Source organism: Prionailurus viverrinus, chromosome A1 (assembly GCF_022837055.1).
Source record: "Prionailurus viverrinus isolate Anna chromosome A1, UM_Priviv_1.0, whole genome shotgun sequence".
NCBI lineage: Eukaryota > Metazoa > Chordata > Mammalia > Carnivora > Felidae > Prionailurus > Prionailurus viverrinus.
The window spans coordinates 161509450-161581538 of record NC_062561.1 but is presented as its reverse complement, the minus strand read 5'-3'; the positions used below and the strand labels follow the sequence as shown (position 1 = coordinate 161581538).

The 72089-nt window shown below is 36.2% G+C and overlaps 1 long non-coding RNA gene across 3 annotated transcripts; it reads left to right on the top strand.

Annotated features, from left to right (window-relative positions):
* Positions 1 to 16454: 16454 nt before the first annotated feature.
* LOC125175483 (uncharacterized) lies at positions 16455 to 59976 on the top strand. 3 transcript variants are annotated; one of them, XR_007155831.1, is made up of 5 exons: positions 16455 to 16538; positions 30233 to 30309; positions 30912 to 31104; positions 56681 to 56803; positions 59889 to 59976. It is a non-coding gene; the product is annotated as an uncharacterized LOC125175483 (long non-coding RNA). The 3 variants fall into 3 exon arrangements; XR_007155829.1 differs by lacking the exon at positions 59889 to 59976 and adding an exon at positions 57958 to 57996; XR_007155828.1 differs by lacking the exons at positions 56681 to 56803; positions 59889 to 59976 and adding an exon at positions 34232 to 34341.
* The last annotated feature ends 12113 nt before the right edge of the window (positions 59977 to 72089 follow it).

Genomic DNA, 72089 nt, shown 5'->3' with positions numbered 1-72089 from the left:
CTTCCCTTAAACAGCCTACAGCTGAGCCAGGAAAATAGATGTTAAACAATTACTTAACTATTCACTTTACAATTGAAAGAAAGAATACTTAAGATAAATAATATAATAAGATATAAGATGAAAATAAGATCATTATATAGAGGAAACCCTTGGTCTAAAATCCAGAAATGATCACTGAGTCAAGTCTTAAAGCATAAGAAGGAATTGGTTATGCAAAAAGTGAACAGAAGATGGTTTCAAGAAGATGATAACATATATGAAAAGACCCTGAAATAGGAAGGATCATGTATGTGTATTCAAGACACCTAAAATGGTTCATGCTCCTGGGGTGTACCAATAGGAGGACAGGTGGAGAGGAATGTGTGATCACTGCAGGAATAAGCAGAGTCCAGAGGAATCAGAGCTATATGAACATATCCTTCCATCCAAAGTTCATCCAATAAATACAATTACTCTTCCAAAACTACTGCAATGATTACATTTGGATAAAACACATGATTGTGATTTCTTTGTTCTTTTTTTTTGTCACATTTATTATCCATCTACATTACAGATGGCATAATACGCATCTTTCGAAATCTTTTTTTTTTAATTTTTTTTTAACGTTTTATTTATTTTTGAGACAGAGAGAGACAGAGCATGAACGGGGGAGGGGCAGAGAGAGGGGGAGACACAGAATGGAAGCAGGCTCCAGGCTCTGAGCCATCAGCCCAAAGCCCGACACGGGGCTCGAACTCATGGACCGCGAGATGGTGACCTGAGCTGAAGTCGGACGCTCAACCGACTGAGCCACCCAGGCGCCCCTCGAAATCTTAATAAGAGGTTTTGAAGTACTTTGAAAGTGAGCTACAATAAATAAATATGTATATATATGTATACACATGTATATATACACACATATATATATACATATATATACACATGTATATATACACATGTATACACACACACACACACACACACACATATAGTCAGTGAATGTAAATAAATCTTTCTGGTATATTCATATCATTTCTCAGTACAATAAGTGATTTGCAAACAAATGCAATACTCTATTCTTCTCCTAAAACAAAGCCAAAAAGCTAAAAATGAGTATATATATCCATCCCCAATGCAGTTTGAATGAATACTATTCAAATATCAACCATGTGATCCAGTTTGAAAGAGGGAAACAATGCATTGCATAGAATGAGACAAATAAATTTACTTCTCTATGTGATTATTTTTTCAACATCATAGAAATGTTCCAATATTAAAGTATTTTTTTCTAATACAGGTATTAGAAATGAATTTTACATTGTTTGTTTTAGAATGAAATAACCAGCTGAGGCCAGAAACAGAACAATTTTTATTCTATAATATGTTCATTTTTTCCAATTTAAAAATTATTCAATTTCATACTCCTCTGTTCCCCCTGCTATTTACCTGTTGGGAATTAAATTGTTTATTTATGCCACTGTAAAAGATTAAGTGGGGGAAAAAAGCAAACACCTACAAATTCATGACATTTTTTTTTGTTTTGATTCTCAAGCAAAGTATTGATTAAAGAGACCTGGAAAGAATAATGATAAATAAAAGAACTAATTTCCACTTGGAAGGATCCAAAGGTCATCTAATACAAATTTCCTCCTCTTATAAATAAGAAAACTGTGACCCACGGAGGTTAAATGATTTACCCAGGGTTCTCTAACTAGTTACGGAAGTTGATTGATTTCTGGTTTCCAGCTCTTCCCAATACACCCTGCTCATAATTTCACTTTGCCATGTTATTGTTTTTCCACATGTTAAAGAAGTGGCTGCATATTGCTTTTCAAACTGCAATAATGTTAGAAATAAAATTCATCTAGGACTCTTGTTTATAAGGCATCAACTTCAAAAGAATCCATTAATGTTGCAAAGTAATGAGAATGGAAAAAAAAAAAAAGCCAGCAGAGCAATAGACCAAGATGCAAAAGTAAAGGGCCATACTCCTGCTGTCATTTAATCTTTATGTACCCCTTCAAATGGATAACCTTGGTGTTAAAAGTAAAGGAATCAATTTTGTTACATTTTATGCCCAACAGTGACAGTAAATTTGTGAAGTGCTTACCAGAAACAGAGGGCTTGGTTGGCTGTCTAGCAACAAAGTAAATAAACATATTGTAACTTAACTGTTTTTTAGAGGGACCTCATTTTATTATTCACTTATTAAATCTCTCCACTAATTGGAAGAAAACAATACAAGGCATGGTAGAGAGTGACAACAGAAGTAAGCTCCAAATGTTCTAAATTTACTTTCTAGTAATTTATGAGGATGCACTAATTTTTTCCCAATTTCAAACAGACCTACAAGGAGATAGATTAAATACTGATGAGATAAAGGAAAACTATTCCAGAATCACTGATTTAAAAAAATGTCTTTGTATTCAGCACTCAGTACCTACGGAAACTTTTGCAGCTATGACTCCTCTTAGTTCAAGGGGAAAAGTTTGCTACAATAAAGGGAACTTGACTTTGAATAGTTTGATAAAATTTATTAATTATATCTATTACAATCACTAATACCGGTAGGCAATTTTCAAGAGAATTTGCTACAAAATGAGTGGAAGGAGAAAAAAGAAAAGATTCATTACAGTTTTCCTTGTGAACTATTTCTACTCTTTTTTACAGGCACATATCCCATCATACAAAACATAGTAAGAAGAGAGATAGCTTATTTCTGATTTTGAGCAACTCCCTGGCTCTTGTTCTTGTAGGTAAGCAAATAAGAGGCTTCTGTCTCATCCTTTCTGTTGCCCATAAGCATATTTTGTATAATCCTTGACTCTGAATGTCTTGCTTGGCCTTTGAATTGATGGCATGACCACTGACTTCTACATAGATGCTATTTCCTGACTCCTGACTGCACCCTAATTTGGAGTGCTACCCGGCTTCTGTGTCCTTTTTGGATTTGTATAGTTTCCTTACCTGATCCATAGACAATATTTTATTTTCTTCTCACCTATTCTGGTTTTGTCTTTTGCTTCTGCCTCTGACATCTATCTCCATTCACACCCTCTCCATGTGCAGAATTTCCCTTGATATGTTGTATTATAGAATTTGATATAAAAGACAAAATTTAAACTTTTGGTTGGTCACAGTTCTTTTTAAATACTCAAAATCTGTACTTGTGTTGCTACTTTAAATGTAATCAACTCTTCATGAGTCAAGACAAACCAAAAGTATGTCAATGCCCATGTGAAAAGCTTCAATAATGTAGAGCCAATTAAAATGGATTTTAAATTCCAATGGTTCTGGAGATCATACTACATGTGTATATTCCAGATGTAGATATAAGAAGGATAGACAATAAGGATTTTATTTTATTATTATTGTTATTAGCACCATCTTTTGAGTACTCCATGAATCTAGCTAGGATGGTACCTGATTTCTTTTCACCAGAGCTAAAAAACATTATTCAATGAGTATTTTGTGGAGCATTCACTAACTGCAGATGAGGAAACCAACACGTACATAATTTAATGATCTTACTCAAGATCACACACTAAATAGGTGAAGGAGCTCAATGAGAAACTGGGTGTCAGAAAACAAAGAAAACATTTTGTCAGAAAACAAAATGAAATAAAAGGCATCCAAATTGGCAAAGAAGAAGTCAGATTTTCACTTTTTGCAGATGACATGATACTGTACGTGGAAAACCCAAAAGACTCCACCACAAAACTGCTAGAACTGATACATGAATTCAACAACGTTGCAGGGTACAAATTCAATGTACAGAGATCGGGTGCATTTCTATACACCAATAATGAGGCAACAGAAAGAGATATCAAGGAATTGATCCCAATTACAACTGCACCAAGAACCATAAAACACCTAGAAATAAACCTAACCAAAGAGGTAAAAGATCTGTATGCTGAAAAATATAGAAAACTTATGAAAGAAATTGAAGAAGACGCAAAGAAATGGAAAAACATTCCATGCTCGTAGACTGGAAGAACAAATGTTGTTAAAATGTCAATACTACCCAAAGCAATCTATGGATTCAACTGCAATCCAAATCAAAATCGCACTGACATTCTTCTGTGAGCTAGAACAAACAATCCATTTTATGTTTTGTTTTTTTTTTTTGGAACCACAAAAGACCTCGAATAGCCAAAGTAATGTTGAAAAGAAAACGAAAGCAGAAGGAATCTCAATCCCAGACTTTAGCCTCTACTACAAAGCTTTATCATCAAGACAATATGGTATTGGCACAAAAACAGACACACAGACCAATGGAATAGAATAAAGAACCCAGAATTGGATCCACAAATGTAAGGCCAACTAATCTTTGACAAAGCAGGAAAGAGTATCCAATGGAAAAAAGAGTCTTTTTAGTAAATGGTGCTGGGAGAACTGGACAGCAGCATGCAGAAGAATAAAACTGTAACACTTTCTTACATAATACACAAAAAATAAACTCAAAATGGATGAAAGACCTAAATGTGAGACAGGAAACCACCAAAGCCCTAGAGGAGAAAGCCGACAACAACCTCTTTTACCTCGTTGCTGCACCAACTTCTTACTCAACACGTCTCTGAGGCAAGGGAAATAAAAGCAAAAATGAACTATCAGGGCCTCATCAAGATATAAATCTTCTGCACAGCAAAGGAAACAATCAACAAAACTAAAAGGCAATCGAGGGAATGGGAAAAGATATTTGTTAATGACATATCAGATAAAGGGTTAGTATTCAAAATCTATAAAGAACTTACCAAACTCAACATTACCAAACTCAACATTACCAAACTCAACACACCTGAAAAACAAATAATCCAGTCAATAAATGGGCAGAAGACATGAATAAACACTTTTCCAAAGAAGACATACAGATGGTCACATCTGGCCACAGACACATAAAAAGATGCTCAACATCTCTCATCATCAGAGAAACACAAATCAAAACCACACTGAGATACCACCTCACACCAGAGTGGCTAAAATTAACAACTCAGGCAACAACAGATGTTGGCAAGGATGTGGAGAAATGGGAACCCTTTACACTGCTGGTGGGAATGAAAACTGGTGCAGCCATTCTGGAAAACAGTATGGAGGTTCCTCAAAAAATTAAAAATAGAATTACCCTATGGCCCAGCAACAGCACTGCTAGGAATTTATCCAAAGGATAAAGGAGTGTTGATTCATAGGGACACATGTACTTCAACGTTTATAGCAGTGCTATCAACAATAGCCCAATTATGAATAGAGTCCAAATGTCCATCAACTGATGAATGGATGAAGAAGATGTGGTTTATATATATAATAGAATACTACTCAGCAACTAGAAAGAATGAAATCTTTCTATTTGCAGAAATGTGGATGGAACTGGAGGGTATTCTGCTAAGTGAAATAAGTCAGAGAAAGCCAGATATCTTATTTTTTCACTCATATGTGGAATTTGAGAAACTTAACAGAAGACCATGGGGGAAGGGAAGGGGAAAAAATAGTTTCAAACAGAAAGGGAGACAAACCTAAGAGACTCTTAAATACAGAGAAAAAACTGAGGGTTGATGAGGGATGGGAGGAGGGGAAAATGGGTGATGGGCTTTGAGGAGGAAACTTGTTGGGATGAGCACTGGGTGTTGTATGTAAGCAATGAATCATGGGAATATACTCCTGAAGCCAAGTGTGACCTGTATATGCTGTATGTTAGCTAACTTGACAATAAATTAAGCTTAAAAAATAATAAAAAATAAAACATTAAAAAATATATTTAAAAAAAAAAGAAAAGAAACTGGGTTTTTAGGGCCACCTGGGTGGCTCAGTTGGTTAAGCATCTGACTCTTGGTTTCAGCTCAGGTCATGATCTCATGGGTTTAGTGAGTTAGAGCCCTGTATCGGGCTGCATGCTGACAGTGCAGAGCCTGCTTGGGATTCATTCTCTCTCTCTCTCTCTCTCTCTCTCTCTCTCTCTCTGTCTCTCTCTCTCTCTCTCTCTGCCCCTCTCCCACTCATGCTGCTCTTCCCCTACTTTCCATGTCTCTCAAAATAAATAAACAAGCTTTAAAAAAAAGAAATTGGATTTTTATGATTTCAAAGCTGATGCTGTCAGCAATTTGCTAATTTTTTTTTCCTAAGAAGCATAGCCTTTGCTCCCCTGAAACTCTGTTAAAAAGAAAACAAATTTAGTGGATGACTCCAACTAAAAGCTTTTAAAAAAGGATTTTTCTTTCTTTTTTTTTTTTAACTTTAAAAGAGGTAGATCCAAAGGGAAGAAAAAGCAGTTATTCTCACACATTGCTGGTGTGGGTGTAAGTTGGCACAAACACAATGGGAAACTATTTGGCAGTTTTTACTAAAGCTGAACATATTAGTATCCTATCACCAGCAATTCTACTGCAGAGTGTGGGTATATATTCAAATGAAGTAAGTGCATATGTCAACTAAAGGACATGCCTATGAATGTTCAATCAGATTTATTTATAATAGCCTAAAACTCAAAACAACCCAAAATTCCATAAAGAATAAAAAAAATTAAATAGATCGTGATATATCCATACACTGAAGTACTGTGTAACAATGGAAAAAGAAACAACTATGTATATCAAAGACATAAAGTTGAGCTGAAAAACCCTGACATAAAATAGTATATTACATGTTTCCATGGAGTTCAAAAACAGGGAAAACTCAACTCTGGTGACTGTGTTGGGGCAAGTTATTTCCTTTAAGGGGGTTGTATTGAGTGGAGAAGGTAGAGGGCTCCTCTACAGACATAAAAATATTCTACATTGACTTGGGTGTTGGGTTGCACTCGTATGTATTTGGGAACATTCACTGTACAATTAAAATGTGTGCATTTGTAACCTATGCTCCAATTTTATTTTATTTTTATTTTTTTAATGTTTATTTATTTATTTTGAGAGAGAGAGAGAGAGAGAGAGAGGGAGAGAGAGAGAGAGAGAACACAGGAGGGACAGAGACAGAGGGAGGCAGACAATCCCAAGCCGGTTCCGCACTATCAACGCAGAACCTGACATGGGGCTCAAACTCACAATCATGACATCTGACCTGAGCCAAAATCCACAGTCGGATGCTTAACCAACTGAGCCACCCAGGCACTCTATATGCTTAAATTTAAAAAAAGAAATGTTCTAGGATAAGATAAAAATGAATTCTCATCTATAAAAATGTTATAACAATCCCAGAAAATACGCAATTTGAAACATTGTGTTTGCTTCTTTCCTTACAAGGTATGCTTATAAGTATGGTTTCCTTCCAAAATGGAGGGTTCTTAAGAACTAGTCAATAATTAGTACTGAGAAAATTGTACCACCTTTAGAGAGGAGAGGAAATACTAAATCATCTTCTCACGGTATACTAAAAAATAAATTCAACATGGTTTTAAAATTTAAACCTAGTCAAGACACTGAAAAAGTCCTGGAACAAATATAGCAGATTGGTTTTTTTTATTATTCAGTTGAATTAAGTCTATGTGTAAAACTCTATTTGAAACCATGAAGGAAAATATTGAACTATTTTCTATTTTAAAATTTATCATCATTAAAAGTTCAAAAGCAGAATTAGAAAAGTGAACCATACCCTAGAAAAGATTTTTCAGTCTTTGACAGGAAATGGTTACTTATTATCTTTAGTACATAAAGAAAACTTTATAAGCCTAACTCTGTCTGTCTATCTATCTATCTATCTATCTATCTATCTATCCACCTACCCACCTTCCTATTTACTTATTTCAAAGAAAAGTAGCAGAGTAAAATCAAGAGAATATAGATAATGTAAACAATAAGTAAAACACATTTGTGACCAAATGAAAAATATTCAACTTCATAAGTCAAATGGTATAAATAAGAACTACAATTTAAAAATACTTAATCAGGGGTGTCTGTGTGGCTCAGTCGGTTGAGCAGCCGACTTTGGCTCAGGTCATGATCTCGCAGTCCGTGAGTTCGAGCCCCATGTCAGGCTCTGTGCTGACAGCTTGGAGCCTGGAGCCTGTTTCGGATTCCGTGTCTCCCTCTCTCTGACCCTCCCCCATTCATGCTCTGTCTCTCTCTGTCTCAAAAATAAATAAACGTTAAAAAAAATTTTTAAATACTTAATCAGGGCACCTGGGTGGCTTCACCGGTTAAATGTCCGACTTTGTTCATGTCATGATTAAACCACTCATGAGTTCAAGTTTGCATTGGGTTCACTGTTTTCAGCATAGAGCCCACTTCAGATCCTCTGTCCCCTCTCTCTCTGTCCCTCCCCTGCTGTTTCTCTCTCTGTGTTTCTCTCTCTCTCAAAATAAATAAACTTTAAAAATACTTTATCAAACTGATGAAAAGTAAAAATATAATAAAGGAGTAAGAAATAAAGTGAAACAAACCCAATTATGCATGCTTATTACATGTAAATTGTATGAAACTTTGTTTTTAAATTTTTTCTTTATTTGGGTCAAATTAACATGCTAAAACTTTCTTGAGTGGAATCTAGCTATACAGCAAGAGCTTTTAAATGCTTGTGGGAGTGCCTGGGTGGCTCAGTCACTTAAGCGTCTGACTTCGGCTCAGGTCATTATCTCACAGTTTGTGGGTTCAAGCCCCATGATATTGCAGTGTGGAGCCTGCTGTTTGGGATTTCTACCCCCCCCCCCCGCCACTTTCACCCACATGTGTTCTCTCTTTCTCTCTCTCAAAGTAAATAAATAAAAGCTTTGAATGCTTTTGCTCTCTGAGACACCTGGGTAGCTCAGTCAGTTAAGCGTCTGACTCTTGGGGTTATCACTGCATGTCCAAAATTTACATGACTATGACACCATTTGCATATTACAGAAGCCAATGACCACTTTTTCTATGTATAGGAGAAATAATTTTGAAATGTGATGGTAGAGTGCACATGGGAATAAATGTTTAAAATACTGAAACAACTGACAATTAAGACAGTAGCTTCAAAATGAGATTAGTAGAATAAAAAAAGGAGAGAGAAAAAGAAAAGGAAATACCCTTCATATGTTTATGGAAAAAAATGAATAAAAGGCAAATCATGATGAACAGTATTTACTTATTTGTTGGAAAATTAGAGGAAAAACCCATAAAACTGAAAACTGTCAGTTTCAGACATGTAGAAAGAGCAGTTTGGATTTAAGTGAAAACTAATACTCTCAATTGTAGACCCTGATTTGAAATAATGAAGACAAGTCCATGATAACGTTGCTAACATAGATGATAAACAAAGAGTGTAGGAGCTGGAATTTTGGTTGAAAAATCCTTAAGATTTTCTTCACCGCTGGTGGTATATGTTATTGGGAAAAATGGTCTCTAATGCACCAAGATCAATAACATTACTTGGAATAATTACATATTGTATATGATACTTTATGGATTTGTCCAAGATAGCATAAATAGATGAAAACCATGTCAAATATTTGACCCACAACCTCTCTCAATCTTGGGATGGGAACACAACATGCTGTTAGAGCAACTGGATTTCACTCAGCCAAGATACAATGTATCAGAAGAGTTCAGGGAAACAACAAAACGTTTTCAGATAAAGGGCAAAGAGGGGCCTCACACCAATTAAAATTAAGTTTTGAGTACATCTACATATATTTGATAAGAACTTTTGTCTGCTATTAATAATACTAGCAAGTCCTTTAAACAAATTAGGGGTGCCTGCATGGCTCCATTGGTTAAACATTCAACTCTTGATTTCAGCTCAGGTCATAATCTCAAGGTTGTGGGAATGAGTTCCATGCTGAGCATAGAGCCTGCTTAAGATTCTCTCTCTACTTTCACTCATGCGTGGAATTCGAGAAACTTAACAAATGAACATAAGGGAAGGGAAGCAAAAATAAGATAAAAACAGAGAGGGAAGCAAACCATAAGAGACTTACATACAGAGAACAAACCTAGGGTTGATGTGGCAGGGGTGGTGGGTTAAATGGGTGATGGGCATAAAGAAAGGCATTCTTGGGGATTAGCACTGGGTATCATATGTAAGAGATGAATCACTGGGCTGTACTCCTGAAGACAAGACTACACTATGTTAACTAACTTGAGAGAAAAAAAAAAAAAAAGATTCTCTTTTTCTCTGCTCCTCCCCTCTCCTGCTCATGCTCTCTAAAAAAATGACTAAACAAATTAAGTTTGGCTGTTTCACCTTTTTAAATACTTTTTAAAAATTTTTATATTTTGGGGGCACCTGGGTGGCTCAGTCGGTTAAGCGGCCAACTTCAGCTCAGGTCATGATCTCACTGTTCGTGACTTTGAGCCCCACGTCAGCTTCTGTGCTCACAGCTCAGAATCTGCTTTGGATTCTGTGTGTGTGTCTCTCTCTCTGGCCACCCCCATTCCCCGCTGTCTCTAAAAAATAAACATTAATTTTTTTTAATTTTTATATTTTTTTCTATTAAAGGAAATTGCATGTGAAATTTGCATAAAGGTGGTAGTCTAATAAAATACAATACAGAAATGTTTCCTTGAAGAAAATGTTTACATACAAATATTATGAATTACTTGATACAAAGTCTATTTTCTAGTCTCTGTGGACCAATATATAAATATGACTAAACAGAGGGATGAGCAAATTGGGAAACATGCTTTATTTTTTAAATTTTTTTTTTACATTTATTTATTTTTTTTTTTGAGAGACAGAGAGACAGAGCACAAGTGGAGAGGGGCAGAGAGAGAAGGAGACAGAATCCGAAGCAGGCTCCAGGCTCTGAGCTGTCAGCACAGAGCCAGATGGGGGGCTCAAACTCACAAACCGTGAGATCATGACCTGAGCTGAAGCTGGACACTCAACCAACTGAGCCACCCAGGCACCCTGAAACATGCTTTATTTTTAAGTTTTTGTTTTTATAAACATTCCAGCATGAAAATACTGGAAAGAAGAAACCTTGTATGGCTCTACATATTTGCTGTAAAAGATTACAGATACTATTATAAAAATAATGATTTATATGATGTTAAAATATGTCAGGCTATTTTCTAATGATAATTTATTATATGGTAACCCGTTATATATTTCAACATGATACATAAAAATGTATGTTTTTTTTCCCAGTTTAGGTATTGCTTTAAAAATTTATTTATAATTCCATTTGTTACTACCTTGGCAAAGATGATTATCTTCAAATTTTAATTCACATAACACTACTATGAACTATAAAGATTCCAGAGAAGTTACTCAGTTTGGAATACAAATTGTGTGAAAAATATTCATGACTAGTGACTTTGAAATGAAGGAAATAAATTTTGATAATTCAGTAATTTGTAAATGATATGTTTCATCCAACTATCTTCAACATATCAAAGAATACCAGACATGGGCAATATTAATTAGATTGAGTCATCTTTGATCTTGATATTTTTCCATCATTCAGTAATATAAAAATAATACTTTATAAAAGTTTGTATTTATGAAGGTATGTTTGTATAGGTAAACAAAACATGTTTTATACCTTATAAATATTTAGACATACTATATGTGACTCCCAGTGGTATACCAATACTCTTGGTGGCACAGATGTTAGACAATAGGCAAGAGTTCAGTCAGTAAGAGTTAACTCAGTAAAGAGGGTGGTATATGGAGAAGGGAGAGGATTTAAGAAATTAAAAACAGCATGGGGGTGCCTGGGTGGCTCAGTCGGTTGAGCAGCCGACTTTGGCTCAGGTCATGATCTCACAGCTCGTGAGTTCGAGCCCTGTGTCGGGCTCTGTGCTGACAGCTCAGAGCCTGGAGCCTGCTTTGGACTCTGTGTCTCCCTCTCTCGCTGCCCCTAACCCATTCGCATTCTGTCTCTGTCTCTCTATAAAATAAATAAACATTAAAAAAAATCTTATAAAAGGGCTCCTGGGTTGTTCAGTCAGTTAAACATCTGACTTTAGCTCAGGTCACCATCTCATGGCTTGTGAGTTCCAGCCCCGCGCTGGGCTCTGTGCTGACAGTTTGGAGCCTGGAGCCTGCTTCAGATTCCGTGTCTCCCTCTCTCTCTGCCCCTAACCCATTCGCATTCTGTCTCTGTCTCTCTAAAAAATAAATAAACATTAAAAAAAAAAAAGATGGCCACAATTGAAAACAACAACAACAAAAAAAACCCAGCATGTATTGGTTTTTGAATTATTTCATTTAAAAAAAATTGTTCCCATTAAAATAACTGAAAATATTTCAATATACTACAACATTAGCTATGTGATAAAATGCAGGGGTGGATTTAACAGTAGATGAATAGTTAAATACTTTATGTTGTATCCACACAATAAAATGCTACACAGGCACTAAAAATCAAATTTTTGAAGGCTGTTAAACTTAAAAGCATTTGCCTATGAATTTAAATACATAGTAAGATATAAAGTAAGATTTCCATCGTGATCTGGGTTATATCCCTGTTTTTGCTTTCTTGTTCATTCTGATGACTCTCTCAGGCCTCTGCCTCTTTTGTGATACTATCATTTTTATACATATAAAAAATAAGTAATAGTCTAAAATACAGGTGATTTAAAAATATTATTCTTTTATTCTTAGAGGCTTAAAATACCAACTCCTTCCACATATGTCAGTCGTAATGGGAATGTATAAAATGTTCTATTAACTGAATTGTAATTTTGTATCAGTGAGGGATAATCTGTTATACATTTTATATCTCTCATTGTCTAGCTCAGTATTTAATACAATCATGCCTCAAATAATGTTATTTTAAGCATGAGTCCAATACTTATCCAGCATAAGCACTGAATGTCCTTATTAGAATGAAATTCAAACAAGCCCACTGAGTTAATGACAACAAAGGACAAATGGACTTCCTTGAAAACTGCAGTTACCTTGGCTAGGAAAATGACAAATGACAAATGATATTGTGAAAGGAACTGCAGGTTAAATTTTTGTTGTTCAATTCTACTTATCAATGTGGGAAGAACACCATCAGTATTTACCACGTTAGAGCAGATGGGAAGGTCACTATGTTTCTTAATATACATGCCTAATGACTCGCCATTTTCCTCATTGACGTATAGAAAAACAGGAAACATGGGGGATATGTATGAATAATTTGACAATCAGAAAGAATCACTTTCACTAGTCCCCAAATGATGATATAGGTGAAGGGGCTTAGTAAAGCAGAAGTTAATCATGATTATCATGCCCAGAGACATTGCAGACTTCTGTGTTCCCTGCTTAAAGAATGTTAACAGGAAATTGGATCTATATAGTATTTCCCAAGTAATTAGACAGAAGGGGCTCTTTGAATTAAGGTTTAGAGAGTTATATGGTTCCAGCCTTCCTTTGTTTTCTACTTTCTCTGCCTATATTGCCCTTGGCAATATTTCAACAAGGAAATCATAAACTTCTTCTGAAATTAGAAGTCTGTGGTGATTAGATGTAGCACTTAGATGGGCAGACAGTGCTGCTGCAGAAAAAATTTTTAACAATTGTTAATTACTTGCTGCTACGTGACTAACTGGTAAAATGAACTATCTGTAGACCTAAAAGAAACTATTATTTTTCACGTCAGTTAGAGAAAACAAAGAGCAAATGATTTCACTCATATGTGAAATTTAAGAAACAAATGAGCAAAGGGAAACTAAAAAAAGGAGGCAAATCAAGGAATAGAATGTTTATTTTTTATTTTAGAGAGAGAGAGCTCATGAATGGGAGAAAGGGGTAGAAAGAGATAAAGCGAGAGTGAGAGCAAGAGAGAGAGAGAGGAAGAATGAATACTAAGCAGACTCCATGCTCAGCACAGAGCCTAACATGGGCCTCGATCTCACAACCTTGAAATCATGACCTGAGCCAAAATCAAGAGTCAGACCCTCAACTGACTGAACCACCCAGGCACCCCATGAAAGAAATTCTTAACCATAGAGAACTGATGGTTACCAGAAAGGAGGTGGGTGGGGAAATGGGTAAAATAGGTGATAGAGATTAAAGAGTGCACTTACTGTAATGAGACCAGGAGATGTATCAAGTGTTGAATCACTGTATTATACACCTGAAACCAATATCACACTGTATGTTAACTAACTGGAATTAAAAAAAAAAAGAATTCTTATCAGTGAAAATTATGTATTTTAACAGAAAAAGAACAAATCACATTAGATGGGCTTCTTTTATAACTTTTCTTTATAGATTGTTAAACTTTACCTTTTCAAATTCATTGTTTAATTGAAAAATTCTTCAGAAGAGACAAAATTTTATGTCTCTTAACAGAAGAAACACAATACTCATTTATTTTGCTTCAAATAAATATCCCTACTTTACCATTTTCAAGGAAAAAGACCTCTAACATTCTCTCAAAGATGAGTTCCAAGCAAAAAGACAATCCAATTAAAAAATGGGCAGAAGACATGAAAATGCATTTTTCCAAAGACATACATACAGATAACCCACAAGTACATGAAAAGATGCTCAACATCATTAATCATTTGGGAAATGCAAATCAAAGCCACTATGAGCTATGACCTCACACCTGTTTGAATGACTATTATCAAAAAGACAAATAATAAGTGTTGGTAAAAATAGAGACTAGGAAACCCTCTTGTACTGTTGGGGGGAATATAAATCGGGGTCGCCACTATGGAAAATAGTATGGAGGTTCCTCCAAAAATTAAAGAATGTAATTAATTACTGTATGATCCAACAATCCAACCTCTGTTGATCTATCCAAAGAAAACAAAAAGACCAATCTAGAAAACTATCTGCACCCCTATGTTCAACAGTATTTGCAATAGTCAAGATATGGAAAGCAGAGTGTGAATGGGTGAATGGATAAAGAAGTCATGGTGTATATATATGTCCGCAATGGAAAATTATCAGCCATAATAAAGAGTGGAAGCTTGCCATTTACAAAATGGATGGGCTATGTTGAGAGTATTATGCTAAGTCAAATAGGGAAAGAAAAATGCCATGTGATTTCAATGATATATGGAATCTAAAACAACAAAACACATGAACAACAAAACAAAACTGATAGATACAGAGAAAAGAGTGGTAGTTGCTGGGAGAAGTGAAGTTGGGGTCTGGCCAAAACTGGTGAGGGGGGTTGGAAGTACAGACTTCCGTTGTGAAACATGAAGGTCATGGGGATGTTGTACAGCACAAAAGGACTGTACCCAGTGGTATTATAGAGCATATTTGAAGGTTGCCAGGAGAGTTGAGCTTCACAGTTCTCATCACAAGAAAAAAAAAATCTTTTCTTAAATTTTTTATGGTGACCAAGGTCACTAGACAACTTGTGGTGATCATTTCACAGTATAAACAAGTGTTGAATCATTACATTGTATACTTGAAATTAATACAATGTTGCATGTCAATATTATCTCAATATAGGAAAGAAACAAAAATTAAATCAGTTCTTTGGTTCAAATGCCTGTCATTCTTGTTTTCTGTTCTATACATGTTGTGACATGTTTATAATACAATGAATGACTTTTTAATACAAAAAGACTGTTTCATTGTTTCATTAAATCAGAACCATTTTCCAATTTAAAGGGATAGTAATATTTTTAATATATTTTTTCTCCTTTAAAAGGCTATATTATTCTGCTTTCAGTTATTTCAAGTTAGGGTGAACTAGAATCTACTCACTTATATGATTGTTCTTCAAGCCTGAAACTTTTCTCCTACTTTCTTGAGGCTTTAGGTGTGCCTTTAGGACTACTTAGAACTCTGGAGGAATTGTTTTACCCTATTATCATAAATCAAGAGAATTTAATTCAAATAGAATACCAAATACAGCTAGTATTCGTGATCAGTTTGTTTTCTAATAATCTATTCATCTAATAGAATATGTTAAAATACTCTTTGAAAGATACTTTTTCATCAATATGAATAACTTAACTAATTTTCCTATGTCTAAATTATTAGTGAAAATTGAATTTAAATATAACCACATGCATTCTCTAAAAATTCATGTAATTCCAAAGTCCTAATTACAGTTCCCCATTATTTGAGGCTGAGGCCTGACACAATAATAGAATGTTAAAAATTAAATGTAGCCTCAACTCAGATAGAGATGATTTTAATAAATCTTATTTCTATTTTATAGCTTAGCTAGAAGGAGTAATTTAAATAAATGTATAAATCAATGCTGATGTTTATCTGCATTTATTTACATAAAATATGTCTATTGCATATTTTTGAGTGAAAAAGCAGGTGCATGCATTCACTGAAAATACATGACATGAACTAGGTTTTTTGGTCAGGATCCAGTTAGGAAATCAGAAACCAATCTATGTAAAGCAGTGAGGGGTCCAAAGTAACAATTTATTATAAAGGTGATAGATGGGCTGAAAGAACTCAAGGAATATGATGGTGTTGCCCAGAAATCAGGACTTCCCACTACCCAGACCAAATCCCCAAGTTCACTTTGATGCTTCTAGATGTATGTACTAAGCAGTAGCTTCTATGCTCCCATTACTGAAACTGCTGATGCTGCTGCCTGGGTCACAAAGCCACTTATATGTGATTCTGATGCTGGAGCCAGAGGCAGAATGGCTATCCCTCTCACCAGGTGTCTTACCTCTGTCCAGAGACAACTATTGGCAGAACCTATGTAAAATCCAACTGCAAAAGAGGCTTAAAAGGTAATTTTCAGGTTTCCAATTCTTTGCAATAGTTAACACAAAAGCATGGGAACAGGGGTGAGTACTAACAAATATTACCACCAATGGGGAGAAAAAGGTTTTGAACCATGCCCTTATGGAAAGCTTAATCTTCTGAGGAAAGACAATTTATCTGAGAAAAACAAATAGTATTTTATCTGTTACAGCTGCTATGAAGGAGAGATACCCAGTCTTTTAAGACTAGAAGGTATTAGAAATTTATCTAGAAAGGGAGGATAGAACGGTTTCTCTGAAAAAAAAAACCTGACAATTTAGCTGATATCTAAGGGTGTCACTTATGTTAACTTCAAGAAAAATTAAGGGGGAAACATCCCAGATAAAGGAATTCCCATAATATTGACATACAAGGTACCATTAGAAAGGCACTGTGAATAGATCAGAGGGCCAAAGGAGAGGGGAAAATGAGTGGAAATTGATAAGCAGATAGGTTTTAAAATAATACATAGAATAAAAATCCATTTATGTAAAATAGCATACTAGTATCTATATTGATTTATATACATAGAGATACACTTTCTGAGCTATTTGGTGTTTTTGTTGTTGTTGTTGTTGTTGTTAATGAATATACTTATGTTTTTATAACAATACTATTGAAGCACAAACAAAATCACTGAATGGATATTTCTAGAAAATCTGCAGTCAAAAAAAGATGACCTAATGTAAGCACTGCCATATATATGTGAAAAATCAGTGAGTTTATTTTGAATGACTATTTAGAAAGCTGTATCTTTCCAGACAGGACTAAATTCTTAAGGTCCTTTATTTCGTGGCTCAAATGCTGTTTAATGAGAGGTTTATTATCCAGAGACATAAGTTATATACTGTTGATAAATAATATATACAACTAAAATTCAAATATGAAACTACAGTCAGAGTAGACTCCTGAATTCCTAGACAATCATATCTGGAAAGTCATTCCTGTATAATCAATCTATGCTCCAAAAGTATAAAAGATATTATTTCATGGGAAGCATCTTGAAGGGAATAAAAATTATTTACGGCAGTGCTGACCAAAAAAGTATTGCAAAGTTTCCATAGTTTCCTTAAGAAAAATTTGGTCAGGGGCGCCTGGGTGGCGCAGTCGGTTAAGCGTCCGACTTCAGCCAGGTCACGATCTTGCGGTCCATGAGTTCGAGCCCCGCGTCGGGCTCTGGGCTGATGGCTCGGTGCCTGGAGCCTGTTTCCGATTCTGTGTCTCCCTCTCTCTCTGCCCCTCCCCTGTTCATGCTCTGTCTCTCTCTGTCCCAAAAATAAATAAAAAAAAAAAAAAAGAAAAAAAAAAGGAAAAAAAAAAAAAGAAAAATTTGGTCAAAGAATAAAACTTTGTTTTTCTTTAAGATTTTTCTTTAAAATACTAACATAGTAATGAGCATTTTAAATCTGTAAGAATGAGAGGTAATACATAGCATTTCTAAACTCTGTTTGCCAATAGATCCTGTTTTAAATTATCATCTTGCATTGCTGATATTCTATAAAACATATTGAAAGTATTATTGGAGAGATGGAAGTTTAAAAATATTCCATGAATATTCATGTCATCCCTATATATGTACATGTATGTGAACTCTAAGAAATCTATAAACTTCAAATTTTACACAAAGAGGAAACAACTTTAACCCGATTTGAATGACTTAGCCATTTGATTCATTCTTTTAGTCAATCAGTTTGCAACTATTTTTTGAGAGCTAACTCATCCCAAGCCCTATTCTGCATCCCAGAGACCTGATTTGTGTAACTCATCCTCAATTAAGAGAATCAAACTTTTAATTCAATGATAAGGCTTGATAAGTCCTTATCATAATAAGTCATGACAAGGCTTGATATTTTATCTAAAAATATATACTTTTATCTCATTATAAAACTGGTACAAATCTATTAGAGAAAAGTGTATGCAATACTGGAAAGTAGAAACAAGGGAAGACGGGGCGCCTGGGTGGCGCAGTCGGTTAAGCGTCCGACTTCAGCCAGGTCACGATCTCGCGGTCCGTGAGTTCGAGCCCCGCATCAGGCTCTGGGCTGATGGCTCAGAGCCTGGAGCCTGTTTCTGATTCTGTGTCTCCCTCTCTCTCTGCCCCTCCCCCATTCATGCTCTGTCTCTCTCTGTCCCAAAAATAAATAAACGTTGAAAAAAAAAAATTAAAAAAAAAAAGAAACAAGGGAAGAGTCACCCATAATTTTACCACACAAAAATGCTCATCTTAATTTTTTCATTTATGTATGTGTCTATTTATGTATAAAATATTTGTGATATTATATGCATATTTTATATTTTTCAATAAGAAACAGAATAATACAAGAGTACAGGATCTGCGATCAAAGTTTCTGGGATCAAAGTTCAAATTCCAACTCTCGTGTTCTAATGATGTGAGCTCAAGCAGTTTACCTAACATCTTTCTGTCTTGGTGTTATCCACTATAAAACAGGAATGATAACAGTACTTGCTGTATTTTGTTAATATGAGAATTAGAAAGTTACATAAATGTTTGGAATAGTGTTTTAAATATAATGAGCTTTCAATATACACTAGCTACTAATTAAATACTAAAACATACTCTTTCTACCACAATATTAAAGCTTTTTGTGAATGTTTTAAGTTTTTTACTTATATTTTAATTCCAATGTCGTTACCTTACAGTGTTATAGTAGCTTCACGTGTACAATATAGGGATTCAACAATTCCAGACATTTCTCAGGGCTCATTGTGTTAAGTGGACTCTTAAGCCCTTCACCTTTTTCACCCATTGCTCCCCACCACATATTACATTAAATTGATATTATATTAGTGGATAATTAGACTTCTTCCATGCTTTCCTTATTATTAAGAGCACTAGAATAAAAATCTTTCTGTATAAAGAATTTACCTTCTTTTAATTACTCTTAAAGATACACTATCAGAACAGGAGCTGTGGTTCAAAGTGGATGAAGACCTTTAAAGATTTTTTTAGGAAAGCAAAATGGCCTCCATTAGGGTTGTACCAACTTATGTTTCTTCAAAACTACATAAGCAGATTCTTATCACAATGCTGAGTATTTTGATCTTCAAACAAAGAGTTACTTGGGTTACCTTGTGGAACAACAATTTTTTGTCAGGCATTGGGCAGAAACTGGTTAGAAGAGCAAAGCAAGTCCCTGGCATCCTGGAGGCTCATCATCTTTTCTTTATTGATTTCTATGAACTCTTCATACTGCATAGTAGCATCTTGAGCCCTGTTTGAGCTATGTTGAATAGTTGCTGAGTGCCAGATCACTTAAAACTTTTTTTTATGATGTTTACCATGTATTTACCAATGTGTCCTTTTTTCTTTTGACTTAAAAAATTCTTTGAGTACTATTTAAACCCCTAAATTCAAAATTCATTATTTTATAACAGTTACTTGATTCTTATCTGAATTTAAATTGTGGAAGACCTGAATTTTAGAGAGAAAGTATATAAAGGTTATTAAAATTATCCATACATGTTATCAAGAAGTAACTGTAACTAGAAATTTGTGCATATATATATATATATATGTACTTTACACACACATATATATATACACACACATATGTGTATACATATTGCTATTAAAAATAAAGATAGTATAATTTAATGAGTGGTTCATGTCAATTAAAACATTAAAAGGAGGAATAAGAGGCAAGATGGCAGCTTAGGAGGACGCTGGGCTCACCGCACGTCCTGCTGATCACTTAGATTCCATCTACACCTGCCTAAATAACCCAGAAAACCGCCAGAGGATTAGCAGAACAGAGTCGACGGAGCCAAGCGCAGACGAGAGGCCCACGGAAGAGGGTAGGAAGGGCGGCGAGGCGGTGCGCGCTCCACGGACTGGAGGGAGGGAGCCGGGGCGGAGGGGCGGCTCGCTGGCCAAGCAGAGCCCCCGAGTCTGGCTTGCAAAAGCGGAGGGGCCTGACGGACTGTGTTCCCACAACAAGCGCGACTTAGCGTCTGGGAGGTCATAAGTTAACAGCTCTGCTCGGAAAGCGGGAAGGCTGGAGGACAAAGGGAGGGAGAGCTGCTGAGCCCCCTGACAACAGAGCTCAGTTTGGTGGGGAACAAAGGCGCTGGCCAGCGCCATCTCCCCCGCCCATCCCCCAGCCAAAATCCCAAAGAGAACCAGTTCCTGCCAGGGAACTTGCTCCCTCCTCGCAAACACCCAACTCTGCGCTTCTGCGGAGCCAAACCTCCGGCAGCGGATCTGACTCTCTCCCGCTGCCACAGGGCCCCTCCTGAAGTGGATCACCTAAGGAGAAGCCATCTAAGCCTGCCCCTCCTGCCCCAATGCACCTTGCCTACCCACCCCAGCTAATACGCCAGATCCCCAGCATCACAAGCCTGGCAGGGTGCAAGTAGCCCAGACAAGCCACACCACCCCACAGTGAATCCCGCCCCTAGGAGAGGGGAAGAGAAGGCACACACCAGTCTGACTGTGGCCCCAGCAGTGGGCTGGGGGCAGACATCAGGTCTGACTGCGGCCCCGCCCACCAACTCCAGTTATACACCACAGCAGAGGGGAAGTGCCCTGCAGGTCCTCACCACGCCAGGGACTATCCAAAATGACCAAGCGGAAGAATTCACCTCAGAAGAATCTCCAAGAAATAACAACAGCTAATGAGCTGATCAAAAAGGATTTAAATAATATAACAGAAAGTGAATTTAGAATAATAGTCATAAAATTAATCGCTGGGCTTGAAAACAGTATACAGGACAGCAGAGAATCTCTTGCTACAGAGATCAAGGGACTAAGGAACAGTCACGAGGAGCTGAAAAACGCTTTAAACGAAATGCATAACAAAATGGAAACCACCACAGCTCGGCTTGAAGAGGCAGAGGAGAGAATAGGTGAACTAGAAGATAAAGTTATGGAAAAAGAGGAAGCTGAGAAAAAGAGAGATAAAAAAATCCAGGAGTATGAGGGGAAAATTAGAGAACTAAGTGATACACTAAAAAGAAATAATATACGCATAATTGGTATCCCAGAGGAGGAAGAGAGAGGGAAAGGTGCTGAAGGGGTACTTGAAGAAATAAGAGCTGAGAACTTCCCTGAACTGGGGAAGGAAAAAGGCATTGAAATCCAAGAGGCACAGAGAACTCCCTTCAGACATAACTTGAATCGATCTTCTGCACGACATATCATAGTGAAACTGGCAAAATACAAGGATAAAGAGAAAATTCTGAAAGCAGCAAGGGGTAAACGTGCCCTCACATATAAAGGGAGACCTATAAGACTCGTGACTGATCTCTCTTTTGAAACTTGGCAGGCCAGAAAGAATTGGCACGAGATTTTCAGGGTGCTAGACAGAAAAAATATGCAGCCGAGAATCCTTTATCCAGCAAGTCTGTCATTTAGAATAGAAGGAGAGATAAAGGTCTTCCCAAATAAACAAAAACTGGAGGAATTTGTCACCACTAAACCAGCCCTACAAGAGATCCTAAGGGGGACCCTGTGAGACAAAGTCCCAGAGACATCACTACAAGCATAACACATACAGACATCACAATGACTCTAAACCCGTATCTTTCTATAATAACACTGAATGTAAATGGATTAAATGCGCCAACCAAAAGACATAGGGTATCAGAATGGATAAAAAAACAAGACCCATCTATTTGCTGTCTAAAAGAGACTCATTTTAGACCTGAGGACACCTTTAGATTGAGAGTGAGGGGATGGAGAACTATTTATCATGCGACTGGAAGCCAAAAGAAAGCTGGAGTAGCCATACTTATATCAGACAAACTAGACTTTAAATTAAAGGCTGTAACAAGAGATGAAGAAGGACATTATATAATAGTTACAGGGTCTATCCATCAGGAAGAGCTAACAATTATAAATGTCTATGCGCCGAATACCGGAGCCCCCAAATATATAAAACAATTACTCATAAACATAAGCAACCTTATCGATAAGAATGTGGTAATTGCAGGGGACTTTAACACCCCACTTACAGAAATGGATAGATCATCTAGACACACGGTCAATAAAGAAACAAGGGCCCTGAATGAGACATTGGATCAGATGGACTTGACAGATATATTTAGAACTCTGCATCCCAAAGCAACAGAATATACTTTCTTCTCGAGTGCACATGGAACATTCTCCAAGATAGATCATATACTGGGTCACAAAACAGCCCTTCATAAGTTTACAAGAATTGAAATTATACCATGCTTACTTTCAGACCACAATGCTATGAAGCTTGAAATCAGCCACAGAAAAAAGTCTGGAAAACCTCCAAAACCATGGAGGTTAAAGAACACCCTACTAAACAATGAGTGGGTCAAGCAGGCAATTAGAGAAGAAATTAAAAAATATATGGAATCAAACGAAAATGAAAATACAACAATCCAAACGCTTTGGGACGCAGCAAAGGCAGTCCTGAGAGGAAAATACATTGCAATCCAGGCCTATCTCAAGAAACAAGAAAAATCCCAAATACAAAATCGAACAGCACACCTAAAGGAACTAGAAGCAGAACAGCAAAGGCAGCCTAAACCCAGCAGAAGAAGAGAAATAATAAAGATCAGAGCAGAAATAAACAATATAGAATCTAAAAAAACTGTAGAGCAGATCAACGAAACCAAGAGTTGGTTTTTTGAAAAAATAAACAAAATTGACAAACCTCTAGCCAGGCTTCTGAAAAAGAAAAGGGAGATGACCCAAATAGATAAAATCATGAATGAAAATGGAATTATTACAACCAATCCCTCAGAGATACAAACAATTATCAGGGAATACTATGAAAAATTATATACCAACAAATTGGACAACCTGGAAGAAATGGAAAAATTCCTCAACACCCACACTCTTCCAAAACTCAATCAGGAGGAATTAGAAAGCTTGAACAGACCCATAACCAGCGAAGAAATTGAATTGGTTATCAAAAATCTCCCAACAAATAAGAGTCCAGGACCAGATGGCTTCCCAGGGGAGTTCTACCAGACGTTTAAAGCAGAGATAATACCTATCCTTCTCAAGCTATTCCAAGAAATAGAAAGGGAAGGAAAACTCCCAGACTCATTCTATGAAGCCAGTATTACTTTGATTCCTAAACCAGACAGAGACCCAGTAAAAAAAGAGAACTACAGGCCAATATCCCTGATGAATATGGATGCAAAAATTCTCAATAAGATACTAGCAAATCGAATTCAACGGCATATAAAAAGAATTATTCACCATGATCAAGTGGGATTCATTCCTGGGATGCAGGGCTGGTTCAACATTCGCAAATCAATCAACGTGATACATCACATTAACAAAAAAAAAGAGAAGAACCATATGATCCTGTCAATCCATGCAGAAAAGGCCTTCGACAAAATCCAGCACCCTTTCTTAATAAAAACCCTTGAGAAAGTCGGGATAGAAGGAACATACTTAAATATCATAAAAGCCATTTATGAAAAGCCCACAGCTAACATCATCCTCAATGGGGAAAAACTGAGAGCTTTTTCCCTGAGATCAGGAACACAACAGGGATGCCCACTCTCACCGCTGCTGGTTAACATAGTCCTGGAAGTTCTAGCATCAGCAATCAGACAACAAAAGGAAATCAAAGGCATCAAAATTGGCAAAGATGAAGTCAAGCTTTCGCTTTTTGCAGATGACATGATATTATACATGGAAAATCCGATAGACTCCACCAAAAGTCTGCTAGAACTGATACAGGAATTCAGCAAAGTTGCAGGATACAAAATCAATGTACAGAAATCAGTTGCATTCTTATACACTAACAATGAAGCAACAGAAAGACAAATAAAGAAACTGATCCCATTCACAATTGCACCAAGAAGCATAAAATACCTAGGAATAAATCTAACCAAAGATGTAAAGGATCTGTATGCTGAAAACTATAGAAAGCTTATGAAGGAAATTGAAGAAGATTTAAAGAAATGGAAAGACATTCCCTGCTCATGGATTGGAAAAATAAATATTGTCAAAATGTCAATACTACCCAAAGCTATCTACACATTCAATGCAATCCCAATCAAAATTGCACCAGCATTCTTCTCGAAACTAGAACAAGCAATCCTAAAATTCATATGGAACCACAAAAGTCCCCGAATAGCCAAAGGAATTTTGAAGAATACCAAAGCAGGAGGCATCACAATCCCAGACTTTAGCCTCTACTACAAAGCTGTCATTATCAAGACAGCATGGTATTGGCACCAAAACAGACACATAGACCAATGGAATAGAATAGAAACCCCAGAACTAGACCCACAAACGTATGGCCAACTCATCTTTGACAAAGCAGGAAAGAACATCCAATGGAAAAAAGACAGCCTCTTTAACAAATGGTGCTGGGAGAACTGGACAGCAACATGCAGAAGGTTGAAACTAGACCACTTTCTCACACCATTCACAAAAATAAACTCAAAATGGATAAAGGACCTAAATGTGAGACAGGAAACCATCAAAGCCTTAGAGGAGAAAGCAGGAAAAGACCTCTCTGACCTCAGCCGTAGCAATCTCTTACTCGACACATCCCCAAAGGCAAGGGAATTAAAAGCAAAAGTGAATTACTGGGACCTTATGAAGATAAAAAGCTTCTGCACAGCAAAGGAAACAACCAACAAAACTAAAAGCCAACCAACGGAATGGGAAAAGATATTCGCAAATGACATATCGGACAAAGGGCTAGTATCCAAAATCTATAAAGAGCTCACCAAACTCCACACCCGAAAAACAAATAACCCAGTGAAGAAATGGGCAGAAAACATGAATAGACACTTCTCTAAAGAAGACATCCGGATGGCCAACAGGCACATGAAAAGATGTTCAGCGTCGCTCCTTATCAGGGAAATACAAATCAAAACCACACTCAGGTATCACCTCACGCCAGTCAGAGTGGCCAAAATGAACAAATCAGGAGACTATAGATGCTGGCGAGGATGTGGAGAAACGGAAACCCTCTTGCACTGTTGGTGGGAATGCAAATTGGTGCAGCCGCTCTGGAAAGCAGTGTGGAGGTTCCTCAGAAAATTAAAAATAGACCTACCCTATGACCCAGCAATAGCACTGCTAGGAATTTATCCAAGGGATACAGGAGTACTGATGCATAGGGCCACCTGTACCCCAATGTTCATAGCAGCACTCTCAACAATAGCCAAATTATGGAAAGAGCCTAAATGTCCATCAACTGATGAATGGATAAATTGTGGTTTATATACACAATGGAATATTACGTGGCAATGAGAAAAATGAAATATGGCCTTTTGTAGCAACGTGGATGGAACTGGAGAGTGTGATGCTAAGTGAAATAAGCCATACAGAGAAAGACAGATACCATATGGTTTCACTCTTATGTGGATCCTGAGAAACTTAACAGGAACCCATGGCGGAGGGGAAGGAAAAAAAAAAAAAGAGGTTAGAATGGGAGAGAGCCAAAGCATAAGAGACTGTTAAAAACTGAGAACAAACTGAGGGTTGATGGGGGGTGGGAAGGAGGAGAGGGTGGGTGATGGGTATTGAGGAGGGCACCTTTTGGGATGAGCACTGGGTGTTGTATGGAAACCAATTTGTCAATAAATTTCATAAAAAAGATAAAAAAAAATAAAACATTAAAAGGAATATTGCTAAAAGTTGCCAAATACTGCAAAGACAGTTTTGTTCATGAGAATTTACTCCCACAATTCTGGGTCTATTGTTGTCTTAGGTACTTAAAACCTTGCAAACTGTATTTATTATTATTTTGGATAGAAGATAAACACTTTCTGCTTATGGGATTTACCACCAAACACTAAATGAGCATGTTAATGTATGAAACAAAAATTGAGTTGTCAGAGATAGAACAAATATACAGTTGTTATTTGTTTGTACGCTTATCAAGGACTGAAGTTTAGTGACTTTTAATTTCTTTAATTTTACCTCATATTTGAGAAGCTGACTTTTTCCCCATTTGAATTGAGACAGATTTTTTTAATAGTTAGAACAAAATATTAAACTTTATCTTAACTATTTATAAACATTTGAGATTCTAATACAACTGGAAAAGTTTTTAGATGATCTGCTGCATTAATATATTCATCAACAAAGCAAAATCAGAACATTTGTTGAAATGATGATTTTTCTGAAGACTGGTTCTCTTTTTTCTTTCCCTCTTTCATGATGGTTTATTTTAAATATTTTTTTTGCTTCCCGGACATACATATGTGAACAAACATCTCCACTGGAAAAAAAATAATGTATATCCATTTCAGCCAAAATTACAATAGAATTTACCTCAATAAAAAGCAGGTTTTCCACACACATTTGTTCTTGTTTGGTTCACTCATTTTCAAAAGAAGAAAATGGTAAAGGATAAGAATATTAGGGAATAAAATTGGATGTAATAATGTGTACAAGTAGCCTTTTTAAGTAGGTCAAATTTTATGAACACTGGAATGAGGTTTCTATAAATATTCATTCATATACATTTATTACAAATACATTAATATGACAAAACATATATCCAAGAATCAATAACTTAACAGCACATAATTTATAAGAAAAGTTTACTATCATTGTCATTGTTATTCTACTAAGTACATGATCTTTTTACTACAACATGAAATTTTGTATATTCAACTTTGAATATTTTCACAAATCCTTTTCTTAGGAAGTTGATAGTTCTGTTATCACAAATAGAAATAAACTGAGGTTGGTGATACAATCACCTTTGTTCTGTATGCTGAATATTTCAGTCAGCACTCCGTAGAAGTTGTGATTTTTTTTTAAGAAATATTTTAAGGAAATGTATGAAGGCTCTATGTGCCTAGGAAAATCTCAAGGAATATTAAAAATGAAATTTTATCTTCCTTTGTCTTTTTGTATCTTCTGGTAAAACTTCATTAAAATGTATCCAAATTTCAAAAGTAGATTTTATATTTGTATTCCAGACCATACATATTCTTCCTTTTCTCAAAGCTTCTCAAAACGAAGCTGAAATGTGCTAAATGGATTCTGACATATCCTCCTTTATAGATATATAAATTGACAGAAACTGTTAGAAAGATTGGGTTGTAGAATAAATTAATTTTGACAGTGAAAGGATAAAAAAAATGTACTCAAGAAATATAGTGATCGTGACACAAGATCTGAATGAGAACTACAACAAAATGTTTTCTTTTTAACTGGAAAAGAAAAAGAGATGTTTAAAATAACCTTATCAAAGTTCCCACAAAGGCTAAAAAAAAAATATATACCTGAGAATAATGTAGATGAATTTTTTTTTTAAGTTTATTCTGAGAGAGAGAGAGAGAGAGACAGACAGACAGACAGACAGACAGACAGGGGAGGGGCAGAGAGAGGGAGAGAGAATCCCAAGCAGGCTCCATGCCATCAGCACAGAGCCCAATGCTGGGCTCCAACTCACTGTGAGATCATTACCTGAAGTGAAAACAAGAGTCAGATGCTTAACTGCCTGAGCCACCCAAGCGCCCCATAGATGAATCTTAATTCATAGATACATAGATAGCTCTACATACAAAATTAAAAGCCTAAATATATGATATAGGTGGGAAGAGTATTCTTTTTAGAATCCATTACCAGTGCTTTCATTATATTTTTAAAGTTCAGAGATTTTTAGTTCAAGGCAGTCTTTAAACATAAGTGTAATTCCCCTACCTCCCCAAATCCCATTTGGGATTGGGGGATCCCCAGCTTAAGCTATCTATCACTGCATCCAGAGAGCAAAACTACCTTGACATATACTTTCCATTGAACCAGAGCCCACAATCAGCAATTCTGTTCACAAGAGATGCTATTGTGGGAACTAACTGGCAAATCACTAAGAACACCGTAGCCACCCACACTCCTCAGTCTAACTCTTACTTAAAAACATGAGTAAGAATTATCAAATATTTGGAGTAAAGATCTAACAACATAAAAGGGACTATGATGGATTAAAATGAAACATAATGCAAATGATAAAAGAATTTTAAAATTCAAATCTGTATTCTCAGCAAGGCTATCTGCAAAAAGGAATAATTATATAACTAAGTGAGGGATATTGGATATTTTAAGATTGATTGCTAAAGGGAAAAAAATCAAATAAAATGGCACAAGTGAAGAGGAAATTAATGTTCTGGAAGTTAAAGTACTAACACCAAGTGTTGAACAAATGAGACCTAATAATTACATGTTTTACCTACTTTTTTTTTCCTCAGAGTAATTTGAAAATGTGTAATTAATTATCTTTTCTCAAAATGAAGCTTAGGCACACATAGTTTTCCAGATTTAACTAAGCTCACCCAGTTAACTAAAATTTATTTATATTTTATTTTTACCATTTTAATAAAGAACAACCATAGAATTTAAAGCCATAGAATTTATAAAGATTTTATTCTTGGCCTTCCCCTAAGGCATGAATAAAATTTTCTGTAGTCTCTTTCACTCTATCTTATCTGAATGACCTACTAGAATTAGATTATATCAGGTCAAGGGTTACATGGATTGATCTCCAATGGTAGGGTCAATTTCTGGATTCACAAATATCTCCATGACTTTATTCTGATCTCTCTCCAGCCTATTATACCAGCTGACTCACACTGAGCAGGGATACTGTAACCTCCCTCTAGGGGATTACTGTGACACAAACATTTATCCCCCATGAAATCTGGGGTAATCTTTTAGGTTGTATAAAGAGTTAACTAAATTTTAAAATGAAGCAGTGAAACTTGATTAAGTTACTTTCTTTACTACTTCACCATTATGCCTTTTCTGAAAACATCAAGGATAGGTTCCAAAAAATATATAAAATCTACACATTGGAAATTCCAGAAAGAATAGAATTAAATAATCAAAAATAAAATAAAATTTGTCATTTCTAAAAAAAAAAATCACAAACTTCCTCATGGAATGAGCCCTTCAAGAACCAACCAGGACTTTTTTTTTTTTAATACACACACCTAAATCTTTTAGATGAAAGTTCAAAATTTGAAGAAAGTGAGAGAATTTTAAATTCTACAGAGAAGAGAAAAATGTATCCTATATTATAGGTAAAAATGTCTGGAAACACTAGAGACTGGTGGCGCTCGAATAAATTTAGCAGGGTTTACTATTCTGAAGATGACTGAGAAGCTGAAGAACTGAGAAGAACTTTTAAAAATCTCATAGAGCTGGGAGACCTAAAATAGTCTGAAAGTTATCAGGAAAGATGGGACCAGAGCAGGTGTTTGTTTATTTGTTTCTTTGAAATACAAGAGATCCTGAAAGGCCAAACTCTAAGAATAACAATGAATCAGATGCAGTACAGCTGTGGGGTGCCTGGGTGGCTCAGTAGGTTGAGTGGTTGAACATCACTCTTGATCTTGGTTCCCGGTCATGATCTCATGGTTCATTAAATTGAGCCCTGTGTGGGGCTTTATCACTGACAGTGTGGGGCTTCCTTGGATTCTCTCTCTCCCTCTGTCCCTACCCCTGCCCTGCTTACTCCTGCACTCTTTCTCTCAAAATAAATAAATAAACATTAAAAAAAAATAAAAAGAAAAAGAAACAATGCGGCTGTTACAAGGACTGAATGCTGCCATGGGTTCAATCCCTGATTGAATTAAAATTCGTCTATCCCTAGCCTCACTAGCTGACTAAAGCAAATGTAAATTATATCCAATGAATAACATCATCCTGAGTCTCAAATTAATTCTTACAATTTTTCCATCTATAATGTCTATTATTCAGTAAAAGAAATGAGCAGTTATGAAAAAGGACAAGAATTATTCAAGCAGCAACACAAAAAAGATCAAACAGATTCACAGGTAAGCTGTACATTAGAGTTATCACACAGAGGTTTAAACTTGCTATAATTAGGGAGACAAACCATAAGAGACTTAAATACAGAGAGCAAGCTGAGGGTTGCTGGTGGGGTGTTGGGTGGGGGGGTGGGCTTAATGGATGATGGGCATTAAGGAAGGCACTCTTTGGGATGAGCACTGGGTGTCATATGTAAGTGATGAATCACTAAATTCTACTCTTGAAACCATTATTACACTACATGTTAACTAACTTGGATTTAAGTAAAAAAATAAAATAAAATAAACAATTAAAGACCAAGCCTCATTCATTTTTGTTAACACCAACACTTGTTATGGATTTGATAGACAGTATATAGTTAACAAATGCTTGTTGTCTAAATAAAAAATAAATAAATGCTAAAATTAATATATTCAGGAACACAAATAAGATGCAGAATTTAGACAGATGACAAAAACTAGTATTTTTAAATTCTAAAAATCAAGTGGAAATGAAAATGTAATTAAGAACCTAGTACATGTGTGCTTAAGAGCAGATCAGATACAGCTAAAGAGTTAATTATTAATCTTGAAAATTATTAATCTTGAATTATTAATTTTGAAAATAGTTCAGGAAAAAAAAATCCAGACTGAAGTTCCAAGATTCACAGTACTGGCATCCCAGAATGAGAAAAAAAGACAGAACGAGGCAATGGAATATTTAAAAAGACGAGAGCAGAGAATTTTCCAAAACTGAAGAAAGAAATCAAACCACAGATCTAAGAAATTCCAGGTGACTGTACCTCCCTAGCAAGATGACATGTGAGTATATGTCATGTGATACTACTGAGAGCACAGCTCTCTCCCTCCCGCATTAATGAAGCATTTCTACATGAAGCCTTAGCTGGATAAATGTGTTGCAGACTTCTCACCTGGGCCAGTTCATCTCATTAATCTCGGAGGCAGACATATAATGCATTCTATGATGCTGGCAAACAGTAACCTCTACACAAAATACCTTTTAAAATTCCCAAAGAAACAAAAACTAAAACAATATCTCATATTTCACACCCAGCCTCCCCAGGCCAACTTGGCCTGATCCAAATACTTTCTTGAACTCAGTATTGGATAATGGGAACAGAGGTCTGTTTCTTTGACAATTCAGGATTCATCAGACCTTATCTTAACAGTTGCCTACAAGTGAATGAGAATCAGGCTGATTCATAGCTTTCATTTTTCCCATACATCTCTTTGTATCTGGACTTACATATCTCCTTTCTATGTTAACAACTGGTAAATGCTCATAAGTTAAATCCTTTTTCTGAAAATTTCAACTTTAATCCTGTATTCTGTTTTCTATTTATGCTTTTTAAATTCTCCAATTTAAAATATCTACTCCTCTTCTCTTTTTAATATCCCTTACACAGTTTTCTCTATCCTTTTCAAATTTCCTCTGTTCAGTTGTTTTTGCTGTATCATTTGCATATAATAGACAGATGCTTTTTCCATGCTTGTGAACCTTGTTATTTTCAGTGAGAATTTAATACATTTGCATGTATAGTTTGGACTATTACCGATTATAACTAAATATAAACTAGATTTTATTGTTTCCATGATTGCTTTTGTTTGGTTGTTTACTTTTCTGTTGAGGTCACTTTCAAGGTTACTAAGCATTTTCTTTTTACTGTACATATTTTTTGGAAGAGTAAACTCTATCCTGACCTTAATTTGACTACTTTTGTTATAGACAGAACCACTTGGTTTTCTAATTTATCTGGAACCTATATAAAAATCTCTCTCAAAGCTATAGTCACAAGGTTCATTTTGTAGGTTTAGACAGATTTCCTGTTGAGCTTAGGGGTTTGAGTTTAAGCGGCAAGGACTGTGAATTTGGTGTGAAATTTGTATTTTTCTTTATTTTAAGGAACGTGCCAGAGTGCACTCTGCCTAACAAGTACCCACCTTATTTTTATGTGGATGCCCTAGGGTTCTGCTTTGTTTCCCAATCAAGGGTGAGCTGTTGAGGCTTCATTTCAAATAGAAATAATCTATCCAAGGGACTTAGTTTATAATTTTTTATCTTTCCTACAGCCAAAGGAGGGAGAAACAATAAGCAAAACTTACAGGTTTTGACCAATATTGTTATTATTCAAAATAAATAGAGAATATCATTTGAGATTGCCTCTTACCACCAATGTTTTTTTTTAAGTTCTATCCCTGTTTATTTTTCTTTTTACATTTTGTTTTGAATGAGCATTATCTAGATTATCTTATGGATTCCTAGTAGTCAGATAAATATAAAATGGAAAATTCTTCCATTTTCCCCCCAAGTATCTGGTGATTAATGATTTATCTACAGTGGTAATAAAGGGCTTTTAATCTAGAGTTATAGTCTGTATCTTTTCTCCTCTCCCAATTAACTCCAAGTTCTCTCATTAATTTCTTCTTCAATCCCTCTAGTTACAACCTGTCTCTTTTGATAGTATTAACTTACTTGATCTTTAATCTCTTCTGAAGTAGCCTGTTCTTCTTCAGTTCATATTATCTCTTTTAACATGTACCTCTTTATCCCTCCTGCTGTCAAGTGCTTTTTTCTAGAGACCTTATAGCTTTTCATAGACTTGGTATTCTTCTCTAAGAGGCTGGGAGTAAGCTGCAGAGAATTTAAAACTGTGATCAGAATCCCTTGTGGATAAATCCAGTCCCATGTATAAAAAGAAATGAAGAGCTGACTTAGCTACATGAAGTGTCATCAAGGTGATGAGGGTGATGATAAATAGCAGACACGGTGGTGGCTCCACTGGCAGGATAGCTTAGATAAAAATAAGGCAATAGCAACAGTGGTGGTGTTTTGATGATAGCTATACTGATAACTATGTTAAGAATACCAGCAAAAGTAAGTGGTAAGTTGCAATAATGAGAGCAGTTACAGTGCTATTTTGAGAGACAGTGATGATGGTGATGGCAGAGGTGGTAGTCGTAGGGTGAGTGATGGATCTCATCTCCTGAAAAATGTTTCCCTACCTCAGTCTACACCTATCCTGCCTCAGGCCCTTTCCCTAGTTATGCTATCACTAATGTCTGGGAGTAAAGAGACTCACCAGCCTTGTTCTACAAGGGATAAAAGGTTACTATCTAACCTCATTGTTACAGCTAAAGAAAGAAAGATGCACCCCCTAGATTTTATAGAGAAGCTGGAAGGCATTAGTCTATAACAAGAATTACATATGTAAATTTATAAAGTAATAAATCCATTTTCTTAGCTACAGTATTCGAGATGTTAATAATACTTCCTCATCTAATTGTGAGGTTAAGGTGAGACAATACCATCTGTCAAACACATAATAGCTTTCTAATGGCTTTTGAAAACATTTTTTTTCCTTTCTTTTCTGTTCCCTTAAAACTTATAGTCCAACCTGGTATGCAAACTGTTACTTCAGTTTGAAAAGCAGGCTCCCATATGAAAAAAAAAAAAAAACAAAACAGTTCCAGGTTTTAATGAAATTGGTTCATGAATTAATTTTCAAAACACATGATTCTAGAGAGGGAATTGGCAGGATCTAGTTTAAACAACTAGGTAGGAGATTTGTCCCAAATGTCAGGAATAAGTTTCCAAGACATGTCCCCTCAAAACCCTTATGTTATGGTTTATTTTATAAGAGCTCAAGTAGAAGAAAAAAAAAAGTCTGTTGTATTTTGTTTGGGCCATGATAGGGAGCACAGAGCTTATGACAAGAGAGAACACAGATATAGGTAAGAATGCTCAGGTTAGAAGCCACAGCATCACAAAAACACAGAACATTTTCCTTTAATGAGTGCCTAGGATTACACATTTTGCAGAGAGTACTAAAGGAGAGACATCTTCAAATAACAATCCACAATAAACAATGTACTGAAGGCAAACTTTTACCAGTTGCAAATCCAAAAGCTATGATATTTCTTCTTCCAGAAAAAGACAAGTTTGGCCTCCACTTCCCTTCAATTCGCCACCTTGAGGATAGAGCCATCTTTTCAAAAGAAACATCTGATTATTCCACCTCTCTGCTTTTGAATTTTTGGATGGATACTCAATGTTCTTAGAATAAAGGCAAGGTTCTTTGTCATGGTTCCAAGGTCCAGCATGGTTTTGTTCTAACCTATCAACAACCTCACTCTCACTTCACATCATGCTCTGCCTTGCTGATCCCACTTCAACTGCTTCGTCTTTGTTCACTGCCACACAGACAATCCATCCCCACAGCCTGGAATATTCACATCTTCCCAAGAATCTTTGTTCACACTAGAGTGCAATGGACCATCACCTCAGGGAAGCCTCCCCCGAAATTCCTTACCTAAAGCCAAGTCATCCTCTTTGTGACTCCCATGACTCTTTTCCATGTTATTTACTGTAGTAATTCCCATTTGTTTAAAAGATGATTTGAATAATATCTTTTGTTTCCAAATTAAATTTCAAACTCTGTGAGGGCAGGGATTGTGGCTGTTTTTTTTCTTTTTACTCAGGTTCCTGATACCTTCCATACTAAGACACACAGTAAGTATGCATCTTCTATTCCAAATGACCTTCCCTATCACATTAGGTGGGGTGAAACCACAAGTCACATAGGAAGTCATTAAAGCCCAAGGAAAGAGGAATTAAAACCTTCATTGTAAGGGCTAAATTCCCTCACCATTTTTTTGTTAAAGAAGAAATAAAGTACACGTATATTCATAATATAACGTCTAGAATTGATAACCAAGTATATTTATAATTATACTAAGAAAGATATTAGTATTTATTTATTTTTTTTAAATTTTTTTTTCAACGTTTATTTATTTTTGGGACAGAGAGAGACAGAGCATGAACGGGGGAGGGGCAGAGAGAGAGGGAGACACAGAATCGGAAACAGGCTCTAGGCTCTGAGCCATCAGCCCAGAGCCTGACGCGGGGCTCGAAGACGTGGGGCTCGAACTCACGGACCGTGAGATTGTGACCTGGCTAAAGTCAGACGCTTAACCGACTGCGCCACCCAGGCGCCCCAGTATTTATATTTATTTATATTATTTATATTATTATATATTTGTTTATATATTTATATTATTTATTTTTATTGATATTAATTTTTATATATTTATATTATTTATATTATTATATTTAAATTCTTTTTTCTGACATATAAGGTCTGTGAGTCTAAAAGAAATTTGATTGCTATATCCAATATATCTATGTGTTTCCATAAAAAATGTCTACCCATGACAAATCTGGCACTCTTTAAATTTTTTTTTAATATTTATTTTTGAGAGAGACAGAGCACGAGAGGGGGAGAGGCAGAGAGAGAGGGAGACATAGAATCTGAAGCAGGTTCCAGGCTTTGAGCTGTCATCCCACAGCCCGACTTGGGGCTCAAACCCATGAACTGCGAGATCATGAACTAAGCTGAAGTCGGATGCTTAACCAACTGAGCTACCCAGGCACCCCCAGATCTGGTATTTGTAACAAAATATTACCATCAAGTTTCGGTTTCTGAAAAAAGATGAAAATGCGATAAATAATACTCCTTGCAGAATATTACTTCTCAAGCAGGAATTCTTTATAGATGGGCATAGTTTCTATGTTTGACTGACAATATGGCTTTTTTACATACAATATTATGACACAATTAATGTTGCTTATCTACACTCACAGTGTTTTTTTAGAAGAAACTATGAATCCCATTCTCACTAACTCCTTGTCCTACCCATCTTACTCAATGTTATGGCTGAAGTTCTAAACATCAGACACAGACCACACATAGATGACTTCAAGGGTCATTGCTAGGGGAAGTGGAGATCCATGAACATGTCAAATCCAGGCAGAATATATATAAATAACAAGCAGTATATAGTTCCAGTACTTATGTATCCCTCACTCATTCTAGAAGCTAGGGGTTAAGTGCATAAAGCCCTCAAAAATGGCACAAGTCATCAGTCTGGTAAATTTATGTTTCTAATTGCCACTATTAATGTAAACCCACCCACACATTCATATTTTATTCATTCCTCTCTAATATGTTCAAATCACTAAGAACTTATTTTCTTCCTTGTATCTGAGAGACCTGCACTAATTTTCTGCAATGGAACCTGGATTATGTTATAAGGAAGCTTCAGAGCTCATCAGAATTCAGGATCAAACCCACCACCTGGTCTACTATGTAGGGTTTTTGCCTGGAGGAATCAATGGTAATGGCAATCTAACTGCTAATTCAAGAATGCTCCTGAATATATTACTCTAATGGTTAAAATGATGAAGACCTAGACTTATGGGAGATGTAAAAACAGGTCCTTATCAGCTCCATCTTCAACCAAAGGTAAATGCACAGGTCCCTGCTAAAACCACCATACATATGCTCCAATACATCAAGGCATCTGGCGAGTCTCTGCCTCCTATATCCCATTCTTAACCAGTTTTATGTTGATTATGCCTCCATTATCCATCCTCTTATCCTGAGATATACTGCAGGGCTCACAACATTCAGACAGATACTTCGTTGTCACTATCCACTGTGCTTTCAATCTGAATTTAACCTCCAACATGGGCTTCTGGATTATTCTAGGCTCCCTGTCTTAAAACTCACCTGCCAGTCTCACAGCTCACATGCCTTGCCTACTTGCCTTACTGAGTCCAGAGTCTTTAGCTTCACTTCTTTGGAAGTAGGTTTGGCAAAAAATACAATGGATGGATTTATAATTCTCTTGGGCCAACAAATGTTAGTGGAGAGAAAAACCAGTACGTCTCATAGGAGTTTATTTATCTCGACCAAAGAATGCCAAATTTAAGACTTCTGTTTTATAGCTGCTTTATTGCAGTTTCCTGTGTCAGCACTCCAGCTGATAGGAGGCAAGTCATGTCTAGACCAGTCAAGCTTGAGTGTATTATCCTCAATAGCAGCTTATATGTAGCTACCTTCTCCCTCTAACTTCTTCCCAACATCCACCAGGTTGACATATAAAAAAGATGTTTACCTTATTATTTACCAAAACAGGAAAGCATCTAAAAGCTAAAATAAACTGCACTAGAAAATGTGAAAAGGAGAATGGTTAGGTCACAGGTTTTTTTTTCTTTTTTTTTAATGTGTACTCAAAAGAAAGATTTGCTCTCCAAAATCAATTTCTGCCCACTCTGATTCTTGTGTGAGTGTTTTGACAAAAGCTTTGAAGAAGCCTTAAGAGGTAGGAATCAATATTGAGATTACACTAACTGGCCTATAAACAATTCTTGCCTTTTCAGCCAAAAGCTCAGGATAAAAGCCACAGAAAGAGGTCATATTTAACTGATTTTTATATGAGAAGCAATAGACACAGTTGGGACACATGAAATCTGCTTTTTTTCTGCTAGATATTTGATTTCTAAATCCTCACTTATCATATATTGAGGACAAAGCTGACAAGAGTTTTAGATTGTATCTGGAAAACTATAAAGTTTATACCTTGGAGATTTCCTTATTCAACACATACAAATAACTGTTGATAGCTAAATTTAGATATTTGGGTAAAAAAATCTCCCCATGACAGGCCACCTGTTTTAATATCCTTCCCATAAACATGTGAGGCAAGATGTCATAATGGCTCTATAAACTGGGCACTAGCAACCCAGACAGCTAGTCAGTTAGTCCCAAAATGACTTAGAAGTGCCTTCAGCAAAGTTATATGTGAGCCTCTGCATCACAGACAACTACTCACCCTTTTCTAAGGCCTGGCCTTCCTCTCTATCAGCAGCCACCTCCTTTGGGTATCCAGACCTTCATTAATTTTCCAATGGTAAGAACATTTAAAAACTAGAGGGACTGATGGGTTGTTTGTTTGAGAACAGACTAACTCATGGAATCACAGAAGAGGTGAAACACAAGGCCACAGGAACCAGGAACCAGAGCAAATACGGTGGCAGATATTTATAGACTGTCCCTTTAGATTGCTGCCTGTGAATGGCCAACTGGAACTACAAGCCAGCCCTCATCCTTTGAGGAGGGTGAGAGAGCAGTAGGTAATAGACTGAAAAACCACACTGGAGTAGGGGCTCCTGGGTGGCTCAGTCGGTTAAGCATCCAACTCTTGGTTTCAGCTCAGGTCATGATCTCATGGTTTCATGAGTTTGAGCTCCGCATTGGGCTCTGTGGTGACAGCACAGAAACTGCTTGGGATTCTCTCTCTCCCTCTCTCTCTGCTTCTCCCCTGTTCACACCTTCTCTGTCTCTCTCAAAAATAAGTAAACAGAAAGAAAGAAAGAAAGAAAGAAAGAAAGAAAGAAAGAAAGAAAGAAAGAAAGAAAGAAAGAAAAAGACCGACCACACTGGAGTACCAAAGAAAGAAGAGCTCCCAATGGAAGAGATGCTGGTAAGGCAAATAGAAACAATGTCAACACAGTGCTCCAGAATCCAAGGAGTGTTTTAAAAAGAGAAAACTGAACCAACATTTATCCCACTTGTGCTCAATTTTATACCTATAACTTCATCAGGTAAAAGTAAACTCCCTCCTCAAAAGCCGATTTCCAAGTAAGTCAAAATACTGCTACCACCTGAAGCACTGTCATTTAAAAATGTTAATGCTAGGATTCTAGCAACATTATAGTATCACTTTTAAAAGCATAAGAAACTCCACAATATGCATTCAAATAACATGTTTTTAATGAGATGAAGTGCATCCATTTTATTTCAAAAGATGAGTCATGTGAGAATGATGACTCAAGATAGCATCTATCACATGCAGACCCTATCAGGCATATAAAAAGGCATTAAAAGTCTTACTCTGGGCATTCTAGCAGATTTAGGTGAAGTGAAATAAAATTTCTAGGTTCCCCAACAAAGGCTTATTTATACTGAATTTCACCGTAGTGGGCCCAGTCTCCTTCTAGAACAGCCCCTGGTAATTTTAATAGGCTTTCCCTGATCACTCTGATCTCCCCTGTTTTTAAGCATCAAAAGCTTAAGTTATTATAATTTCAATTTATTTTTGTTAATTATTATTAATTTTATGAGATAGAGTAAAATGATAAGGTAGTATGAAAAGATAAAATTTAGCATAAAATGATACACCTGGACTATAAGAAACAAAAGATTAATGTTTTTATCATCTATTCAGGACATTAAATTTGAGGGAAAAAGTACTGATGGCCTTAAAGTTCTATTTCCCTATTCTTCTTAAATTGTACTTTCTTGGGGTGCCTCGGTGGCTCAGTTGGTTAAGTGTCCTACTTTTGATTTCATCTCAGATCATGATCTCACGGTTTGTGGGTTCAAGTCCCATATCAGGCTCTGTGCTGACAGCTCAGAACCTGGAGCCTGCTTCAGATTCTGTGTGTGTGTCTCTCTCTGCTCCTCCCCTGAGCTCTGTCTCACTCACTCTCAAAAATAAATAACCATTTAAAAAAATTTTTAAGTGTACTTTCTTTAGTTTCTTAATTTTTATTCACTCTTACAAAGTGAATTGAACACCCAAATGCTCAATCTTGATGAATAAGAAATGAGCTATATGGTGAGTGAAACTTTTTCATTGTTGTTGATCATTCCCAGAATTAAAAAAAATTTAAAGAGAATTCTTTTTAGCCAATTGCAAATGCCTGTGTTTCTTCAGTCACTGAACTGCAATGAGATAAATCCGAAGAAAATGGTATCCTACTTTTTTGCACCAAGTGTCACCTTTCAGTAGCCCCAACTCAAAACCAAATTTTCCCAAGAAATCTGAGCAACACTTCTCTTAAGAAGAAAAGGAAAATCTGGGGGCACCTGGGTGGCTCACGATTGAGCATCCTCCTCTTGATTTTGGTTCAGGTCATGATCCCAGGGTTGTGGGATTGAGCCCATGTCGGGCTCCAAGTTAGCATGCTTGAGATTTGTTTTCTTCCTCTCTCTCTCTCTCTCTCTCTCTCTCTCTCTCTCTCTCCCCCTCTCTCTGCTTCTGCTCCCCTCCTCTACTTGCTCTCTGTCTCTAGAATAATTAAAAAAAAACTTTTAAATAAATAAAGAATAAAAGACAAATCTAATATTTATAACTAGAAAAAAAAGCAATCTTGTTTTGTTTTCAGTTAGCTAGACATAGAAAAAATCCTTGTTTCTTCTTAGATGCCTGACAGGTTGAAAACTAGTTCAGTAAAACAGACATATAAGAAAGAGCAAATGCCATTACTTTCTCATATCTTGACAAAACAATGGGATTTTCTCCACCAAAAATATGGCTTAAGTATGCTGAGCAAGGTGATTTTATTGACAATGCTACCAGTTATCCTATTCAAAACATGCCTTACTTGCCTGAGTACCTTAACATAGTTTAAAATCTATGGACTTTTTGTTGTTGTTGTTGTTGTTGTTGTTGTTGTTGTTGTTACACAAAGGTTTTCTTTGCTTTCATGCACATCTGCCAGCAGTCTTTCTAACATATTTAAGAAACCCATAGCCATAATTCCAAAGACATTCTAGAAGCATATTTTCCATCTGCTTATTGTATCCAGTATCAAAAAAGAGATACTAATGAAATATAAACTAATCACCTTAATCAGCTCCTTTGTAAAACATAATAATCTTTTCAATAATCATATTAATTTCTACCCTAAAATCTGTATGTGTTAATTTTTAATAAATTTTTAAAGGAATACCTTCATGATAATGCTTTTTACTGGCATACCTAGTTTATCAAGCAACATTTTTGCTAACCTGCTAAACAGTTGCAAAGAGTTTATTGATATTACCCCTTTTCCTTGATCTGATTTTTTTATTTCCATTCTATGAAACTATTATGTCCCAAGAAATACTAGAGTTTGAGCAATAATTCTGGTTAGAAGAAGTGAGGAAAAAGAGGAAGATAAATTTTGTGGTCATGGCCTATATTTACACATCATTACAACATATGACAAGGAAATGTCAAAATGTTTATCGTTCTAGGGGCACCTGAGTGGCTCAGTCGGTTAAGCGTCACACTTTGGCTCAGGTCATGATCTCACCTTCTGTGAGTTCAAGGCCCCGCATCGGGCTCTGTGCTAACAACTCAGCTCAGAGCCTGGAGCCTGCTTCAGATTCTGTGTCTCCCTCTCTCTGCTCCTCCCCTGCTTGTACTCTGTCTCTCTCTCTCAAAAAATAAACATTAAAATAAATTTTTAAAAACGTTCATCATTCTAGACAGCAATAAGGAACAAAACTTTTCTCAATAGCAAACTTAAAGTAGGATTTCTACTGCCTTTAGGCCATACTGAAATAAAAAAATTCTTTAGCAATAACTCATAAATCGCCTAATAAGCCTGTTAATTTAATCATTATTAGCTGATTCAGCAAAGAAATCTTTATTGAGGGCATGTGATGTATCAACACTAGAATGAAACATCCTCAACATTACTGTCTTACCTGTGAGAAAGACAAATTATGACAATATGCATGATAAATAAAATAAGTGAAAAATCAATGAGGCACAAAAGTAGGCCACAGAATGGAGAAATTACCTCTACCAACAACAAAGAAGACTTCACAGAAGAGGAAATCACTCATCTCTTAATAATTAGGGTTTACAGGGCAGAAAAATAATAAACAATAAGTGCACTTAATGCAGAGAAAATACTATGTGCCATAGCATGTAACAGGAGATCACTATACCTCCATGTAAGGTGAGTTGGGTGAAACTGCAGGAGCTAACGGTGAAGAAGGAAAGGCTATATCAAGAAGATCTTCACAACACAAAATTAATTCATTAATTTAATAGACCTGTTTTAGAGATAGGAGGACTTAAAGGAATTTCATAAGAGGAATGATGATATAGCGAAATTTTAGCTTGGATATGATCACAGCACCAACCCCCTCCCCATTCATACGGAACTTACGCATGACTCACTGTCCTCCTCTCCATCATTACTCTTTGGGAGCTTAAGCATCAGAATGACTCAAATAACACCCTAAACTTTTGGATCTTTGAACTCGTCATCTCCAAAATTTTGCAACCTCAGCCACACAAGCCCGAAAACTACATTACCGATAACTGGGCTGCCTCTGATTTCTTAATTTCTCGTTCCCTAAATAGTGCCACCAAGCACCCTGCTTTCCTCATCTAGTAGTATTTCTTCAGTCAATACTTTGATCTCAAAACTCCAAATCTATGGACTTTCATAAGTTTTCACCATGTCACCATGTTCTTACCTTCACTTGTTTTCATGGCTAGTTTAAATTCCATGCTATGATGGTGAATATGATATGCCAATGACTGGGGCAGGAGGTGCTCCTATATTTGGATTACCATTATTTCTGGTTATGTCTGTGAGAGTGTTTCCAGATGAGATTACTATTGGCATCAATAGATTACAAAAGCATATGACCCTCTCCAATATAAGTGAGCATCATTTAGTCCATTTAGGGTCTCAATATTGAAAAACAAAAAAAGTGGCAAAGGGAGAATTTAGTCTCTTAGCCTGACTGCTGAGCTGGAACACTGGTCTTTTTCTGACAGGTGATCTTGGCTGTCAGGTCTTTTGACTCAGACTAGAACTGCATTATTCATTTTTCTGGTTGTTTAGCTCACATTCAGCCTCCATAATCATGTGAGCCAATCCTCCATACATACATCTCTCTCTCTCTCTCTCTCTCTCTCTCTCTCTCTCTCTATCTCTGTAGGAGGAGATAATGTATGTGTATGTGTGTGTGTATGTATAAAATGTCCTATTGTTCTGTTTCTCTGCAGAACCTGACTAATCTAATGCATAAGGTTAATCATTATATCATTCTCTTTAAAACATCCCCCTCACTCCAATATTCCGTCCATGCACAAACTAAACTTGTGTGAGCCCAATTTTCTTACCTTTCCAAGGATGATTCTTAGCAGTTCAATGTTCTTTTATAAAATACAAATATACATTCATTATTTGCCTTTTAAACACAACAATCTATTTAGCTTATCATAAGCCAGACACTGTCCTAGACCAGAGAGATAGAGAAATAAGCAAGACCAAAGTCATGTTCTGTTGGCTTTTTCATTCCAACAAATGAAATCGATCTGATTTCACAGATGAAAAGTAAATACATAAAGCAATTTTAGTTAGTAATAAACATATAAAAATTCAAAGCAAGATAAGTAGTTAGAGAATACGAGGTGAAGCACGTTGGATTTGGTCATCGGGGAGGTCTCTCTGAAGAGGAGAAATTAGAGCTAAGAATTAAATAAAGTACGGAACAGGGGATCCTGGGAAGATGGCGTCGTAGGACACTGGGCTCACGCGCATCCTGCTGATCACTTAGACCCCACCTACACCTGCCTAAATAACCCAGAAAACCGCCAGAAGACTAGCAGAACGGAGTCTCCGGAGCCAAGCACAGATGAGAGGCCCACGGAAGAGGGTAGGAAGGGTGAAGAGGCAGTATTACTTTGATTCCTAAACCAGACAGAGACCCATTAAAAAAGAGAACTACAGGCCAATATCCCTGATGAATATGGATGCAAAAATTCTCAATAAGATATTAGCAAATCGAATTCAACAGCATATAAAAAGAATTATTCACCATGATCAAGTGGGATTCATTCCTGGGATGCAGGGCTGGTTCAACATTCGCAAATCAATCAACGTGATACATCACATTAATAAAAGAAAAGATAAGAACCATATGATCCTGTCAATCGATGCAGAAAAGGCCTTTGACAAAATGCAGCAAACTTTCTTAATAAAAACCCTCAAGAAAGTCGGGATAGAAGGAATACTTAAAGATCATAAAAGCCATTTATGAAAAGCCCACAGCTAACATCATCCTCAATGGGGAAAAACTGAGAGCTTTTTCCCTGAGATCAGGAACATGACAGGGATGTCCACTCTCACCGCTGTTGTTTCACATAGTGCTGGAAGTGCTGGAATCAGCAATCAGACAACAAAAGGAAATCAAAGGCATCAAAATTGGCAAAGATGAAGTCAAGCTTTCGCTTTTTGCAGATGACATGAAATTATACATGGAAAATCCGATAGACTCCACCAGAAGTCTGCTAGAACTGATACATGAATTTAGCAAAGGTGCAGGATACAAAATCAATATACAGAAATCAGTTGCATTCTTATACACTAATAATGAAGCAACAGAAAGACAAATAAAGAAACTGATCCCATTCACAATTGCACCAAGAAGCATAAAATACCTAGGGATAAATCTAACCAAAGATGTAAAAGATCTGTATGCTGAAAACTATAGAAAGCTTATAAAGGAAATTGAAGAAGATTTAAAGAAATGGAAAAACATTCCCTGCTCATGGATTGGAAAAATAAATATTGTCAAAATGTCAATACTACCCAAAGCTATCTACATATTCAATGCAATCCCAATCAAAATTGCACCAGCATTCTTCTCGAAGCTAGAACAAGCAATCCTAAAATTCATATGGAACCACAAAAGGCCCCGCATAGCCAAAGTTATATTGAAGAAGAAGACCAAAGTGGGAGTCATCACAGTCCCAGACTTTAGCCTCTACTACAAAGCTGTCATCATCAAGACAGCATGGTATTGGCACAAAAACAGACACAGAGACCAATGGAATAGAATAGAGACTCCAGAATTGGACCCACAAAACTATGGCCAATTCATCTTTGACAAAGCAGGAAAGAACATCCAATGGAAAAAAGACAGCCTCTTTAACAAATGGTGCTGGGAGAACTGGACAGCAACATGCAGAAGGTTGAAACTAGACCACTTTCTCACACCATTCACAAAAATAAACTCATAATGGATAAAGGACCTGAATGTGAGACAGGAAACCATCAAAACCTTAGAGGAGAAGCAGGAAAAGACCTCTCTGACCTCAGCCGTAGCAATCTCTTACTCGACACATCCCCAAAGGCAAGGGAATTAAAAGCAAAAATGAACTACTGGGACCTCATGAAGATAAAAAGCTTCTGCACAGCAAAGGAAACAACCAACAAAACTAAAAGGCAACCAATGGAATGGGAAAAGATATTTGCAAATGACATATCGGACAAAGGGCTAGTATCCAAAATCTATAAAGAGCTCACCAAACTCCACACCCGAAAAACAAATAACCCAGTGAAGAAATAGGAGGAAACATGAATAGACACTTCTCTAAAGAAGACATCCAGATGGCCAACAGGCACATGAAAAGATGCTCAACATCGCTCCTCACCAGGGAAAAGAAATCAAAACCACACTCAGATATCATCTCATGCCAGTCAGAGTGGCCAAAATGAACAAATCAGGAGACTATAGATGCTGGAGAGGATGTGGAGGAATGGGAACCTTCTTGCACTGTTAGTGGGAATGCAAATTGGTGCAGCCACTCTGGAAAACAGTGTGGAGGTTCCTCAAAAAATTAAAAATAGACCTACCCTATGACCCAGCAATAGCACTGCTAGGAATTTATCCAAGGGATACAGGAGTACTGATGCACAGGGCCACTTGTACCCCAATGTTTATAGCAGCACTCTCAACAATAGCCAAATTATGGAAAGAGCCTAAATGTCCATCAACTGATGAATGGAAAAAGAAATTGTGGTTTATATACACAATGGAGTACTATGTGGCAATGAGAAAGAATGAAATATGGTCCTTTGTAGCAACATGGATGGAAATGGAGAGTGTTATGCTAAGTGAAATAAGCCATACAGATTAGGACAGATATCATATGGTTTCACTCTTATGTGGATCCTGAGAAACAACAGAAACCCATGGGTGAGGGGAAGGAAAAAAAAAAAGAGGTTAGAGTGGAAGAGAGCCAAAGCATAAGAGACTCTTAAAAACTGAGAACTGAGGGTTGATGGAGGGTGGGAGGGATGAGAGGGTGGATGATGGGTATTGAGGAGGGCACCTTTTGAGATGAGCACTGGGTGTTGTATGGAAACCAATTTGACAATAAACTTCATATATTGGAAAAACAAAAATAAAAAAATAAAGTACGGAACAAACACTATGAAGAGCAAAGAGTTAGCCCTGAAATATGTCCTGTCTTAATCAGTGTGTAAGACATAGTTCTCCAATGGCCTAAACCAGTGAAGGTCCCTGTGACCTCTCTGATCCAGTTTTCTTTTGCTTTCTTCTTGGATTACTCTGGTGTAGCCACACAAGCCTACTTGACTAGCACTGGATGGGCATGCTGCCATGTTGGAGACTGCATAGTAGCTGTTTCCTACATTTAGAACACCTTTCCCCAGACATTTGTGTGGCTAACTCCCTCAAAGAGGCCTACTTAGAACAATCCCTTGCACATAATAAGTGCTATATGAGCATTGGGTATTGATTTTTTTAAGAACTTAATCTTCATTTTTGTTACATCCACTAGTTTAATAGGGAAGTTTAGCCTTGACTTTATAAGGAGTTCCCAACCCTCTTCTTGGCAATGGAGGCAAGAAGAAAAGAATCCTTTTGACCACATACTTCTGCATTAAAAACTAAAATAAACAAGTGCTTTACTAACAAAACACATCTGTGGTATGCTTTTAATCTGAAGAGCATAATTTTGAAACCACTTGTCTAAGAGCTCTGCCTTTGGGAAACCATGATCATTCATACCATTTCTGCTTTGTACCACACCATATCGCTCCGGTAAGGCAAGTGAACATAGTGTCTATTTGCTGTTTGAAGGGGAGTTATGGGAAAGAAAAAACTACAGGAATAAAACAGTGAAAAAATAGAAATAGTTTACTATCTCAAAATACTATTCTGCCATCATAGACTTTATAAATTCTTTCATGTACAAAAGGATTATCCTAGAAGTTCTTTGAAACTTTGGTGTATCAGTAATAGACAGGTAAAAGGTTTGTGCATTTCATCAGGAATTTTAACTTTCTGCTCCACACTGTTATTTAATAATGGTTCAGTTACAATAGTGCTTCTTAAACTTAATGTACAATGACTCACCTGGAGATCTTGTTAAAAAGCTGATATTAAGTACTTTGGAGGTGGTGCCCAGTGTTCTGCATTTCTAACACATCCTCAGGATGCTAATGTTGGTCCTGGGAACTTAATACAAGCTTAGTTTGGATAGGTCTTCCTTTTTTTTATGTTTATTTATTTTGAGAGGGAGAGAGAGAGCATGAGCACGGGAGGGGCAGAGAGAGAGGGAAACAGAGAATCCCAAGCAGGTTCCACACTGTCAGCACAGAGCCCAATGCAGGACTCAAACTCACAAACTGTGAGATCATGACCTGAGCCAAAATCAAGAGTTGGACGCTTAACCGACTGAGCCACCCAGGTGCCCCATTATTTTTTAAGTTTGTTTATTTATTTTCAGAGAGAGAGGGAGAGAAAGGGAGAGAATCCCAAGCAGGCTCCAAACTGTCAGCACAGAGCCCAATGTGGGGCTTAAACTCACAAACCATGAGATGATGACTCTAGTGGACACCAAGAATTGGATGCTTAACTGAGTGACCCAGACACTCCTTGATATGTCTTTCTTAATGGAATATACATAATTGCTCTATATAACATACCTTGATGTATGCAAGCCAAAACTTATTTCAAAGAATTAGAAAATTAAAAGTTGTATAATTTGCACTGGGTTTACTCAGAATCAGCAGTACAACACATCTATAATTTTAGATAGTCCTCAATATTGCACACTACATGATTCAATTCAAAGTTTTCAACATAGAGAACTGGAATTTGGGTTGTATACTTTTTATTTATTTTACCTTTCTTTTTTACTTTTTAAAGAAAATGTTTAGTTGAATATTTTTAAGAAAAGGGGTTTTAATCTTTTCTTATGTAAAAGTACATTCGTGAGAGAAAATACGTCCTCTCTCTCACATACACATACAACAATGGACATGATTAACATAGTCTTGTTAACAAACAAGACTTATTGAATTACAGCCTTAGTAAAATTTTAACTAGACGGCATAACCTGGTGTTAGAAAGAAACAAACATAGGAAAGGACTTAGCACTTTACACAGCAACTATTATTGCTGAACCTATCACCTCAGTGTGGAATACAGGATAACATTTTTTTTTTCATTAAAAACAAGGATTATTTAAATTCCATTCTGGAAACTCTAAGTTAATGAAAGCAAATAGTTTCTTTTGTGAAGTATATGATCAAATACAGAAACCATGCCCTCTGCCAACATGCCTTTTACTGCCATGGCCAAAGAGAAAGTGCATTCACTAAATATTTTCTTGGAATACAGCTCCCACTCAGGGTGACAAGTATTGTAATTTTTATTTACATAAAAAAAGAAATAATTGTAGCAGTTTGTGTCTATCTTACTGCATTTCCTCATAAGCAGAAGAAATAAACAGCTTCATACCAGCTAAAAATTAGACCTGGTTAAAAGTTTGAGAGAAGTTGATTTCTTTGCTGTTTACTTAAATCTTGCTAAAAATAGAAATATTGTAAATTATAAATTTTTAAAGCTATACCTGTCCAACAGATTTCTTCTGGCCATTTAGAAATTTCTCACCATTCTCCAAGCTCCATGCAGTTTTAGGATTAGTAGAATTTGACATTTTTTTTTGTAAGGAATGTCTGGGATACTGCAATTCTTTGTCCACCTGTTTTATTCCTCTTAGTATTCTAGACTCAAGCTAAGAACCATCCTTCTAGTTAAGTTTTCTGTATTGCTTGTTTATACTTCAGCTGATATTTTCTTCTTCCTGTGGTCACATTGGCATTTTATATGTATTTCATACAGCACCTGTATCACTGTATTAAAATAGCTGGTTTACACGTTGTCTCTAGTAACCACCCAGCTTCGCTAAGGCATTCACTGAGACAGCCCAGATATCTCTCATACCTACAAAACTACCAGACTACAATACAGACCTACCAAGGTGGTTGATGGTTTGGGTAAAGGACTAGATGAATGAACAATACATTTCCTCCTCAATGTATGGACTTCAAATGCACTTAAAATATGACCACATCTAAGTTAAAAATATCATCTGTATTATACCATATAATCCTCATCACATTTTTAAGAAAAAGGAGTAATTATTAAGTCCACCCACGTAATATGGAAACTGAGACTCAAAAGGTTAATTAATGTATCCAAAGTCACATAAATAGTAAACTATGACACTAAAATTTGAAATCAGACCTCTTGGATTGTATACACTATGATAGTAAGGGGTGGAAAATTTAAATAGGACATTTGCAGAGGGAAAATTCTGACTCACACTGAGATGTATCAGACAACTCTGAGCCTGTGAGATTCCTAAAAACCACTATCTACAAGAATGCTTCAGACTCTGTCACTTATCCTATATATTTAACTCTGAGCTGACCTTGGAACTTTGTTTTCACATGGATTTGAGCATTTCTAACTTTGGCCACACTGTATTACTTCATACTCTAAAAACGAGGTTGCAGTTTTTTTCTGTACGTTCTAGAAAATTCACAAACCACCAATTTGCCTCCACTTTTGAATTCATAATATACAATGAGGCCAAGGAGGAGCAAGAAATGGAGGAAAAATATAATAACAATATAATTTCACTGCATTTCATGCCTTCTTGTTATACTTTTATGTTAGAAATGTCTTTGTAACTTGGTGAACTTCAGCTAGCAGGTGATTCACTTAAGAAAAAGAGACTGAATGAAATTAGTTATTAAAAAAAGTACCACATACAAACTACATATTACTATTCATACCATTTCATTACATAACATGCCAACAAAGAAAATTGAATAAAAGGAGAAAATATACCATGGACTTGCTATTTTTATTTGTTTTGTATGGGTTATAGCCTATTAGAAGTTTTGAATAACTAACAATAATCCTATTTATACAAACTGGATTTTCAGTCAACAAAAAATGATAGAACACAATTCAGCTTAACATGACTTTAAGCAAGACTAAAGTGTATGAAAAGAGTACAGAAATCAGTTATGTATGGCTTCAGGTTCCACACTATTAATGAAAGAGCTATTGATTATCCAGAATAAAGGACACAACAGCCAGTCAGTAGCACTTTCGGTTACTTTTCCAGAAGTGGCAATGGGTTTTATTAAGCCTTTCAAACTCATCCATATGGTGCTTTAATAAAAATATAAGCAACAATGACAATTCCATGTCTTTTTCACATGTACCATGACTGCTTTTCTCTTCTCTCTAGAGAAGATGGATCACTAGTTTCATCTTATACCACAACTTACAGGAAGACAAACATTTACAAACCAAGTTTAAAAATATGGTTCTGCTTCCCCTTAGCCATGATTCATAAAACTGATCAAATTTCTTATGATTAACAGCACGTATTACAGAGCTCTATATATCATGGGCCCAGAAAGAACCCAGAAGAGACAAAATGTGTCATATCTAACTTTGAAAAATATGACCACAGTAAAATTGAGTGAATGGACACAAACTCCATGATTAGGCAAAATCAGCCAGGAAGAGCTCAGTGGCTAGACTTGCACACAGTATAGGTGTACCTCCTTGAATCCACCCATTGACTTCATTGTTTCTTGTGCCTCTGCTCTGTATTTGCAAAAGTCAGTGAGGATTAAGCACATACTGTCAGCCTTGAGCTTTTCCGTGAACTTGGTCATGATCTTTGTCTTATTAATGAAGTATTCTAAACAATTAAAAATGAATGTTTGGAATTGTTCAGGAAATTAGAAAAATGTCTTCATTCCAAAGACAAGTGCAGGAAGAAAGAGGAGACTTCAAACTCATGTTTTCTGGAAACGCCACATTTTTAAATAGAATTTTACACAGAAAATAAAAAACACAATAACCTGGCATATTTACAGTATTCTGTAAGAATTTAATGGTGGTGGGCTTTAGTAAGGACTCCCATTCAGGCTTTATTACTTTAATAAAACAACTTTAGTACATTTACTATTCTACAGCAGTACTTTATTATGAGTTACCGAAAGTAAACTGCCCTTGTCAAAATAAATAAAGTACATCTCAGGATTCCACATTCCTGATTTTATAATGTTGCCTTTTAATGTTCATTTCTACTCATTTGCACAATTTAGTTATCTCTTGGGAATTTTCAAGTCATTAGTGTGAATTAGTACAGTATTAAGTATAAAATGACAGATACTTCTAAGAATTTTAAAAGAAATGCACTCAGAAGCACAGATTAATGGAAGTAATGTATCTTCTACATTTACAGCTCCCACAATGAAAGCAGATGGACCACAAATACAGTTTTTCTAAGTAGTCATTTTTAGTGGCAAAACTGCCAACACAGCAATATTCTAAGTCCATTTCTCCAACACAAACTCACAGAAAAACTCAACATGGTATAGCATAGAGAATCCTGAAGAGACATTGGATAGAAGTCTTGGTCGTGCCCTGACATTGTCTAAATGACTCCATGCGTGATGTGGTTCCTTCATCTGTTCCCAAATGGTGCCTTCCACAATATGCATACTCAGGAGTCCAGAATATCTGGCAATGTCTAGGGAGTTGATAAAGTACTTTGTAGTTTACATAGCTCTTTCCTATATGTATTATTTCATTTTCGCAGAATGGCATCATCCCATGCAACAAGAAGGGGAAATTACAGCACTTCCAAGAAGTTTATTAGCCATGTTTCTAGCAAGTGCCAGAATCAGTACCAGAACCTACATATTCTAAGTCCTCATGGATCTGAGGAGGAAGCAACCTTAGCCCATTTTGCCGCAGAGATTTCATGTATTAAAAAGACTGGGGTCAGAGTTGACCAAGGTTCCTTAAGACTTTACTAATGCACACCCCTTCTGAAGTAATACATCCTCCACACCGATCCAATAAATTTCTTGCCTAATCTTTAAGTACACTGGTTGTTTTTTTATGAGAAACAACTGAGCTAGTTCGTTTGTTGTTGTTGTTTTTGTTGTTTATCTGTTTTAATGCTCTTGCTAACTCTTGGAAAGCATCACTGATAAGGTCTCTTTGGAGAGGCTATAATCCCCAAATTAAATCCATGGTAACTATAAAAATACTAAGTTTTTAATATAGTCATTATTTACCTTAGGTTAAACTAAAGAACTTGGAATTATGTAACAGCCAAGAAGTTGTTGAAGCTATATTTATGTGGCATCCAGTACATGATGAGTGCTGTAAGCCTAAAATAAGAGAGGAGCTATAAAATGGGAAGTTTTAAATTAAATTTGACTACAAACATTAAATATGAAAGTAATGACTATCTTATTTTTGTTATTATTCTTTAACCAGAGTATCTATACTATTCCCTCCTTTAGGATTCCTTACTCCATTATCAACCCATGCTCCACTTTTTTGCCTAAAGAACTGCTCATATGGCTTAAGCCCCAACTAATATATCAGCCATCCAGTGTGGCTTTCCTGGACAATTAAAGCAAATTTTGTTAACTCCTCTTCTGTGATAACCCACTTTAATCATATTTCTGTTTCAAAATTCCCTAGTTTTATTATAATTACTTTGCATGTTTGTCCCAGCCTTCACTCAGAGTTTCTCGTGTCAAGAACATGTTTAGTGGTCATTATCTATTTGTCTAGGTATATATGTATGTATTGACTTTTTGACTGATTTATGGGTAGGGTATACCTAGCACCTGCAACAGAGCCTCTGTAAGAGTCTGGAATGAAGGAATACATAAGGGGAGATGATAGAAAATATTTGAAATCTGATGACTACAAAAGTCAGTAAGTCCATGCAAAGAAAGTGAGCACTTTATAGTCCATACAGAACTTGCTATAGTGGCAGGTGTAAAAACAGAATTTTAAAGAGGACAATAGGCAAAAGCATTTGTATCTTTCCATGGAAATATAAAGTGAATAGAGATAAATTAATGATTATCATAGTCCATCAAAAGGTACTGCTTTTCCCCTTCAAATTATCTCTTATCTCCTCTTAACATAGTCGAATGAATTCACTAATTAATACTAATGAACAGAAATCCTTAGGTAAATCATTCACTTCCCTTTGAAAGGAGGCTAAATTAACATTAAGATGGGTCAAAGTCAGGCCCAGAATCTTCAAAAGTGACTGTTTAATTGAGTGGATTTAACTTATCTTCCCATGATAATTAATAGCAAAAGCATGCATTTAATTGGAAATCCCCATGAAATAAAGCAAGACATACTGAAACTCTATTCCTTTTTTTTTTCAGGAATAACTTATCTTTTAAGAAAAATGAAGTTACTGATATATTTACCAATTAATTTTCAGCTGTCATATAATTTAAATCTTTGACAAGAAAAATTGGATAACTTTGATGTTTGACTTCTAAAATTAACAAACGATGCTGGATTTATGCTAGAGTTAAACTGCTCACTGTAAATATACAGACTATTTACCCTGCATAATTAGTAACACAGAAGGTTACAAGATGAGATTCCAAAGCAGCATCTTTAGATTTTAAGGTCATTATCCCAATGTAGAGCTGAAAAATCTTTTTAAGTATCTCATCAGGTCAGAAGGTCAATAAACTCTAGTAAAAAGGTATAGAGAGAATGAAAAAAAATTCCTAAGAGACATGATAAAATAAGAAACACAAATTTACCTTTGATTTTGACTCTTTATTTAAAAGGAAAGAACATAAACTGGAGGATAAAATCTACTCTGAAAGTATTATGGGGCTCATATTACAGAACAGTGATGGCTGACATGGGTATTCGGACAGGCTGCAGCCACAGGACATGAAGGGATAGAGGAGGCAACATTGCTGGAAGCGAACACAGGAAGGCCTGATAAGCAAAAGAACAAATGATTTGTATATACTCAAAGATAGACTTCTGGACTCATTTTCTTCTTTCACTTACTAGTTCAAGTTATATGACTCACAAAACCTGTTTTCTTAACTGAAGAATATGAATATCAAACAAACTTAAAGAATTTATTTTTACTGGTCAGGGATTCCTGGAACAAGAGAAACCACTTCATGTGTTCTAAGCATGAAAGATTTGATACAAAGAATGAGAGAACTACCCACAAATTCGAAGAGTTGGGGAGTGAAGGTCAGAGAAGCCACCCTGATGATCTCAGCCTGGAGCACTGATATGCGTTAGCTGCTCCAACTCCTGAAAATATACGGAAGCTCCCATTGACTTTTTCTTTCTGCAGCAGTGAGAGGGTGGTCCCCAGGAACTGGCCAGGAAGCCCATATCAATCAGTGTCTCATCTGCACAGCATCTGGCTGACACTGTTTTCTGAGAATAATGGCTTCTCCTTCCTTCTGCTTTCCTAGTCAAATAAAAATGCTTCTTATTGGCATAAGCCAACCAGGAACATACAGGAAGAGGGATTCTAAAAACGGAGGCTTTGACTTTTCTGTATGTCAAAGGAAATCTTAGAAAGAAATGGTGATGATTTGGAGCACCTGCGTGGCTCAGCGGGTTAAGCGTCGGACTTTGGCTCAGGTCATGATCTCGTGGTTTGTGAGCTGGAGCCCTGTGTTGGGCTCTTGTGCTGACGCTCAGAGCCTGGAGCCTGCTTCAAATTCTGCTTCCCCCTCTCTCTGCCCCACCCTCCTCATGCTCTGTGTCTTTGTGTCTCTAGATAATGAATAAACGTCAAAAAAAATTTTTTAAAAAGTGGTGATGATTCAACTACTCAACATAGATGGAAATAAGATTAAATTAATTTATGTATGATAAGAGTACAATAAGTAGTGGTACCATCATCATCATCATCTTTATAGGCCAGAAAAAAACCATTGGACAACACTGACTGTCAAAGAGAGACTATGTCTTAGTATTCGGCTCCAGGCGCAAAGAGTCTTTTCCAAAAAACAGAGTTTGGTGGTCTTTCAAGGAAAAACAAATTAGTAAGGAGGTTTTTCTCCATACTTTTTATTATTTCTCAAAATGTTTTTTGGTGGACCCATGTAACTTAGACAAGGAGACGTTAACATTATTTTAGGGAAAAAAAGGAAAGTGGAGAATGAAGGGAGGGAAGGAGGAAGAAAGTAAAGTGTGAAAGTAACTTGGATTTTAGCTGTTATGTTCCTGGGACTCAGTTCAAGCCCAAAGCTTTTCCTCCTTGTTTTAGGTTACTCATAACTGATGTGGAAAAGCACCCATTGTGTCTTTAATTAGTGTGGAACATGACAATGAGAAGGAAAGTTTTAGCAGCTTAGGAAACAGAATCAAGCACAAGGAAATAAATAATCTAATTGGTAAAAGTAATCATGGACAATTCAGCAAATTCAGCAGTTTGACACTACACATGTCTAAAGTGCAGTCAATTATAATACAGAGAAAATATAATGTATGTACACAGCAATATAAAAGCTCATCATGAAAAAAAACCTGAAATATTATTGAGCCTCTCTGTTATACACAACTCTGCTGAAGAAGTTACGACAATGAGAGCCAGGGGCAGGAGATGCAGCCAGTGATAGATAACAGTACAAATAAGCTCATGTCACGTGCCTCCTGACTGGCACAGGCAAAAGTCAAGACCAGGATGCAGTATCTGAAATCAGGACTCAAGAGTGGCTCTCTCTGAGACAAAGTCAAATAAAGTAAGAGAGTAAGTACAAGCTTCTTTGAAAGAGAGCTAGAAACAAGGGGAAACAAAAAGAAAGTGACTGGAAATGTTCCCAGAGTTCCATGAGCCATAAAGCTGTACATACATACACTCTGTGGAGTTAGTCACTGGGAGGGTGGTAATCAATCAGTATGGTCACACTGGAAGACTCCCTCAGGGCAAGTTAAGAGGAAAAATAAAGACCTAAATAGTGCCATATATCAAGCCCATGAATCTGGGAACAGGATGGGAAAAGATGCATTTATGGTACGAATTAATCCAAACAATCAAGAGGGCAAATGTTTTCCACATGAACGCTATGTGTCATAAAGTACCCTGTGACCATGCATAAAATAGTGGCACATTTTGCCAGAAAGGTCATCTTGTTTACTCTTACTCCAGCCTTTTTCCTTTATCTGTTTAAAATATATCCATATAGGTTTGCAGCATGCCAATATATTCAAGACTATATTCAATACAAAGACATTTTGTTCACTTCTGTTCTCAGGCCCTTTGAGGAACATTAAAGTGCTTTTTTCCTAACATCCTGATACATTCTCACAATGGACTAAACTGGCATTAAGAACGTCAATGTGTTGTAACATCTAAGAGATTAGAAAAAACTTCTGAACATTCATTGAACAATGATTCAAGAGGTACCTTCAATGTTCTAGTTCCACTCTTGGTTACTGGCTATGCAGTGGATTTAAGCTACTCTCCTAAACAAACAATGCCAACTTCCCATTGCTTTCAGAGTATAAATACCACACTGTGGCTTTCAAATTCTTCTACACCATGTCCCCAATTTATCTTTCAGACACATATTCAAATATAAATCTCAAATAGCACATTCTTCATGAACATTTTCATATTTCTCCTAAACCGAATGTGGTCCTTCCTTACATAAAATATCTTTTTCTTCTCTTTTATATAACATCGTGTCTTGTTTCCAGTTAAATGCCTTTTTGTAAGAAGCTCACATCAAACCTTAGTGGATAACAACAGTAACTTATTATTTTTCCTGTTTCTGAACCGTGTCTAGGAGGTTCCTTTGCTGAATTTGCCTGTTCTCATTTATGTAACTGTGCTCACGTGGAAGGTGAGCTCAGCAGGAAGGTCCCAAATGGCCTCACTTATGTCTGGCAGCTTGTACTGCTACCAAAAGGTAAACCATTTTTTTTCCTTCAAGACGTCCTTCCATCTTTCTGCAGGCTAGATTGACTTAGTAATATTATGGCCTCAGAGCAGCATTCCAAGGTGACAAAAAGGACACTGCAAGATATCTTGAGGCCTAGGCTCTGGAGATCACACATCACTTCAGCCACATATTTTTAGAAACAGCAAGTCACAAAGCCACCTGTGATTCAATGAATGGTAAAAGAGACTATTTCTTGATTGGAGAAACTAAAAAGGACTTATAGCCTGACTAAATCTATCACAATCCATCCTCTGGTTGTATAATTACTTATAATCCTCACCCATATAAAATACTTTTATTTGTTCTCAAGACCCCTATAAGTATTACCTGTAACTTACTGACCTCAAAGTCCGTTCCTGAATTATCTTCATTTTTCCCCAAGATCTGTAAGCTAAGATGAAGGCTATGTACCACTACTGCCTCCCCCAAACATCCATCCATTCATCTAACATTGATAAAATGGAGACAGAATAATCTCAATAAAAATACTGCGAACACATAACCTCAATGTGAATGGGAACACATGGAATTTACTGATGCAGCATAATTCTGAAATCCAGCCTGTCACTTACTGCTATTTTCTGTAACTCTGAAAATTAGGGAATATTATTTGATCATGGCCCCTATGAACTTCCTAAGACTGGCTCTTTAATCCATTTTTCTCCAAAGTTCTTGGTGCCTTCTCTGCATTCCTGGTTCTTCTAAGATGCTTTTCTTTTCTATAGCCTATGTAATTAAGTAGTTATTATGGCCTGCTTTCTGCTTTCCAAAGACCTCTTTTCTTTTTTAAATGACTTAACTCCTAAAGGGTAAATCCAAGTTGGTAGTCTTCTTACCAATTCAACACCAATGTTCTTGAATAGCAATCCTAGAATCTTCTATTTTTAAAAAATTGGCTTTCAAATCAAACAGTTTCTTCTTTAGTTCATCTATAATTTCCCATACGAAATCCTAAATAGCTATGCAAACTGGTGCAGCTGCTGTGGAAAACAATATGAAGATACCTCAAAAAATTAAAAATAGAATTACTATGTAATTCAGTAATTCCACTACTGGGTATTTACCCAAAGAAAACAAAAACACTAATTTGAAAAATATATGCACCCTTATGTTTATTGCAGCACTATTTAAAATAGTCAAGATATGGAAGCAATCCAAGTATCCATCAATAGATGAATGGAAGAAGATGTGGTATGTATGTACACACACACACACACATACATACACACACAAACAATAAGATATTACTCAGCCATATAAAAAAAAAAGACATCTTACTCTTTGCAACAGGTATGGACCTAAAGGGTATAACACTAAGTGAAACAAGTCAGTCAGAAAAAGACAAATACCATATGATTTAACTCATGTGTGGAATTTAAGAAACAAAACAAAGAAACAAAGAAAGAAAACAGGCAAACAAAAAAGCAGACTCTTAAATACAAACAAACTGGTGGTTGCCAGAGGGGAGATAGGTTAGGAGATGGATGAAATTGATAAAGGAGATTAAGAGTACATTTCTCTTAATGAGCACTGAGAAGTGTATAGAATTGTTAAATCAGTATATTGGACACCTGAAACTAATATAACACCATATGTTAATTATACCAAAAAAAAAAATTTGAAGAAATCCACCCCAATACAAAGAATGCAAAACCATATTTATACCACACATGTGGTAGATAATTACACTCTTTCTTACTAGTCCTATAGCTCAGGGACTCTATTGCCACAATGTCTTCCACATTGTTTCACACATTATTTGTTACACATTTTGTTTATTACATATTTATTCTACAAAAGGTAAGGCTAACCATAGTATATCTCTAAATTAAAGGCTAATGAATACATGTCTATGCAAATGTTTAAGAGAGCACCATATTCTTAAAAATTAGAGATGCATCTATAGGCAATTAAGCACTTATTGAAAATTAAAAGCCATTCTAATAGGCTCAGTCTGCTTTCTGCTAATAGAAATGTGGATTATGTGTCTTTGAGAAAAAACATACAGGTAAATATATTTAAAGCAATCTATGATTTAGACTTTTTTATCTTTTCTATTTTGAATTTTGTACACTAAATGGAATTTCACTACACGGAAACCTATATTAAAAATCACCTTCAGACAGGGTACATAATTCAAATTCAGAATAAACTTTCAAAAATGAGAAACTGACTTATAACTAATGACATAAACATTTTCTCAATCATACTGTTCTTTTCTAAGCATTCCTTAAAAAGAAATTTCATGATGAGAATAAATAATTTAACACACTTTTTCCTATGGCTGTAATTACTTATTCCAAAAAACAAAAAATACTTAGGTACTGTTTTACTTCCACTTAAGCATATTTAAAAATACAGCTAAATATTCATCTGGTTTTATCCAAGTAAACTTTGATACAAAAGGGGGGAAATAGGGGCGCCTGGATGGCGCAGTCGGTTAAGCGTCCGACTTCAGCCAGGTCACGATCTCGCGTTCCGGGAGTTCGAGCCCCACGTCAGACTCTGGGCTGATGGCTCAGAGCCTGGAGCCTGTTTCCGATTCTGTGTCTCCCTCTCTCTCTGCCCCTCCCCCGTTCATGCTCTGTCTCTCTCTGTCCCAAAAATAAATAAACGTTAAAAAAAATTAAAAAAAAAAGGGGGGGAAATATATTTCATTCAAAGTCAGTTTTTAAACCATTTTTCTTAAATAATAACTATGTGGCACTGAAGAAATAACTTAATCTCTTTGGATCTCTAGTTCTTCACCTAAGATCTAAAATAGGAATTTCTTTCAGGTCTGAAGCACCTCGTTTTCTATATGCCTCTTTGCTGTCTAACACTCTAATGCAAAATTGAAGGACTCATTAAGTTGTTATTCACTATCCATCAGTTTCATTAACAAGAGCTTTACTACTTAGAAGGGAGAATATGGTAGTAGATGATTAATGAGCCAGATCTTCAGTCCAAATATACGTTCTCACATTGCTTAGCATACTGATTAACCAGATAAGAAAAAAAATCATAGGTTGAGACCGTCTAATTTCCTTATGGTGGCAATTTTATTTTTCAGTTAATGAAGTTAACACCTAGGAGACTGGACGAGAAAAATGGACAAAACGCATAAGTGTCTACAAAATGAGGACAAATGCCAAATCAAAGTACAAGAAAACAAGTAATGTTAGAATAAAATATTAAAGCTAACTTACAAATGGTATTTTTTTAAGTTGAAGTCTCGGGTTAACTTTTTTCCTACAGTATTTACACAAACTACTGACCTTTGATCATGGCATTCCTTTTTCTGTTTTCTTTTCACTTCTAACAAGAGGTTAAGATGGCAAGAAGCCTCCTGATTATGTCATTTATAATTATACTTTCCATATTGAAAGGGACCAAGGCTTCTTAGACAACTGATTTTAGCTGGATCTGGTAATATGTAAGAGATATCTGAGATGCCCTGTTTTGACAGAAAACAAATTGCTATGTCAAAAGCACACAGAAGTTAACTTGAAAACAGGCTTTCACTCTCCAGAAGTGGAACTGTTTCAGCATCAAAATAATAATGCAAGAATAATGTCAAATAAATGAAATTTCATTAAGTTCATAATGGTATTTTAAAACTTACGGGTTATCTTTAGAGGTTACTAGAGTACCCATTCATTGTTCTGAAAATTGGTAAAGGGAATAAATAAGCATTTATCCTGCTTCTAATTCATGAAGTATGCTTAGGGCAGGCAAACAGTACAAGGTAGGACAATGCTATACCAATGCATATACCAATGCTATTGCAATCAATAAAACAGAAATAGTATATAAAGATCTAAGTGCAGGAATTTTGAGATCCCTTAAGCAAAATTTTCTTACAATCAAGAATTTTCTTAAATTGCGCTTGAGTGCTGGTGTGTTCTTCCCTCTGCTCCTTCCACAGTATAAGAGCTCAGACCTCAGCTGTGAGCTCCTGTAACTTCTTTCCTCCTTCCTTCATGTGGGCACAGAAACCATATAACGTCAATGTTCCTCCAGGAGAAACACAAAGAGCTTCACTTTGGTGCATCCTTACACAGGTGTACTTTTCCCACTCTGTAAAGGCAATCTTGAATTTGATCCCAAATATCATTTGTACTAGTTTTTCAACCCAAAACAAATTTGTATGTTTTAGCTTAATAAATCTTCTTAAATTTTCAAAGCATTTCCACATGAATTATCTCATTTGATCATGTATGTTATTCTGAACAGTATTACTTAATTGAAATGTTACCAGGAAGAGGTTTTTCCAGTGGACATTGTGCATATAGGGTGGAAAGACACTTTACTGGAAAGAGGGAAGAAAAAAAGGAATAGATTTGAATGGGGATATAAATATAACAGCTTGATGGAAGTGAAAGAAAAATTTGAGGAGGTTCAACAAAAAAATGAGAGAAAAGATGTGTTTGTTTATATGTGTGTGTGTGTGTGTGTGTGTGTGTGTGTGTGTGTGTGTAAAAAGAAAAAAATGAAGATCAAGGGAGAGGAAATAGGATGGAAAAAAAAACTGATAGATTCAACAGGTTCTGAAGTGTGTTAATCAAGCTATATTGCTTATACCTAATTGTGCTGTCCATTTGATCTATGGCTATTAAAATAAGTTACAATCCATAATTTATTATCTCTGTCCTTTGAGAGACTAATTGGCTCTTTTACAATTAAACACTATTCAGAACTCTTCAGCTGTTCTTATCAAACCTTCAACTGACTATAAATGTATGACCAAAGCAGTCCCTTGGGAGAGATGATTCAATTGCTAAATTGTCATCAGAAGAAAACACTTTCAGAGCGTTTTTCTCAAAGTGTGAACTAACTTTCTAGGATCAGTCACCTAGTATCCTTACTAAATGCAGATTCTTGGGTGCTGCCAGGACACACAGATCAAAAATTTCTGAAGGTGGGACCCAGGAAATTGCATTTTTAACAAGAATCTTAGGTGTTTCTTATATACACTAAAGTGTCTTCTGCTAGGAGAAATAGAGACAAGAGGCATGTCAGGTTAATCATCTCAAGTACTTTTTCCAGCTATTGGATCAGTATCTTTCACAAGAAAAAAGAATGAAACAACAGTTATCTGGTAGTCCTCCTCAACTGTAGGGCAAGGGCAAGGCAACATCATTCTGCACAGAATCACACCGTTTTAGCTTCCTTCTGTAACTGGCTAAAGTAAAATACCGGTATCTTGAAATTTCAAAGAAAACTAAACAATAAAATTGAAAAGTAGACAACTTGGCTGTAATTATGTGGCATTTGTTTCTTTCCCAGGTATTCATTCTTTATCATACTTAATTTCTGTCACCCAAAATGGGAGAATGGGAAGATTAAAATAAGAGTATGAGTTTATTGAAAAGTCTTAGAGAAATGTTGCATTAGAACCACAAAGACCAGAGAAGCAGGCAATCTTATGTAAATAAAAGCCCTGTTGCAACTCATTTTCAAGGCAGATGTATGGCAGGATCCTGCAGGAGCTTACATCTGTTACATATGTGCCAGCCTTCCTCTGTAGGAACTCTGAGCTGTGTAATCAAGCACATTCTCACTCACCAGGGGAGGCTAAAATCCATATGGCTCACTTACTGCTTATTCTTGGACTGAATCCTGATGGGAACCATGTGACAGACCAAATAGGTATAGATTTTAGGGATGATAGTTGAATGAGATCTGACTATTTGGAAACCATTTTTGTCACACTATCAAGTATCTTTGGACAAATATACCAGAAAATACCTTTCTTGTGGAGTTCAATTTGTTGGACAAAGTCCAGGATGATTTCTGTTTCACCATGTCTTGAAAAGTTTCAGAGGTTCCATGTAAGACCCAAATAATGTAGTATTCAAGAGATATAAATGGATCTAGAAATTCTGAATGCTACTGAAGTTACCCAATTCCTCATCAGATCTAGAATCCCACTGAACTATAAATGAGAAATGAGCAAAATGTCCTCTAGAAGGTCATTATAGGCTTATTCATCCATTTACCCTGATAGTAAATAAGACTGTTCTATTTGTTCTATTATCCCTCATGTGGTTGTGAGAATTATTTAAGATAACATATATGAAAATTGTGTAAAGGGATGAAGTATAATAGAGGATTGGATCATGTTGATGACATTCCAGGATAGTTGCCCCAAGATAATGTGTCTATGTTAAAATTATAGATAACAACATTAATTTAAAAAAATTAAATTTTTGCACATATATTTGGTAAATATCACTTATAAATGTGATTATGCACAAGAATCTTGTTATTGTTCATTTAATATCTGCTTATCATTTCCTCTTATCCTTCACAAATCTCATTTACATGCAGGGTATCCCCAGCCTTCACTGATATCCTACTGACTCCTGTAATTTACTGTCTCTTATTATTCACGTAAGGTGGCCAAATACAGCAAAATGGAGTCTGTTAAGTTGTGCATGTGCAAATTTTTGCTGTGCTAACTACTTTGCAAACAATATATGGACAGCATAAATATTCCTCTCATTTTCTGCTTTTATTCTTCAACGTCTTTAGATACGGGAACTTTCTCTTTGTTTGCATCAAGTATAAATTCAAGAGGTACCTAACAAGATGAGTTGAAAAATGTTTGACAGCTCATATAAGATTTTCTCATGTAGATTCTATTCAGAGAACTGTGCTAGGAATTTAAGAATGTAATAACTAGCATTTATTTTTATTATATATAATAATATATACTCTATATGTTTGTATATATAAATGTTTGCATATATAAATGTTTATATATATATGAATTTTATTATTTCTCAAACCCATGAAGTAGGCAACTATAATTATTTTCATATTACATATACCTAAACTGCAGAACACAGAGGTTAAGTGACCAACAGACAGTAAATGGCCAATCCAAGTTTGAGCCAACTTTCTGATTCCATAGATGACTGAGTTCAAGACCTCCAAGAAGCAGACACCAAACAGGGTTAAAAATACAAAGAGTTTACTTGGGGAAATACCTATGGAGAAACAGAGAAAAAGCCAGGAAAGGCCAGGAGAGCTGTCAGACCACTATGCAAGTCTCTATAGAAGCGAAAGAGGGAAAAAATGGATTGGGCAGAAGGGACTTAGATGCAGGGAGTCTAAGGTTTGGCAAGGCTGTTAGAGTCTGAAGGTCAAAGTTATCATCGGAGGATCACCCTGTCTCCCAAGACCGAAGCTTCCATCATCTCCCTGCTTTGCTCAGGTATTGAAGAGGAACAGCCAGTACAAAGTGTGCCTCACTGCAAGCGCAGCTACAGGTTTCAGAACACATATGGGACCTATGGTCAGTTATGCTCCTTATGCTCTCTATACCTATAGGTCTGCATAGCACATTCTCAGGACCAAGAACACAGTCTTAAACTCTACACTATCCTGTCCACTAGTCTCAAGCAGAAGGGGGTGGGGCAGGGAGAAAGTTGAAGCAAAATCAGGAAAAGCAGTTCTGTGGCTAAGTCTTTTTTTTTTTTAATTTTTTTTTCAACGTTTATTTATTTTGGGGACAGAGAGAGACAGAGCATGAACGGGGGAGGGGCAGAGAGAGAGGGAGACACAGAATCGGAAACAGGCTCCAGGCTCTGAGCCATCAGCCCAGAGCCTGACGCGGGGCCCGAACTCACGGACCATGAGATCGTGACCTGGCTGAAGCCGGACGCTTAACCGACTGCGCCACCCAGGCGCCCCTGTGGCTAAGTTTTAAGAGAGAAGTGAGTTTAATAAAACGGAAAGAGTGCGGTAGTAAACCCAATAGAACACAGATTCTTATAAATCCTTGCATTCTTCCAAGTGAGAATTGAGCTAAAAGATTTATATTTAGAAAGTCATATAATTTGTGGACTAAAGGTTATATAGAGTTGCTTGGATAGTTCTCCTATCTGAAACATGGTCTCCCAAGGGTTTGACACACCCAAGGAACTCATCCTGGGAACCTGACCATTAGGCACTCAGAACTGCGCTGGGGATGCCCACGGTTTTTTATTCCTAGTAAGTGTTTTGGCACATACCTGGAGACTCCAAAGGCTTTGGGAAGGGTAAAAAGGGCCTAAAAATTCCTGAAGGGAATGGAAAACAAATGTTGAGCTATCTTCACCCCATCAGGTGTATTATCTGTACCAGATGGCCTTTTAAGGCTTTAAAAACCAGTAAGAGCTGCTCCTCGGACAGAGATACATGTGAAATGCAAATTTTAGATTGAGGATAATCTAAATATAGTGAATCTAAACATAGTAAATTATTTCTTTGTATACATATACAATAATACCCTTTAAATGAATCTATTAACATTTTCTTGCCAACTCTTTTTACCACGTAACACTCAAAGCAACTGAATTCTTATATTAACCAGCTTAACTTAGATAAGAAAATTCACAAGTTACACAAGAAAGGCCCATGTAGTTATCTATTTCAGAAATCAGCATTTTCTTCTACACGGCTCACTATAACAATTTATTAGATGTTCCTACCCCAGCCTCAACGCCACTACAATCTCTCCCACACACTGTTGTCAGATGAATCTTCTAGAGCTGCAGCATATAATGAAAACTACAGACACGTGTTTGAATTCCAAGCTTTTCTGATCATTTGTGTGACTCAGAAAGTCACAAAAATCTCTCTGACACTCAATTTCCTATTCTATAAAAAATAAACAACATGGGTTTTTAGTTTCAAATTTGCATTTCATTCTCTACTACTGGACACTGTTGTTTCTCCTTTTCTAGAGGGACATGATGATAAGCTTTACCAGTAGAGGGTGCTGGAGAGACACCGGAGGTGGAAGGGGTTTCCCTGCCTGGTTAGGGTGAGCCTCTCTCCCAGGTTCCTGAAGCACATAGAATTTGGGGGTACCCAGCTCCTATATCACATGGCAGCCAATAGCACCTGTGGGCAAGCAATATGCAGCACTTTTCTACGAGCAACTTCCTTGGCATGCACTTAAGTAGCTATGCAAAAGGTATGACCATCTGTGGTCATACCTGTGAATAGCTTTCCCTCTTGGCTTCTCAGGGCACTGTGAGGCTTAGAACTTTTCCAGAGACAGCTTCATGACCATCCCAGACGATGATTCTCAATGAGGCTTTTTTGAAAAACCTCAGCCACTTTTACCATCCAGTGAGCCATGGCTGCAACCTTTCCAAAAAAGTTTGCATCTCAGTCCCATAGGAGGAAATTATCCAGATTTGCTTCATTGTTGGGTGCTGGGTATCGTCCCTACCTAGGAGTAGAGGCTTCTGCCTATATTTGTTATTGCAAATTCTTTAGCTTTCTTTCCCCCTTATTAGCCAATCCAATATTATATTAACTCTTTGTATTTTACTTTCCATGCTTAAATTACTGTGTGATTTCTGTCTCCTAATTAGAAGCTAATACAGCAGTAATACCTATTGCCATAGGATTGTTAATTGAAATGAAGGATATAAATTGCAAAGCACATTAATATGCTAATGGAAAAAGTACTTAGTAAGTTGTAACTGCTAATATTATTATTGGAATTTAACACTGACAATGATAATTCCTAATCAGCCAAATTGGAGAACTCACCATTTTGCAAACACACTGGTTTCTTATCTCTATGTCTTTGCTTATTCTAATACCTCTGGTTAGACTGTCTTTGAACTAGTTTGTCAAGATTCAGAACCTCTGGAGAAATACCAGAATTCTCACCTAGGGTTATTCAGCCCTAGCCCAAGGGAAACTGGATTTGAAAGCAAATGCTCTTGATAGTGGTAAATTCATTTCAATCTAATAAACATTTGCTATATGCCAAACACTATGCTATTCACAGCAGATACCAAAGAAAAATAAGGTAGCTTTCTGCCCTCAAGTCAGTTACACCCCGTTGAATATACAGAATTGATGACAAAGAACTATAATGTGATTCTAATGGGGTTACAAGTTTATTTACACTGCACTTAAATGTGTTCCCAAAATTTATCTTCTTTTATCTATCACTGATTTTACTTTCTAAGTAGTTGATCACCATTAATATTCAACATACCCAACATAGTAAAAATGTTTATAACAATTTGTTTTAATTTTCAGTTTCTTGACAATCTAAGTCGTACTCCATTCTACATTCACCCTCCTCCAAGAAGACATCTTTCGTTGTTAAAGAAGGCATCTAGGTTTGACTTTACAGCATTAGCAGAAAGGAAATATTCTTGCCTTAAGCTGGCTCTTATGTCTGTGTTGGTTAGCATTTCTGTGGCATTGGTGCATGTGTTCCCATCCTTGGGCAGTATAAGGGCTCCTGCTGCTCAACTTTTGCCTCACATAACTTGTGGTTTTTGTCCCTATCAACTCCTTAGTGAGAACTTATGTCTGACTAAACCCCACTGTGGTACTCACACTGGTACGGGAGATATATTCTGATTCTCTTTCCTGGTAACCACCACAGACCCCTAGACTTAGTCTAACTGACACCCTGTGCTGTGGGGTCATCTTGGATCTGATCCGCTGCATGCCCATAGACTCCCAATTACTTTCACTATTCCTGGGACCAGGAGGCAACTCTGGTAAAATATAACCAAAGAGAGCCAAGATTACTTCCCGACTGTTAAATAGGTCCTTTCTACCTAACTAACTCTGTTCTCTGCAGAACTGCCCTGGATCAATTCCAGACCACAGCATATCACCAGTTGTCTATGCCAGAGTCCGAACAGGAAGAGGAGCCACAATGTCCCCACCTTCAACTTCTGCCTCTGACAACTGCAGTCTCTTCTGTTCGAGGATTTCATTTCAGTGGGACTCACACATCTCAACCAGATGTCTCCTGTACCTCTGAGGGAGGTGTACCTCTCTTGTCCCCATAATTCTCTGGAGCCAGAAGAAGGAGATTTTCCTTTTACTTCTTTTCTGAAAGAGATTTCATCTACTTGATATTTTTTTTTCTCAGCTCATTCCACTCAGAAAAGCCTTATGGTAGGCATAGAATCTGAGTTACTACCAAAGACATAAAAATGTTTTACCTATTACATCATTTTCATTTTTCAACATGGTTTAATTAGGAAATTCCCTTCACAGTGTTTCCTAAAGTATAAAGATTCTTGGTGTTTCTTGTTCTCTTTAGAGGAGGAGGTCTCCTAAGTTGCATCCAAAATCCTCTCCTGCCTCATTGGCTCAACCATATTCCAACATCTGGCTCACTCATGAAACTGTCCTGATTTTGTGTGTGTGTGTGAAAAATATTTAACCTGACTTTTTGAGCTTGAAATTGATTTAGCAACCTATGTTCCCCTTTTCATGTTCTGGTAGCAGTATCATCTTCATTTTTCTGCTTGGATGCTGGACTACATGTACAGACACAATAATTTGGACACAATCTAAAAGAAATGTGATTCCACTAGTTAAAAATGCAGTATCAAAGATACACACAAAAAAGTACTTAATGACTCCAACACAATCCCCAGAATTCTATCCACACTGCAAAAGGACCTTAAAAGGACTTTAAAAGATCAAGAGGAGGTATTGAGTTAACTTGAGATGATGTCCTTAACTCAGAGATCTTTTCTTACTTACCCCTGTATTCTTCCAAACACCTCACATAGCTCATCTCATATTGTAGCAATACCAACTATTTGTTGAACTGAACTTATTGGAATTGATATGTCACACTCCATCTTATACTGAATAAGTAAAAATTAGAGTCATTCACTTTTCCCCTGATAAAATAAAAGCATATTCCTTAACAAAATCTTCTCATGAAATCTCAGGCAGAACCTGAGATGTGTTTTGGAAAGCTGGGCTTATTTTTATTTCTACTAAAAATTAATCCACTTGAATCTAAAGCTGAGTGGCTGCCACTATGTTTGGTTTCTACGCACCACTTCATCAACATTTTCATGATCTATTGCTTTTGTTTGCTTTCCGGTGAAGGGAGTCTGGGATATTTCTCTGATTGAAAAAAGAGGAGAGAAGTCATTGGTGCATAGACGGTTCCAAAACTTCTTTCCCTGACTGATTCTGTAGTCACAACAAGCGTATCGCTGCGGGTGGTTTGAGTCTGAAATTCAGCTTGAGGGAGAGTCAATCAATGATTCACTTTAAGGAAAAATGGCTAGCTTTAGGCAAAAAATTAAAATTCAGGACAATAAATGAAAGTGTATGCCATGTTCAGAAATTGTATTAGTGACTCAACAAAGAGCTGAGAAATTCAACATTGTTTTAGTCTTGCCCTTATTTGTTTTAAAGTGTCCTGCATGTTTTTTATATTGTCATTTAAGCTTTCTTTGTCTAAAGCAGGGCTTTAAACTTAGCAGAAAAATGAAATACCATGAAAAGCAATTTAGTCAAAACTCTATCACAATGATCAGAACAGACTGTCTACACAGGAACCCAATAGGCAGGATTTAACTGTATCAGTTACACACCACAGAAATGGACTGAGCTGATTACATATATGCTAGAAATGGTCTTTGGAATAATTTAATTAATGTATTCACATATAGTTTTGAAATACATAAAAAGAAGTCAGTAGAATCACATTTACTTTAGCATAGATTGCAATAACGTCTCAGAAAAAATGGAGAGACATGCACCTGAAAGCAGTATAAAGAAGTAGTAGAATAAATGGATAAGCACATGCTTTTTGCAGCATTAAGTAGTAGAATTACTTTTATATTACAAATTATATAAATTAGGCATCAGAAAAACAATATACATTAGTAGAAAAAGTATTGGCTCTTCATTTGAACTAACTTGAGTACATTAGTGGTGAAATTGGCAAAAATCCAAATTAGATTTTTTTCTGATGAGTCTGAAGACAAAGGGGTACCCATGCACTGTTGGAAAGAATGCAAAATGGTGCAACCATTATGGAAGGGAATTTGGCAATGCTCAGCAAAATCAAAATGCTCTAAACTTCGATATAGCAATGCCTTCTCCTAGAAAATTATCCTAAAGATATCACAGAAAAAAATTGGAAAGATATATGCAACCATCTGTCATTTAGATGTTACAATTTATAATAACAAAAGAATGAAAATTATCCTTCATAGAAACTTGAATATATTATTTCATATCCATACAATGAAATATACAGATTTGTAAAAGTAATAATTGCTAACTAGTGTATTTTGCCATGGAGTAATCCCTGGTATAGATTTCAAAGTGAGTTAGCAATGTAGGGAAAATTTGTATAGTAGGCTACCTTTCATCTAAAACAAGAATTGTCACTTTCCCAAAGAAAACATCCAGATGACTAACAAACACATGAAAAGATGCTCAATATCATTCATGATCAGGGAAATACATATCAAAACCACAATGAGTTACCACCTCACACCTGTCAGAATGGCTAACATTAACAACTCAGGTAACAATAGTGTTGGCGAGGATACAGAGAAAGAGGAAATCTTTTGCACCGCTGGTGGAAATGCAAACTGGTGCAGCCACTCTGGAAAACAGTATGGAGAGTTTTCAAAAAATTAAAAAGAGAACTATCCTATGACCCAGCAGTTGCACTACTAGATATTTATCCAAAGGATACAGAAGTGCTGATTTGAAGGGGCACATACACCCTAATGTTTATAACAGCACTACTGCCAACAGCCAAATTATAGAAAGAGCCCAAATGTCCATCAACTGATGAATAAAGAAAATGTGATATATATACACAATAGAATATTACTTGGCAACCAAAAAAATGAAGTCTTGCCATCTGCAACAACATACATGTAACTAGAGTGTATTATGCTAAGCAAAATAAGTCAGTCACGGAAAGACAAGTATCATATGATTTCACTCATATATGGAGTTTAACAAACAAAATAGATGAACAGAGGAGAAGGGAAACAAACAAACAAAAAAGGTGAAAACAGAGAGGGAGACAAACCATAAGAGACTCTTAAAGAGTTTGTTATCAAACAAATTGAGGGTTGCTGGTGGGATGTTGGGTGGGGGGATGGACAAAATGGGCATTAAGGAGGGCACATGTTAGGATGAGCACTGGGTGTTATATGTAATTAATGAATCACTAATTCTATACCTGAAATCATTATTACTATATGTTAACTAACTTGGATTTCAATTTCAAAAAAATAAATAAAATACAATAAAAATAAAGTATTAAAAATAAAAATAATAAACATTAAAAAATAAAGCTAGTTTAGTTATAATTATATCAATACTGCTATTTATTTATTTATTTACTTATTTATTTTAAAGTTATTTATTTATTTTGAGAAAGAGCACAAGCAGAGAGAGGGGGAGAGAGAGAATCCCAAACTGACAGTGCAGTGCCTGATGCGGGACTTGAACCCATAAACTCTGAGATCATGACACGAGCCAAAACCAAGAGTCGGATGCTCAACCAACTGAGCCACCCAGGTGCCCCAATACTGCCATATTTTTTAAATGGAGGACAGGAGTGCCTGGGTAGTCCAGAGAGTTGAGTGAGTGACTCTTGGTTTCACCTCAGGTCATGATCTCAGAGTTTGAAGGTTTGAACCCTGCATTGGGCTTAGGCTATGTCTGATTGAAATTCTCTCTCCCTCTCTCTCTGTCCCTACCCTACTTGTGCTTTATCTCTCACTTGCTCTTTCTCTGAAAATAAATAAATAAATAAATAAATAAATAAATAAATAAATAAATAAACAAACTTAAAAAAATGGAAGACTAACTCATCAATATTTTTAAATCCTTAAGAATGCATTTTTAAAAACATGATTGATACCTTATATAAGATGCCATATAACTATTGTATTATTTTATAAAACTGGATAAACGAAAAATATCAAGCCTTAATTTGTTTTTTTATGCACTGTAACTAAAAGTAACAAAATAATTAATGAAACAAATTTTCTCCTCATAAAGGTATTGCAGCTAATAAACAAAAAGATTAGAATATCATGATTTTGCAATCCTTGATGAAATAATAATTAATGTCTGCAAAAATAAAAAAAGAGAAAAATAAAATCACACAATGAGTCCTTCTTGATGTAAGTATTCAATATCATCTGTGAAGGGACCTTCAAAAATATAAAACCTCTACCTAATCAAGCCTGTAAATTGAGCAGCCATTTTATAAAACATGAAGGGACAGCATAACATCTTAAACAACACAAGAGGGATGCAAAAAGATTGTAAGAAATTCTACCAAACAATGCTGTTATTCCAATAACTGAACTGCAAAAAAAATGAGTAAATAAAGAGGTGGAAGGAAGCTTTAGGTTAATACAGAACAGATGCATGAACCAATTGCAATGCATAGTCCTTATTTCAATCATAATTTAAAGAAAATTAAAAAAAAGAGAGACACAAA